Raw genomic sequence first — 72,089 nt, 5'->3', positions numbered from 1 at the left:
CGGGGTCTAACTTATTCATGTTGTGTTTGTCTACATACTAATTGAAAGTAAAAGAGAACGTCTTAATATTAAACGGAATTTTGTTGGTTATGTGTTATATTTTATATAGAAAGCAAAAATTATTAATTAGAATTTAATAATATCTACATTTATATTAATAAAATAACTAATAAAATATAAAATTGACGTTAACTTTGGTTTGAGAAAATAGACAATTTCTAATATTCCTTAACATAATATATTGTTTACAAATGTATTAAGTGTTTTAACTTATAATGTCCATTAAACAAAAATGGATAGTATGATGTTGTAGGTGTAATTAAACTAGAGTATTTAACTTTTATTTTTTTCCGAGAAATGGTATTGAGTGTTAACATTGGTCTACTGCCATCATAAGTGTGGACAGCTGCAACTGACATATCTGTAGGAGGCATCACTGTTATAAAGTGACACTTCAAATTGAGGCATGTGATGACTTCTTGATAACATAGTAATGTTGCTTTTGGATATGCACACAGCTTAAACTGAAATATATATTCAATAGTCCAAATATTATAATAAAATATTAGTTAACTATATTTCTATGTATCACGGCAAGACTGTTATGTAGTTACAAACATCTAATTAGACCATTTTTACTGCGTAAAAAACTGGTAATTAATTTTATATTTTGAAAAATATGTTTGTTTTTGAAACCATTATTACAATTTTAGATTGTATTCCATGAGTAGATTAGCATCAGAGCACCGTTCTCTTATTGCAGCATCTGGAACATAACGCTGTCACAGAGTTGACTCCTGGAATTTAACTGGGGGTCATGTTGGTCTGAAGAGATCCAAAATCAGTCGGTAACCGAAGAAAATGACCTTAAAATGACCTCTTCATCAGAGACACCTATAAAACAATATAATTTAATCTACGAGAATCGGTATTGTCATTTTATCATCATTAACTGGTCAGGAAAATAATATCTCTAACCTGATTATTGTATGTTATAAAAATAGAGCACACTTTAAATGCTTCATATTATTCTTATGGTGCCAAGAATCTTAAAGATACCGAAACAAGTTTAAAATTAATCAATGCATCGCGTTGAAACCACCATCGTCTAAAACTAATAATAAATCAAGCAAGATTAAATTAAAAACCAATCATACATCTGAAAGTCCCAAACTGTTATAATACTTCTACATATAATTTATATGTAGAAGTATTAGCCTATTGAATTTCTATGTATATTTTTTATTACCACATAAAAGTAGGGTAATTATTTAAACATCCTTATCCGTCCTACTGGATGCATTGAATATTTGTAGTTGTTTTCCTCTGTATGTGCTGGAGGACAATGAGATGATACAAAAACCAGTGAAAGCATGTTATTCAACTTCATAAATGAATATTCCTATAACAATTTGTCAAATCATACAAAAACAGTTCGTGAAAGGGTCCGTAAATTACAGGTCAAATAAAGCTTTGATAAGCTGATTATTGACGTTGCAATACTCAAATAATCAGGCTTACAAGGTACATAGAAACATATTTCATCTGTGAAATTTAAATTTTGCATGGAACTTCATATCTACATAGACAAGAATGAGTTATATGTATATGATCAGTCTGGCTTTTCATGAACTACCACATTGTGGTAGTTCTTTTATGTTTTTTAATGAATACTTTCAAAATATTTACGTAATAAAGAAATGTTTGATACTACCAAAATGTTGTATCGTTTTTATAACCTCTCATGAGCAAATTTTAATATGAAAATAATAATAATAATAAACTAGCCATTTGTATGGACACATCATAATTCCTTTCTTATGATAATCCCAAAATTTTCTTCGTTTTAATAATAAAGAAACATATTCTAGTTATAAACCTTGAAAAAATATAAAAAATATTAGTTATAAATATTCTCACATTTATAAATATTATTTAAGCTGTTTTAATACTATGTTCCCTTAAAATATGAGTATATATGAATATTAAGTATTTCATTTTAGTGATAGATAAAACTAATTTAATTGCGAAGAAATGTTTGTGTGAAAAATACCTCGAAATTGTCTGTATTTAAATAAAATTTGGTTTATATTTTTAGATTATAGGGTTCTTAATACGTTACCGTTTGGGAGAAATTAAGTTATATAGATTCCTAATAATAACATTGATAGAATAGGTACACATGAACTTACTTAATTTTAATTCCAAGTAAATCTGATCTAATATTATATCTGCAAGATGATGCAAAGTCTTAACTGAATCATTTTATTGTTTAAAGAAACTTACCTCCTTCGGGCTGTACATAGGCCATGACATAACTTGGTAAGTAAACATGTAATAAATAAGTATTATAATAAGTGTAAACCATACCTTATATTAGTTTATTAGGTAATAAATATTGAGAGATTTACCTAAAACACTTTTATGACAATGCAGAGGATTCATACTGAAATTTAGCTTGATGCTCCTTAGGAGCATCACAAGAGAACATTAATCCTACAAAGGAGAGAGTAATAATATAATAGTGATTAATACCACCAACACCCTTGAGCACTCTAGCTTGTAATGTCTTTGTTGTAACGTTTGATGCTCTTGCTTACAACCAAGATAGTACTGGATTGTAAATATATTATTATCGTCAGAAATCGCAGTATAAGATCCTCACTTAGACACTTATTTTTGTATACTGGATATTCTTGTATTTTGTGGCTAGTAGTGTACAATTTAGCTGTTGCATTAAGTTATGTCCCTTAAACTATTTAATTATCATACAGTAATAAAGTTAGCTAATTCCAACTACTGTGAATACTGCGTAAAAGATGCAGAAAAAGTCAAGAATGGTTACCTGTGTACAAACACAATTATCTAGAAACAAGCTTTGATTATTCGACAAAACTGTATAGGTTAATATATCATAAATAAAACAAGACACCAAAGTAAAATGTCAAATATTTATAACTGTAAAACAAAAGATAAAAGATTTTGCTGTGTCCTCTCGTAGAATATCATCTAAGGAAGATAAGGATACCCTAATATCCTACCCCACAGGTTACAGTTGCACTTCTGACAGTGATGGTTACATCCTTAACGTTTTTGAGATACAACACACATTTGAAGATTTTGCTAATATAATATTATGAAAAATAACAGTAAAATTTTTTTAATGACCCTAGCAGGGGTAACTTCTGACCGCTTTTTAGTTCCCAGTAAAATCTGTCCAAAGCAGCAAAAACCGATGTGTTAGTTATACTTGGAGTACCCCATAAATTTCCAGTAGCAATACTAACCGAAAATATATTTTGTTATTTTTTATTAGTTTTAATGTTACATTTTATATATTATACATAATATATATATACATATTATATATCATCTCAAACTTAATATTTATTATTCTTGTATACTTATACTCTTATGGCGAATATTAATAAAACAGTTTAATTTTTTATGTTAACATATTTATAACTAATTTTTTACATTGTATTCAGTCAACCCGGTTTATAACTAAATATGCTTTTGTAATTAAAACTAAGAAGAGGTTGAGCCTATCGTAAGAAAGGAATTAGGATTTACAAATGCTTAGTTTTATTGATATTATTTGCAGGTGAACATTCACTTTTCACACTGAGAATTAAAAGTTATTTATTTTAGTTCCAGTCATGTAAGCACACTGGTCACACCTACGGACATAGTAAATCGGCACACACGATACCCAACTCGTTTGTTCGTACCGCCGTGTCGGCAACGTTGACGACTCGCACACAAGACATAAAGTGTATCCTTTTATTACTGATCAATACTAGGAATGTTTGTCTGATACTGAAGGGCCACTGCTGGGTGAATAATTGATGATATATTATTTCTTAAAAATATTTTATTAATACTGATAATTTACGAACGCCGAAATCAAAGCGTGCTCAACCACTATGCCTCAGTAGTACAATTATCAATAGACACAGAAAGAACCTTTTCTAAAGTATTGAATTTCATGGTTTTAATATGAAGTCACACGCACTTAAATAAAGAAACGGAATTTGATGCGTATTCTTTGATGTGTAGTAAAGTTATATAAATGCGTATTCCTTCAAGTCAGTTATAATAACCAGCCAGAATGCCAAGCCCGGACTACACAGATAACATTGTTCCTCAGGTTGTGTAAGCTTTGTCCAGTTGTGACTGTTTTATTACTCTGTAAAACCATTTAAATTTTTTATTTGTAGCTAACTTATAAAAATAGGAATCTAAAATGATATTTTAATCACTCTGTAATCATTACATGTTTAGCTAACAAGTCTAGCACTTGAAATTCAAATATAATTCCTTTTGTAACGCTTACATTTGTTTGAATACTGGTGATTGACTAGAATGAACTGATCGTAATCCTGATCTGTTATACAAAGAGAAGCATGGTTGTTACGGAAGTGAGTTTTAGATAGGTGATAAATTCAAATCCTCCGTTGAGCGTTGAAATTTTGACCTAAAAGGAACTATGCTATTACAAAAAGGAATAAGTAGAAAGTTTGCAATCTGCCCCGCATAAAACACTGAGATGTTAAAAGTTAGATGCAACATCTAGTCTTTTTTTGTTTACAGTAACGAGAAATGCTGCTTAGGACGTGTATTGTAACTTAATCGTTTTCAACAAAATATAAAATAACGCCAAATATTAGAATAAGATATGAGTAAAAGTGTAAATAGATTGATATATCTGAAAGGAGGATATTATCAATATTACAGACACTTATTCTTCTCGACTGCTTCGTTTTATGCTAATAATAATGGCAAGGCTTGATACTCAGGAAGAGAGTAAAACGTTTTATATTAATACTACAGAAATATGCACTGTTGTTTTCTGCTTTTAATCATTTTGAGGTTTATTTTCATCACGCACTTTATTCCAAATAAATTATTTTATTCTGATTAACTAACCACGAGTCACTGACCGACCTATAAAATGTCAATTTGTGTCTGTCCATTACTTAATTTATAAAACTATTAGAAACTAAACTCTTTCATTTTAAATTTGTTAAATAATGTATATTTAATTGAGCCATAAGATCTACGTGTGTACATTTTTGGTGCAAGATATTATTTCTTTATATCTTATAAGCCATACAGTTAACTCTTACGATTCTGAATTGGCAAGAAGACATTGATAAGTGGTTCATCCAAGTTTGACTTTCGAATAGCCACTCATATACTCCCAAATAAATGACAAATTTATTTATAAATAAGAAAAATATGATAAAACACCTCTCGAAGTAAGATATTTATATTACACGTACTAACTGATACGTAGCTCATCTGTCATGTTTTAATTCGCCTAAAATAAAAATGTTTCATCTCAATATATTAATACTGTACCAGACTGTGATTTTAACTTTTTCCTTGGCGAAATGTATTGTAAATAAAAAGATCAAATAACATGTATTGCGAAAGATAACAAAACCAGGCATTTTAAAAAATATATTTAGCATAAATATTCAACAAACATTATTAATCTCGTCTTAAACAGGTATTGTAACTATATCTAACAATAAGTAATAGTTTGTTCACTAATCTAATGACAACTATGTTTTATATCTTGAAATAAATATATACAAAAATTTCAAAATCGTATAAAAATAGGCATTACCTTAGAAACGAACAATTAAAGATGTTTGCAACTAAATGTTTGCAAGACATTGGACGCTCTTGATGTTTCATAGCTGGCCTTTTATCAACAAGTAGTACGGCAAGACAACTACGACGACCAGAAATATATGAGTTACCTTTATTATTTTATTAATCTCATATACATTCTATCTCAATATCTTTCGATGCTCAACAGTAAAGTTAGTTTCAACAATGATAATTCACAGCATTTAACAGTGATTTGAACAGCTTTCATGCCATAAATCAAATATTAGAAGAAAGAGTAACGTTAAAATGATAATTTTAAGTGATTTTTATTCACCATTCAGGCTTTTCTCGTCTGCTTATAAAACTAATGTTGTTTGGCTGGAAAATGCATGTCTAGAGCTGTTTTAATCTTCTATGTACCCAAAGTGTACAGGGAAAATTGGTTAGAGTGATTGTCGAATTTGTATTCCTTCTTTAATAAATATCGTATTTTTCTTAATAAACGGAACCTGAAAAAGTATTTACGAAATTCAATTTCCAAATTTAATCTCAAATCTGTTACTAGACTTTATGAGCAGCCTAATTACCTATGATGACTCAAAATAAAAAATTAAAATATTATAAAATCAATCAAACGATTCGATGAACCAACTTAAAAGTGTAAAACTATTTTTGTTATTAAATGATAAGATTATTCAATAGAATATTGCTCTTTCATTTAGATGTGTTTCCATATGTTAAAAAATTCATACAAGAGTGCTCTTAAATTAAATTTCCGTCATTCATAAAAATTATACTGCTAAATGTGAAGATACCTTATTTCATTCTCTTATCAGTCAATAATGTGCTCATTATTATAAATATATAAAATTTTAAAATTTTATACAAATATTACTATTAAACCATCTGTTTTATTTAACTTATACGTATTCTCGGGGTCAAGGCAGTTTACTTTCAAGTAAAACCAGATAAAGAATGTCTTTATTCACCAAGTGAAGTTAGGTCTAGAGAGCTTTCTCTGACTCAAACTGGGAGCGGTTTAAATGTGATTTCTAAAGTAGATAACAATAAATAATAACTCTAAACATTTATATTTCATGTTTACGGTCTGACTAGACAGAGTTTTGTAGTTAATGTTTTTAAGGTTATTGATTGTATTTAAATATATATAAATATTCGTTCATAAACAAATGTCAAATAATCTCCAAAAATACGCCTCAGCCGTTTAAAATGTTAATATATAAATAATTTTTTATATAAAAATAAACTTTTTAGTAAATTGGGAGTTTTTAATTAAACGACTGAGTAAAACAAATAAAACACTATCTAACATGCTCATTATTACGGGGCAAATATATAAAAATGTGCAGTAAGTCTTACAAAATGTTCATATAAAGATCCTCATTGATATAATTCGCCCCATTATAAAATAGTGAATAAAATACATAAGCTTAGTAACAACAATAATTAAGCTTTGTTACACCACCAAAAACAGACAGATATGTCAAACCCATGTATTTGTTTACGCTCATTTTATGTGGGATCATAAATGCAAATAAAAATTTATTCGAGATGGCTTGCGTTTAATCCAATAAAATCTTAGATAACCAAAAAATTAATTCACTCGCTCCCTATAGAGAGATGTTTAAAATTTGCAATGTTTAAAGTTCAAGTTTCACTCAAAATATTAGTCCTCTACTTCAACTCGCTGAGCATGTTTTTTACGTACGGACATTCATAAGTCAGATTACATTCATCGGCAACTGATTGAAAAATAATAACTGTATATAATTGTAAGTGAAATAACGTTAGCATTTTCGAAAAATTTTAGAGTATTTAAAAGATATTCTCGATACAAACGTCAGTCGAGGGAGATTTGATGGCGTAGTTCTAATGGTTATATAACTGATTAAGGTAATAAGATGGAGAAACTCCTTACAGATATAGAGACAATAATAAAACAAATTTAACCCCCGGCAGGTAAAAGAGAAATTGCTTTAACTTATTGAGTGATAGGCTTTAATGACACTCAGATATATTCCACTACTTTACATTAAAATAACATAAATGATTCTTTCTTATTTATAAATAAGATCTCATGCAAAAATATTTCGTTTATATGTTAATTCGTTACCGAGATATTGTAGTGACCAACGGCAGAGAGACAGAAATGAAATTTTTATCCGCTTAATAAACTTCGCTAACATAAAACCAATTCGAGAATGCCATCGATAAATCGCAGCTTTGTTATCCGTGTTATATAAATCTCGTAAATCCATACACTCGTATTCTAAATTAAAGAACCATTTCCTGACGTCACTATAGAATTTTCAATTTGAATATATCGTATGTTAGTACTGAGATATATTTTGATAAATTATTAATGTTTTGCATCTTTATAATAGAAAACCAAATAAATAACTAAAATAAGTTACGTTGTCTTTAAGCTTAGTATTATAATTCTATCACATTTGCCAATTAATATTAACAGAATTAAGAATAGCGAGAACGCCCTGGATAAATACTGATGTACAAGATCATTGAAATTTATGAGACGCCCTGGTTTTTATTTTTTAGAGATTGAAATGCTAGTGATGATATAAATTAGTATTTTTGAAACATCAGGAAATAACAGGTGAAAATATTAACTGTCTTTTTAACTAGTAAATGATTATTCGGGTATTAATTAGTACACTTAAATTGCAATATAAATTATTTATAGGTAGGACAACAAATTTAATTTATGAATTTGTAGTTTTCCAAAAAATAAAGAAATTAATTATATACAAGTATATAGCTAAAATTGTTAAAATACTTTGAACTTTGAAGGCATTTGGTTGTATATGAGTAATGGACTGTATAGCATTAAAGGATAAAGGATTTTAGGACATTTGCTATTGTTAATGGCAAAAAAATATAACATTAGGTTTTGAGAATTAGAATTTATACTCATTTTCAGGTAAATAAGCCGGTGATCCAATTTAATTCTTATTAAAAAATTGCTTCTGATGTAAATTTTTAAAGTTAAATATAAAAAAACCAGTATACTTGATACCTACTATTGGATCCATTATATTTCCAGGAGCAACAAACAATTATTGATACTTCACAACTGTGCCATGTGAGGAGGTCCTGGTTTGTGCAAGCGTTTAAGTAGTCGTTCTCTCTTATGTTGTAAAATTTCTATAACCCGTGTAAAACAGCTTATGCCTATCAAAAAGTATAAAGCTTGCGGTGTCCGGCTTTTCTAAGCCTGCCTTTAGAGTAGTTGTGCTTGCTTATATGGTTACGGATTTTATTGAATTAAGTAACGTTAGAATTTTAATTAAGCTTTTAAAATAGTTGGTGTGTAGTATATATGATAAGACTACTGGATTTTTTGTTTAACTTAAAAAATTTGCAAACAGACGCTATTTTGTTAGTTTTAAAAAAAATATCAGTTATTTTCTGTAATTTTATCATATATATTGAAATATGAGACGAATTTTTTGTTTAAATAGTTTTATAGATAGTAATTTTTAAATAAAAAATAAAGAAATGGAACGAGACATTTCACGACCTATCTTTATATGAAATCTTTTTGTTCCAATTGATGAGTACTATCATCCACAGTAGTCTTACCATTTTTCCATTGTATGAACACCCTCTATATATAAATACATTTTCGGTTTATGTATATATAAACCGAAAATTTATTTAAGCACTTACAAATATTAAACACTTACTATGTGGTAATGATCGCGCCCAAGTCACCGTTACAACAGAACGTTAACACGCCTACATATACCTTGGGTCAGATTGGACAGATTACCAACCATGTCACTGCACACTGAACATCATAATGCAACCATCAGACGCATGAAAGACCGATTCAGAAATGTATACAAAGTTAGGATATAATGTTTCTCACAATTGATTGAAAAATAGTCCACTCGGTAATCGGAAAGCTTACAAATGTCCTTTTTGTCAGTTTCAAGTACGTATCTTGTTAAATATGTTGTTAATCGGCTTAGTTTTAACGAATGCTATCATTCGATGAACTAGAGAATATTCATTTCTCTCTGAATTTCTCTCTGACTATCAAGCATTGACAATCAGCGATGACTATCTTCAAACTCTAGAAAACGAATTACAAAATGTACTTAATATTATCTATGGAGCTTAATTTAGATATATACAACATCGACTTGAATAACATTGCTTGTCGTTTTATGGTATTTGCTTATGAGATTGTTTTGGAATATGGAGCATTATTCCATGGTCTTACTGATAATTATAATAATAATGAGAAAGTTAGAGAATAAATAAATTCCTACGAAATTTGAGTACAGCCTTCTGAGATTATAGAATGAGACAAAAACACATATTCAAAATATCATCAGCTTAATCTCACTGATTAAAATCATATTATGATAATTAAAATTCACCCTAATGTAAAGCTCATAACCTCCCCATTCCGATCCATCCCAGGCTTCAGCTAAAAAGGGAAGATTAATATTGTTGTTTGATGTTAGTGATTAATTACAATAAATTAGCATTATGAAGCGTTGTGAGCTGCGCAGATTTAAAGAAAACATTCCTGTTCGAAGAATAATTCATAAAAAGATTGCCACAAGTTCTTTAAGTAGGGGTTCTGATGACTAGTAATTAGGTAATTTATTAATACTTTTCATGTGATCTACTAATGGCTCAATTTAAATCTACATGAATAATAATTTCCATAAAGTGTTTTGGAGGAAATGTATAAGTATCAAATGAATTTAGTTGTAGACATTAATAATATTATTTTGTATACATTAGGAGGATACGGGAAAACATTGTAAATAAACAACATTGTCCTGTAACAGACTCGTACTAGGGAGAAATGTTAGCATCAATAAGTAAAAAATGAATTAGGTGTTTAAAGATGTTCTTATTTGAAAATACGTTACATATGTAATAAATATTTATCGTTGGCTATAGATAAACTTTTATACTAATTACAAAGGTATCCCTACATTGTGAATTACTGTAAGACAGAGTACTTTTACGTATATTGGGAAATACTATTTAAATATGTATTCCATAAGTTAAGAATACAACCGAATAACAACAAAAAAACCAAACCAAATGACCGAACCAACCAAGTTACAAAACTTATAAGATAATTATAAAAATGTATAATTCTATCTGTAACCAAAAATAATAATTACAGTGACTGCGTGAGTCTTTTTATATTTTTTTACATAAAATTTGAAGGATTATGTTAAATTTAAAAGTTCCAAACCATAACAAAAACAATGACAATGATTGCGCCAAACTGTTTTTTTATGAATGTACTTAGTCAATGAATAAAGGAGTTCCGAACACCTGAACGTGATCAGTTATTGAGGTGGCCGGTCATTAAAGTTGGCTCTGCCACAGCATATCAGCTCCCTGCAGTCGATATCATTATCTCATTATACAATTACTTGACAAGATTTTGGTCATCTGGGACCGCATAGATTGACCGAAGCGGTTAATAAGGGTTTGCTACTTAACCACACCATTAGAAATAGTAAGTTCAGTGGACAGTTAACTAGTGATTTCTTAGATGGCAGAGCTGCCCAACGCAGTTATTTGAACCTGAGGTTTTAAAAGAAATGATTAGCAAAGAAAAAAAGGAGTGAATGCGGCCAGGAAATCTCACGTGTGATATTTTAACAAGAACTAGCGCCAAATCATATTCCTTTCCTATATAAATGTGTATTATTACTTCCTTTTATTTCAACTTCGATCGTATGGTTAAAAGGTTCCAAAATAAAAGAGCGGATAAAGTTTAACAGACTATGCATTTTTGTTTTTAATGGTAAATTCATAATATGCCTTTAACATCCGTCTCTAGTACATACATTCAACTATGTAGTATTTTTATGTTTCTTATATACAATTTATAATATTAATTTATCAAATTCATGTAAATATAAATAATTACCACTAAAATTTTTATTAAAAACACTTTATTGTATGAAAATGACGTATAAATGTGTCATAATTATCTAAGACGCAATTTAAAGTTTGGTTCAAGCAGGTCATAGTTGAGAATAAGTCGTTTGTTGCCCCTTGCTTGTACGAGAGTATCTTTAAAGTAGCCGAGCTCGTTTATGCACTGATAGATTTCGTTGAAACAAGTACCTTCGGAACTGCAACGACATTGTACAAATGGTGATACCAATCTGAAAAATCAAAAAAAAAAAAAACTGTTGCTGCTTCTGGCTTGTACAAGCGTACCTTTAAAGTGGTCTTGCTCGCTTATGCCTTGAAGGATTCCGTTGAAACTAGTACCGTTGTTATTATTAGGCCTACCATAAACTTTTCCAAATAGTTGGATTCAAGTAAATATTTTATAACAAGACTGGCTTTTTGTTATTTGATTTTAAAAATGGAGGCTAAATGACGTGAAAATTGGAAAAAATATTATCCTTTATTTTTAGCTTAGAATCACACATAAATCTGAAAATGCATATCCAACTTACATTTTTTTACACCCTGTATTTTGCTTAAATAGGTTTATTTTTCTAGCTAATCTGATCTTATAGTTTTATTAAACCTTAAATACACTTTGTTACTGTCTCTTTGTGCTGAACAAGGTAGGTGTATACCACACCACGTGGCGAGTACCAGGCCGGAGCTATATGTTACCTCCAATTTTTCAAATATATAGATCAATTTATTCGTAAGATCTTCTAGGGATAGATATACATGAAAAAATCATATATAAAATAATTTTTACATTTTCCCAAATGAGATTGCGACAGTTTCGTTTGTGATAAACCTTGGATGGACATGCACCATCATAGTTCTGCGATCATTTTCCATGTGGAAATAAAATTAAATGGCAATAACAAATAGAGATGATTCCTTTTTTGTGAATTGATTCACATACCAATTAAGTTTTGTATTTGTGTTCAAATGATCAACGTTTCGGTGAGCTAGGGAGAGTACTGTAACGTGAGTGTGACTTTGCACTACAGAGTCTTTTTCATCTATAGCTGAAAATGTTACATAATAAATCTTATAAATAAGTCCATTAATAAAATTATTTATTCTGCTAGTTACTAGTTTCCTTCATGGTTACACATGAACTCAGTGTAAAAATATTTGATAACGCTCAGCAACATCTTGTGGCATAATAGGAGTATACCATCATCGAACTAAGTGTGCTATTTAGAAATGAAGGTTCATGCAATCTTTCAAGTCTGTAGGTCGGTCCATTTTCCAGATATCGTGCGGACAGATATACATTAAATTTAAATTAAATAGGCTGATAGAAATTAAATGTTTCCAGCCTCTCGAGTGATAATTTGTGCTAACGCTCATCAGATAAAGAGAAAGGAATTTATCTCTTTAGTCGTATTTGTTATACTTTGCTTATTTATTACAAAGCTCTGAATAATTTCACGTAAGAATACAAATATTTTATGTGTTATTTAAACATAAAGTATTATCTTACCTTATATTCATTATTATTACAATCATGAAATTTTCTTAAGCAAGAACATTATTTTGATCAAATAATAAAATTGGTTAAAATTACAACCATCCATTATATTATTTCTTTTCTGAATTAAGAAGTAAATATTCTTAGTTCAATACTACATCGACAGACTAAAACGTTCTATCACCAATAGAAGCAAGTTCATATTAAATTTAAACTATCGCTACTCTAGATCGTAAAAATGGTGCGCAAGAGTTTTCGCCATGTAAGCATAGGTTAGCACTGATCATAAAGATAGGTCAGGTTGAGCGCCTAAACAAACTGTGTCAGTTTGGTTGGCAAGAACTAGGAGAGCAAGTAGTCTCTTCATCGATCTGAATTGCTTATTCAATATGCAAGAGCCACTTCTACTAGTTCACTCAACTAATCAACCTGACGACGCTACGGCCACAATGTTTGGAACTAAGAAGTTCCAATAGAAAAACTAATACTAAAATACTAAACTAAAGGGGGGGGGGTTTGAATCAACAACTTACGTGGATAAACTACTGTTCTGTTCGACTTCAGTCTGGGCTATAGTATGAATAAATCACAAAACGTACGAGTGGTGTCATTGACATTAGGGTGTTCTAAAACAAGAATTATATCTCCTCTTATAATAACAGGCTAAAAGCAGTTTCGTACTCTATTCCCGAGAGGGTATATTCGAATACATACTTGAGGCTTTGTATTAATTTTAACAAATTTGTTTTAAATCCTGCTATAAAATAGTTTATAAATATTTTAAAATAACGGTAAAACATTTACTTCACATAACATGTAATAAAATATAATATATATATGTGTGTGTGTGTGTGTGTGTGTGTGTGTGTTTGTGTGTGTGTGTGTGTGTGTGTGTGTGTGTGTGTGTGTGTGTGTGTGTGTGTGTGTGTGTGTGTGTGTGTGTGTGTGTGTGTGTGTGTGTGTGTGTGTGTGTGTGTGTGTGTGTGTGTAATATTAGATAAAAATATCACATGACATTAATTTTTATTTCACGAATATATTTATTTATATCACCTATATAAATATTTATTTAAATTTACATTTACAATTGGTACAGAACATCTTTTAATTTATGCAAAATTAAGTTCTTCAAATAATTAATACAGTGGTTTGAGTAAACTTAAATAGAAATCGATCATAAAAAAGTTAAGCTCCGTAAATAAGACGATTTGTGCAGATCTACAGATCCTCCAAAGACAGATACAATAGAACTGACCACTAATCCTTCAGTGGAGCTAGGCTCGTTACTCGCTTGAACGACTGTGGATCTCATCTCTGAGTCGTATCAATATCTCTTCAACCAACCCTTGTTAGTCAATTTATTTTAGTTTTTTATACCACCAGTGGAATAAATTTTACTCTTGAGATGTTGGAATACTCCAAATATGTACTTTAACTATGCTATAAGCTATAAGCTAAATTGTTTTCAGTGTTAAGGGTAAGAATATTAAACGTTATTACCAACACGATTTCCTGTCTGCTTTTAAAATTACAATTGCAACGTACAATTTGTAGTCATTTTCGAAATAGTCTGGCGATTCCGTTTATACTTTAGAACCTTGCTTAGAATTGGATTATGAAGAAATATTTCAATGATTATAGGTGCAAAATGCTCTTTAAAGTAAGGAAAATAATATATTTAAAACGTGTAAATTATAATTAAGGAGTATGAGGTAAAAATTATTCACGTCATTTTCTGAAAACAAAAAAAAACATGATGAAATTACTTTGGGCGAATGATTGGTTCCATAGACATTAATAAAATGTGTTATCTTTTATAGCAAGTCTCTGTACAAGACAATCTGCTTGGCCGTAACATTAGGCTCTTAATTACACATATTCAGCCATAATTCTAGTTGAAATTGTATATTAGTTGTATTTTTGTTTGTGTAACTGTGTTTTACAAGGTATATCCCATTAGTTATTCGACTTCAAGCCACAAGTACCAAATTTAAGATAAGTATTATTAATTAAATCAAGACCCAGACAGAGATTTAACTATTAAATATAGTTATCTTATCCATCGTTTATCGAGTATTTTATATTTATGTGATACCATGAAATAGTCTTCTAAAATTCATATAACAGGATCTACTAAGGTATTCAAGTGGAACGGATTCAAAAACTTCCTATAAGTCCAGTGCCTCCAAATTATATTAGGTCTTTCAAACTGCATATATTTACACAAGAGATAGACTAGGTATAACACAGCCAGGAGTGCATTACGTTGCTAGTTATGCATGGGCAAGTCCCGCATGGCTTAAGTGGCTCGCTGATAAAACCTAACCCACATACCAGACGAGGTGATTGTGAAGGCTTTTCGGCCCTTGGTTAAAGTTACCAGTTTAGAACACTATCGGTTTTATTTGTTTTCATACAATTTTCTGAATACAGGTCATTTGAATGTCAGTTGCAGTTATATTATTATTTAAATGTAACGGAAATTATTTTTTTTACATTGGCATATTATAACATAGTGTAAATCACAATGGTAAATAAAAGTCCCAATAAAAAGATATTCAATATATAAGGGAAATGTCAAACCTTAGCCGTTTGTGGAATCTTTGCAACGTTTGAAAGCTCCTTATACGTCAAAGCCATTACTTACTCCTAAGAGCTGTCTAGGAGCAATTGGCCAATCATATAGTGAGGTTGACAGAAGGCTACTCAAGCACCTCGTTAACGAGGTCACTTGACGGTAGTACTTGCCTTCTGTACCTCTCTAATTCATTTTATAAGTCGAGTAAGAAATAAAAGAAAATCAGTTGACGATCTGTCATGGGCTTTGTAATTTGTATAGTACTATGATATTAATATTCAAAACAAAAACAACTGACTTAGAATGAGTTATTTTTAAAATAATATGGTTAGATATAAATTGAAGTGTGTATTTTATAAATAATATTACAAAATGCAAAACATTTCCATATTTGGATTAGTTTTAATTACACAACCTGATTAGATACTATACTGTGTCTGAAGACGTTCTAAAAATCAATTTCTCTTAATAAAAATTATTCGGGAGTCCTATTTTTCAACTAGGTGGAGTTTGGCATATTGTAATACATTAGGTTGCTTTAACTGAAATTCAAACTTATAAATATTACTTGAAATTATTTAAGTATAGTATAATATTTAATTGTTCAATCCTTAAAAATACCCATGTCATATACTGTAAGAAATTTGATTGCTTATTAGAAAGTAAATCATGTTATTACAAAGAGATCGCCAAAAGAACGTAAAATATGTTTTTACAGGAAAGTTATTTCTAAAAATGTATATAAAAAATAAACTTGCAGAACTGTACTTCTAGTATTACTTATTGTACACAATTTTCAATATTTTTATCATAAATAACTCTAACAGCGGACACATACTTAATAAATATAACGCTAAGATAAATGATTTCACATAAATAATATTAGTATTTCCCAATAAAATGTTTTTATAATACATCTAAACTCATCCTTACTCCAGAGGTACGGAATATAACCAGGTGTGGTATGTTATATATTTAGTTATACGAAGTAGCAGAGCGATATCACAGTCATCCCGATCCATATCTTACATTATGCAAGGCCACGCGCCACACAGCTTACGTAGCGTACCTATAAAACCTGATATACATTATCGACCATATATTTGTTCTGGATGTAAGTGGTTTGAACACGCTAGTTTTATACATTATCACTAATATTAGTTTAATTGAAGCTCCTCTTTACAATATTTTTAATTTTTATGATATGGATATTATATACTAGCAGTTATCCGCAACTTCTCACATGATTTCGTAGGGTTTCACCTGTATGAGCACTTCTGGTTCAAGTCCTTTATATTTATGACAAAAATGATGACTTTGTTTTTTTTCCTACAATCAAGAAAATATGTTAAAAAGTGTAAATTTAAAGCAATTTTTATTTACTACGGACTTTGTATTTTTTTCAAAAGCTGATTTTACCTCTCTCTCGATCTAGAAAATATATATCTCTGAAAAGACTAATTTTGTCAAAAGACAACTTAGCTAGGTTTCGTATAAGTCTTATTTATAGTACAAGTTAGACTATATTATCTCTTGTATCTGCACTGTTAGCAGTTACCTGCTGCTATGCACGCAGTTTAGTTATCGTTGCACGTTTGTTACCATTGCAAAATCGGGTGAATTATATTTCTGGCGAAAGTTTGAGTTTGCCTTGTTACCATGATCAAGAAAATACGTCAAATATATGTTTATGGCCATTTGTAATTTAATTCGTTCTTAGCATTTTCTGCTCCATAGTTAATTATTTTTTTGTTTTCCGATCAAGAAAATATGTATCTCAGATCAGAGAAGCCTACTTCTGTCTAAAGAGAACTAATTTTGGTTTTATATAAGTCTTTAAATTTATAGTAAAATGTGCTTTTACATTTACGTTACTTAATGTATTACTTGATTCAATATTTAATGTTACTATATAAAACAAATATAAATTACAAGCCGTAACAACAAGCCTCATGGGCCTTAGGAAACAAGACCGAAGTCTATTGTTTAAGTCATTTTAATGAACAATTAAACTTAGCGATTAATAGATTAATTTTGGAAAATGGCTCTCACACGTTTTTTGTACGAATGATTTGCTAACTTGTATATGATAATAGTAGACAAATGTTTAGTAATCATAATATGAGCACATTCAAATCGACATACTGTAGAATAATCATAAGTGTATGACTTATACTATGTATCCGTGTGGTAAAAGAATATTTTATCTATGATTAATTGAATTCTATAAGTTATGAAACTTAAGTTATAGTATCAATTGCATATTATATAACCGATCAGAGTTAGGAAATGACGAGTATTTTATCAACTAATATGCAGGATTTATAGTCCACTATGTACTTTATACGTGACTGACTGAATTGTTTTAAATATATTCTAATTCATTACCCCTGGTCAATGCAATATTTAACATCTTGATAATATATGTGGTCCATTGTCTTTATTGGAATATCCTCTTTTGCGTTCCAGAATTCTTAAGTTACGGATTAAACCAAACTTTGCACATAATGTTTTACATTTGGAAGATAAGTCGATTGTAATCTATCAGCAGTAACATGGATTCTGCTAGAAGAGGATTCCAAGTCAGTGTTCACAAGTCGGTATCCAATAATATGTATGAGTGAGATCATTTAGATAAATCTTTTGTTGAAAAATCTCAATTTAAACACCAACAGTAGTTTATTGGATGTTCCTACGCCTTTCCCCATCTATATCAGGGTATTATACAAGTAATAAAGTTATGAGGGCAAGAAAAGAAATGTTTCAGCTTCCTAGAATTGTGGATTTGGATTTCAGTACATGGCAGTGAATTTGCGTTCTATTCCTGGTTTTTGGATTCTTTGGTTTAAGGATTTTCACAAACAATAATCATTATTTTGTATAGGAAACTTATTTGTGACTTGTGGAATTAAAACAAATTGATCTGTAAAAAAAGGTTTAAGTAATATTTCGAATAAAGAATAACTATATTTAATCTGTAATTATCATATTTTAACGTATATCTCGGTATAACTTGCAAATGTATTTCTCGAAAGTTTTTTCCATGCACTGGACAGTACATATAGGAGTCAATAAAGAATCTTAATATTCGAGTATGTTATAAACTTAGTAACTTTAAGGTATTTGGGTCGTTTAGAATTCAGTACTAGGATCATATGTAGGCTTAAGGTATAAATATAGTACTACTAAGGATTTTATGGTGAGATTTATTAGAAGAAATAAAATGACCATCTGAACTACAGGATCTGGGAATGAGGGATTGGTTATATATTTCGGGCATTCTTTTATTTTCCTATTTATATCCGTCTTCCAACTCCATTTTAGTGGGTTAAAATGTATAAAAGAATTAAATTTGATCTTGCAGGTTCCTAATTTACTATTTATTATTTTGAAATAATATTACTCGTAAAACATTAATCAGTTAGCATTGATGATAATTCATTAGTATATGAAACATTATAAACGAAGATTTTGTATAAAAGGATGCCTGTAACATGGTAGTAAAAATAAAATCATGTTCTTTATACAATAATATATTTAAGACAATTATGTATGAATCATTAGCTAAATGAGAAAAACAACTGAATGTTTACGTTCCACATACATCTGCATACAAAATATTGTGATATGGATAGAGGATTTTACATTATAAAAAGGGTTATGATTAAATATTTAATACTTTGCGCACATTTGTTGTGAATACGACAAAACACACATTTGATGTACTGATATGCAGAACTTATCTCCTGTCGTACATAACTCTACAGTTCTATAATGTTATAGTTTGACCAGCTACATTATTATATTAGTTATATATTATGAATAGACTACTTTTATATTATGTTAGTAGAGTGCATTTTTTCACAGCATTTCTTATGTCTAAGATTACATATAAACATCATAAAAATTTATAATATTCTCATGATTGGTAAAACAATATTGGTGTGGAAAACAGTAAAGGAGTTTAATATTGTATATAATGAGGTTACATAGATGTTGCCTTATTATTTGATAACCATTATGATGAAAGATATGGAAAGAGAACTCCAAAACCACACGAAAAGCTAAATAATACAAACAACGCACTCACATTTGCAATGCAAATTTGTCTCATTCTCAAGCAACTTTGTTTTACAAGTTTGAGAGAACAAATGGATGCAAAATATTTTGATTTTAGTGTTCTTAAAGATATCTTTTTAAAACAGGGCCAACGAACATTATCAAACATATACATGATATCCGTTGTGGATGAAGGATGGTACATCACACTTATATGTTGATATACACTGCAGTTAATATTGAAAATATTAATTGAATTATGAAAATTTGCAATTACAACACTTACAGTAAAGGATAATTTTCAAGAATCTATTGTATTGCAAGTTTTATTTTACTATAATTATAATATACGCATAATATTCCAGAAAATGTTTCAACAAATAAGAAAGACATTTTTTAATTTCGACGCATGCTTTTCATATTGAATGTATTCAGATAAATAAAGAAATAAGATAAACATTACTTACTGAAACTACAACATAATCGTAATTAATCTTTTTGGTTGAACAATTTTAAATTAAACTGTAAAAATATATTTAGCAGGTCTATACAGACTTATTGAACTTATTGTAATTTACGTTTTCATAATGAAATTTTTGACAGTAATTGCTTAAGTCTCCAACTCTCTTCTTATTTTAAATTATGCACTAGCTATGCAATAAATAGAAAAATCGTGTATTTTCAATTCAGAATCCTTAGAATATGTTAAGTATATATTATGATATTTATCATTATTCGTTTTAATTAATTTATCATAAAGTTTTATAATTGTATTTTCTGAAGTAAGGTTCTTTCTTAGTTTATCTCAGCGAAGATGGCCAGCATCCGATCCACAAATTTGATAATATTTATAGAGACGAACAAATGTAACCAACCTTACTAAATGCAGCTATAAAGATGATTTCTCGTTTGCTTTGTCATGACTAATCACAGACTTATCAAGTAAAAATACTAAATTGATATCCTATAATAATACGACTATACTCGTATATGAATGCAAAACGTATTTTGTAGTTCCCTAATATTACATTTAGTTCGGCCTTTGTTTTGGTTATTCGTTTTCTTCTATCTAAACTTTGAGGAAATTTAGGTTATATTCTATTTCTTTTCATTTTTCAGTGGCAGTCCATTTCCAATTCCTTGGTTTTAAGTCGAAGTATATGCATTAACTTTCTTCACGATTGGTGAAGAGAACAGATTGAAATCCTTAAAATGTTTGTAACGTTTGAAACATATAAAGATGAAAAATATATGAAATACTATCATTCTTTCATTAGTTTCTTGTTATTTCCTGAATTTTAGTATTAGGTTTCAATTCCCTGCATTAAAGCATCTCAAAACATAACAATTGTTCTTACGACATGGCTATTAAAATCATCTTTTTCATATATGGCGCATACCAGCTGTTAATGCTTTGCACCAGGGCGAGTTTTATTTCAGCCATATTTTAAATACAAACATCCTAAAACGAAAATTTAAAAAATCCTGTCTAAAATAGCGTAAGAATTATAAGTTAGTTAAATAATTTCATAATAGTACTAGTCATTATGTTATATAATATAACTACATAAAATAATTTATTAGTGTTTTAGGATAACAGTGAATAGAACAGGTATTACATAATTTAAACGGTTTTCTCATAAAACTGAAAAAAAATTTGTAATGAAAATTAAATAAATCATAACTGTTGTACGGTATTTATACCAAACCAGGTAAGATTATACTTTATACACATTTTCTTACTTATTTTTTACCTGAAAATGAATATGTAAACTTTGATAAGGTATTTTATGAAGATGCTATAAATTTTAATATTATGAAATGATTTAGCTTCAGTTTGTTAAGATGCTACAAATTACCTTATCTTCTGATATTTAAATATCTTTATTGCAGCTCGAAAATATGATTTATATCATTGCAAAAGTCAGGATAAAGTTTTCAGTAAAAGCTTGTAATGTTCTTTAAGCTAAAGGAATAGGCTGAAAGTCAATATAACCTACCATCAACCAACCATTCTTTGACGATAAATCCAATATATAAAATGCCCCTGAAATATATGTAGATATATAAATAATTTTTAGAAAAATTTGGATTATTTAAAATTAATATTATTTTGGCTTCGTACAAAAAAATTTAATTTCTGCTATATCAATATTTTTCAAACGTCGTGTATTTTTGGAAAAGTTGTATGGTGATAGTGTTCATGAGTTGTAGCAAACATAGTGGTTGGATTTTTTCCACATGAGCACAGGTGGTTGTATTTACAGCTCTGTTGGAAATGTGATGCCCAGAATAAACTCATATATCGAACGATTTAATCACATAAGCTCTGAAAGGATAAAATCCGCTCGTACCAATTCATTTCCAACAATGTAATACAGGTTTTAGATAGTACTTTCTCCCATAGATATAAGATAAATTTAATCTAATCAACTTAACTAAATATGTTTCGTTTCTCATTGATACACTTATTATTATTATATTTTTACAAATGTACACACATTAATTATTTTGAAACTAATACTACACAAATCATTTAAGAGTAAGGTAAGGTTAAGTAACCTTGCGTAATAACGGCTTTGGCGATGGATAAAGAGGGGAAATTCCTGGAATGTAGTGTTCTATTTTTGTAAATGTAACAATCGCATATTTCCAGATCTTCTCATCTTTTCAAAGTGAAACTTAATGAATATGGTTGTGTATTTTCAAGATGATTTTTAAAAGCAATCATGATAAGAATTACCTTCAAATTTGACGAAAGTCAAATTTTACTTCCATAAGTATTCTTTCATGATATTAGTGTTCTTGTTAAGTTCGTAAACTGTATCACACAGTATGGATTTCAGAACTTACTCTTTTCAAGATGACTTTGGACGTGCATGTTTACATCAGTGATTAAAGTGGTCATTTGTATTTAGATATTGCATAGTAATTGTGCAATTATATAAGTGCTAATAAGTTTATATAATCATTTACTGAGAGAATCACCTTATATTACATCCCAGTATAAGTAAGTATTGCAAAACTTAATATATGTGTTGTCAGAACTTGTTATAACACGCCAAACGTTCAAAAGTTTTAAGTATATAATATTTAATTTTTATTGAAAAATTTACAAAACGTTTAATTCATGAAATTTTTACAATAAAAAAAATTGAAATGAAAGCGAACTCTTCAGTTCAAATTGTTTAAATATTTTCTGACAAAATGTTATCATGATTTCTGTATGCTTTGTATTTGTAACCTCTATTCAAATGTACCGTTTTTATAGCACATATTTTAAATTTATATGGAGCTAATACTTTATAAATTAAACAACTTTTCGGAAATACTTGGTTTATTCCGAATTCAAGTTTACCAAAAAAATTAACAAAGTTTACAAACTTTTTTGATTCGATTTTCTTCAAAACTTCACACAATCGAACAAATCTAATTAAGAGTCTGATTAAAAATGAATTAAAATTAAAATGAAACTAAAAATTTATACTTCTCAAAAAATGGTTTAAATTAACAAAATAAAATAAAAGTTCTCTTCTCAAAATACTCAAAATCAATATAACACAAAACTTGATATTAACTTTATGACCAAAATTTAATTCACAATACTTCAAAAAAAAGTAATTAATTCTCAGACTCTGAAAGATGGGAAACTTTAGAAATTTTAATTACAACAGTATAAAAAATCAAAGATATTAACTAAAACGCTGGTACGGGACTTACTACTTTGAAGATTACGGAGGCTGATAGGGATTTAATACGCACTGAAGAAAAATTAAAAAACTTGAATTTAATTTACACGCGATAAAAAAAATGGAATTACTCTAAATCCCACACTATAGGGTTAGAGGAAGAGCTGCGATTCTCAACAGGACCTTGTCGTCGTGGCTCGAACTGAATCCTCCAGCCAGCCGGGAGGAACGCATCACCCGATACGTCACTGACCGATCAGCTGATTGCCGGTCCAACTGAACAAACAAAGTCCCCGCACCGCGTCTAGTTAATAAGAGCCTACTTCCTACCGCGATTCAGCATAAAAGAATTTGAACTATGGTACACAAATGTGATGTTTTAGTAATTATGGGTATTTTTTTCTTAGTCTAATAAATCTAATTGATATGTGAAGTGGGTCTCAACATGTTCCCAAGTATGTTTTGTACCAAAAGAGATTTCCACATCATTAAATTACATTCGTCCAAAGGGATTTTCGTCTCTCAATATTCTTTCCTTGATCTTATTTTTACCACTCTAAATAGTAATGTGGGCCACCAATAATGTTAAAGATTTGTGATCAGTTCGGAAATGTCACAGATATCCAACATGGCGCTGTGGTTACTCACACACTCTCAGAATCGCCTAACACTCTCCGAACGTGACACATCTTTCACAAGACCGATTTTTAATAAAAAAGTGCATGCTAAAATAGAACAGTGGAAAATAAACTGAAGAGCTTTAATGAACGTAGAGCTTTTGTGGCTGATAATGCGATGTAAGTGTTCAGTAATACCTGTATACTTGTATCGATAATTAAGGATGAGATAAATGGAATTGACCTAATGAGATATGCATTATGCATGTATTTCATTAAGAAATACACAAAGACTATGACTATGTCTTTATCCAATAGTCTACTACTACGATATTACTACGATACTACGATATACGATATACAGATACTTACGTTGAACATACACATTTTTCACAAAAGTCAAAACAAGGTTTATTTAAAAATGGTTTTATTTTCAACTGTCCACATTCTTTTTGCATTGTTTAGACGAACAATCTCATCAAAACAACACAAAATTAGTTATCTGGCAAAATCTTATTAAGTGTAGAGGGCTTTAAGATTTTTCTTAAAAACAAATCTGTTCTTGGGGATTTTTTATTTGAATATTTTTTTTATTGACTGAAAATTCAAACAATTTCACTTTTTTCAAGAGCGAGTTTGAAACATATATAATCTCTTAAGAACGTATTACAATGTAATACGTAATACATTTATAAGAAATTCTGCGCTTTACGCTATAAATAGTAGAAACTAGTAGATTCTTATCACAACATTATGAAGTTGACACTAGATTGAACTATTAGAAGATAAAAATTTCATTTGGAGATAAAGAGTTAGTAAATAAAGTCAAGATTAGTTTCTTACAAAATAAAGCCGAGAAGGTAAGACTGTCCAGAAGATTAAGTGGTAGTTTCAGTAAGCTGAAGAAATGTGCTCTACAGCCTAGGCTAAGCTTAGGTGTAAGGTTTGAATCGTAAAGAAAAATTTGAGTGCTAATTTAAATTTTAGCATCTTTTTCAAAAGTAAAATTTGTATAAAAAGAGAAGTAAATTATTATTTATTATTCTTTTAAACAGTTAAACAAATCTTTATTAGCCCCTCAAGTGGTTATGCTTCGCTATCACTTAGCCGTACATTTCTGTATAAGCTTTAAGCGTTAATAAATTGTTAACGCCAATGAAATATTAAATATTTGGAAGTGATAGTAATATAAAATTGGAAAATACAGCATAAACTGAATAAAATGTTAAAGTAAAATCTTTCAGTGCTCAATAAAAGCACTGAAATATTTTCATGTGATTTTCGTACGTGTTTCATGTATTTTTCCGTTTGTTTTTTACCGTTAAGTGGTTATCTAAATACGTAAATCAAGTACACTTTTACTTTAAAGATATTTCTGTTGAAGTCAAATCAGCTATTAGCAGTACACACGTTAGCATTAGCACATATAACATATTCTTTATAAATATATATAATATATATATATATATATATATATATATATATATATATACTAGATTATGTAATGGATTTACCTGACCTTATACCTGATGTTATTCAAAGACCTTTCCTGTCGCACAAGGAAAAGTTGCAAAGGTCAAGCTGAGTTGGTGTTATCCGGAGCAATTTATAGATATTAAAAGTGTGTTTTGTACGTGTATAACCTTTAATCTACCTCTATTTTAAGCATGATATAAACAGTACGAAGTTTCACATTTGTCTTTCTATTATTACCTTACGTTGTAATTACAAGGAAAATACAGTACTGATTATATGCGTAATATATGTTCCAATAAATCATTTTTTTGTCGGAAAATGATATTTTTATAAATAAACCATCCATTACTCCAATAATCATCCATCTATTCAATAATCCCTGAAAGATCCAATTTTGCCTGTTTTATACCTGTCATTAGGGATTTGCAAACGCCGATGTTGCCAGTTACATATGACTACTATATCTACATCTATATATATATACATATATATGTGTGTGTGTGTGTGTGTGTGTGTGGTGTGTGTGTGTGTGTGTGTGTGTGTGTGTGTGTGTGTGTGTGTGTGTGTGTGTGTGTGTGTGTGATCGGAAGACCCAGTAGTGGTGGCACACTCACGCGGTAAGTGAGAGGTCCGGGTTCGAGTCCCGGCGGAGCAAGTACTTTTTGTGATTCAATTTTTATATGTTTATTCGGCCATTGCCATTTATACAAATTTAATTAATGTAAATAAAAGTCATTTGACAAGTATTTGGTCTTCCGATCATATGTTATTTTGGTTATTTAAACGCGTATGTGACAGATACGGCCAAATACAAAATAATTGAATCATAAAAAGTAAGGGTTCTGTGGTGTAATGGTAGCACATTCACCCGGCAAGTAAGAGATCGGGGTTCGAGTCCCGGCGGAGCAAGTACTTTTTGTGATTCAATGCTTATTGAAAACATTTAATTCAGCTATTGCCATTTATACAAATTTACTTTATATATATATACATACATATATATATATATATATATATATATATATATATATATATATATATATATATACCTACAGGCGATACAACATGACAACAAATGTCGAGGTATTGATATGATTAACAATCATTGTTGCTATGTATGGGGCTCCCACTTGATAAAGGTATTGTATTGGCGTAATGATAAAAGACTAGAACACCCTGTCCGTTTTCCGTGCTAGTAGCTACATTCCTAGTCATCCTAGGTAACATGACATAAGACAGTAGCTATTATTCTAACTTATGTTAGGTGTATGTTTTTCTATATTTAAAAGCTTTAAACTCATGGATAAAAACTGGTAAAACCACAAAGTACTTGCTTGCCTGAAAGGATCGTTACAAATTTACTATATATTTAACAGTTAAATATATCAATTCTTTATGGACTTTATGAAAAAATGTTGGTTCGAAATCTCAGAAGTCAGAATTAATAATTTTTTGAACGAGGAAGAGACAAGAGAAACCTGAATTACGTAACTGGATATTGAACAAATAACTCCTACTCCAATGATTTGTCTGTTTGTTTGCTAACCAATAAATCTGTATTAATCACTTTCACAAAATAACGATTACTCATTATTAAAAATTCTGTTGTTTATACTGTATAATTACGTTTTAAAACATTTAATATTGTTTAGGTAATTTAGTACAAAAATTCTTTAAGAATCTATGTGATTTTAAAAATAAAATTTAAATTTGTTTGTGTAGAGTTAAAGCAAAACGATACCAAGATGTTATGTATTAAGCATAGCAAATTGCCGTTAGTTCAATATATACTGATATAATATGTAATTTCAGTGAGAACCTATGAGTGCACACTAAAAGTATTCACTCTGACTCTGGCTGGTAAATTATTTACATTTTAGCCTTTGCTTTATTTATTGGTTTTCAGTATGACACTTGCAATATAATGGCTGTATTGAAATAACTATGTGTTGACGTGAGTTTGCTTATTGGAAATGTTATAGATTAAAAATATATATTTATATACACGTATACATTTTATCCCATACAAAAATAAAATTGCTTTAATACGTTATGCACTAGACATAAGACAAATATCAGGAATAATGTCAAAAAAGTACATAATCGTCCCTGAACAAACTGCACATTGTGGTACTAACGTCTCTTTCGAATATGTTTGTAGGATTTAACCGCGGCTAGTAAGATTGCATTATTTCAACAACAAAAAAACTAAAAATTACGTTTAAACAACTTAATAAAAAAATATAAGAAGTTTAGTTTTTATTGTTCTGTGAAATAAAGATGATGAGAAATAAAATGCATTTATCTGTTAATAAAATTAGTAAAGTAAAGAAACAAAAAAAATGTAATACTGTAAGATTATGTAATTTATCATTTCATCTCACTAAAGTTGTTTTACCACCAACAATTCAAATAACCAATTGCATTCGATAAAGTCTTACCCCATTTTACTTCCAATACTAAACGCAAATGTCATTGAATAACTACAATATTCACATCAAATAACGGTTATTAAGGTTTTACAGGTTTTGTGTATTCAAAACTTTAAATTTACTAAAAAGCTATACTTATACAAAGTGCACAATAATTCATGCTTACACAATAATTGTATATGATATGCAAAACATGTCTATATTAGTACAAAATTGTATTCTCAACGCAATTTCTATAAAAATAATTTTTAATGATCACATTTACATAAAAAAAATTTGCAATCAAATCATAAACTCGTATTTAAATATATAAAATATGGCTCGTATACACTTGCAGGAAGTGAGAACATTAAAGTAATTGATTTTAGAAATAATAGTTTTGCTCTATGATATAAAGAGGAAAAGTTATGACAGTCATCAAATATTGTATTGTTTTACACAATTTATGTAAACCTATATTTTAGCTGTTCAGAGGACTCTATAATAGTTAGAAACAATCTTGTCCGCCCATGCTATTGTTACGTATATGCACACTCATTTGCCAAAGTAGAATGAGTGGTTTTATAGGAAAGTTTTATAGGCTGAGCCTTAGCTTAGCATTTACTAGTGGGGTGAAAATAATTCATTTCTGTCCGTCTGTAGGTCTGTCTGTCTTCTGAGTATCCGTCTGAATATCCACACTATATGTCGAAAAGGCACTGACTATAAGCAACACTGAGTTTTATCATGGTGCATATCATTTCATTTTACGAGTATTTCTCACAGTATAACTAAAAAGTTTTACATTGCCTTGATGGGTAACAATTATGGCAACGAGAAAATATTAGAACAAATAACATGATAAACAAACGGAATCTTAGCAGATTTCAATATGCTATTTATATTTATAGAATAAAAAGAAAAGAGTAGAAAGTCAACGTTTAAACTCATGTATAAGATTTGATTTTAGCGCAAGCCTGCGTTATAGTACCTACCCTAGCATATGGAAATCTTTAATGTTTGAAAATTGCTATGAAATCTAGTTTATTAAATAAAAATGGAAACGCATTATGTAGTAACATATCTCAAAAGTTTTGCGTAAAATATGTGCACATAGACATAAACGAGTTATGATGATCCGTGACCAAATATTGATCTTGGCAGAAAGTCATTAAAGCTTATCACACAGTAGGATGACACAGTTTCCCTTTTGCATGCCAAATGGTATGTGAGAATTGTATTTATTGTTTAATTAAAATGAACTATAGATCTGATTGCATACAATACTGCATACTTGAAATGTAATGTGGCGCAAACCTATCTTGTAAAGAACTATACGTATCGTTACTTATATGACTTTTTAGAACTTATGTATTGTCTTTTTAAATATAACAAACCACGTACGTTTATGGCATTTATTGATTTTGCTATTATTTTTAAAAATATCTTTAACGTACAATCCCCTTAGGAAACTTATTATTATAATTATTATTAAAAAAATTATTATAATATAAGCATTAGGCCCATATTTTAATCTTAAGTTTCATGATGATACGTGCAGCATCAATCAACTCCCACGCATCTAGTTAGAATTTGCGGCCAATAGAATTGAGTCGAATTTGTTTTAAAATTTTGTACACCGTACCGAAATTTGTTATAGTAAATACCTGATTATCCAACATACGGTTCGTTTAGACTATCGGAAATTTAACTGCAAATACTTAAATTCATTTTAATTTAATACCTTCACTTCTCACTATTTACGACGCGTGCTGGCATCTGTTACAATAAAACCTTAAGGAATAAAACATCTTCCGTATCTCTTATATTCGTTTTATCGAAACTACACATAATAAACTAATTAAATACAAATATACGTTACTCGTTTTACTATGTTGGACTCTATTTTTCAGTGTATCATAAATAATTCAAATATTTTACAATTGTCTTAATTTACATGTTAAACATTAATTTATATTTTGGGCATTTTTGTACGCAGACAAAAGTCAATTACAAATTTCATTTCGTTCTGAAAAAGGAAAACGTATGTTATTCCGCTCTAGGCCATAATATATATCTAAAATTAACCATATTTTATTTAATCAACTACATTTGCTTTCCTTTTAAAGAATTTTAAATGTTACAAGGTTGCTTATAACATTCATACAAATATTTTATTTTATTTCAGTATAGAATTACGAAGCCTGTTTACTCTATCAATACAGCTATAACAGTTGCCTGTTAAACAAAAGCTTTAGAACGTTACTCTCGGGAGTGTAAAGTACAAAGCACAGTAAATGGGGCGAAGTTAAGCACCAATTAACTGAAGCCTGTCGATTCGATGATTTTAACAATCATGTTAAAACACTATTTGTTCCGTGTAAGCGAATGTACTGATATATGAGTGCTGGAGATACTTCAATAAAATCGAACAATGCACATGGAAACCTTTTGGTCTCTTAAACCTTCTTAATACTTTAAGAATTGTTGCAAATATAATTTATTTAACATGTGTGGAAAATACTATACATTTATTCTATCAATTAACTTTTTTAATAGAAACAAGATAGAAGATGGCTTACTAAGCGTTGCGTAAACCAACAGAACTCAGAATCTAATGAGGTTGTTTGCAAATGTATATACCCACAGGTTTTATTTTGCCACTTCATAAAACAAAATTAGATTATACTAAGTATGTTGAAAATATATTTGTTGAATTTAAAACTTTCAGGTTCAAAATTCTCCACAAAATACCACCGTCATAAACTACAAATAAATGTATAATAAATTATTAATTTGCATTTTGTTGTATTAACACAGTATTGAATAATTTAGTTTGAAACTAAAAGAAACTTATAGCAGTTTGTAAAATAAAACTGCAAAGTATATATGTTTAGTACCTCGGTAAAATATATCTTATAAAATTTAATTAATAATATATCTACTAAATATCAGTATATATGTTCAGTTTACAGACAGTGTTATTTATTTAAACGAAGCCATAAAAACTTTTTTGGAATAACGAGGAAAAGACGAAGATTTATCACAGAGGTAGTATTTATAAGCATACTAACAGCAAAATTCCCCAGAACTCCAACATTTTAAACACTGCCGAAAATTCATAAGAATATCAGACCACCACCAGGACGTCCAATTGTTGCCAGTTATGGGAGCCTGACTGAAAGAATATCAGGTTACATTGATGACCAACTGCAGCCTTTTGTAAAACTACTTCCATCTTATGTTAAAAATACTAATGATTTTATTGTTAAACTCTCCCAAATTACCCAACCTTTACCAAAGAATTTAATCCTAGCCACAATTGATATCACATCACTATACACCAACATCCCACATGATGAAGGCATAAACGCAACTAAACATTTCCTTGATACCAGATCCGCACATTCAAAGCCCTCTACTTCTTTCCTTTTAACACTAATAGAGTTTATCCTAACAATGAACTGTTTGAAATTCAAAGATGATTTCTATTTACAAATAAAAGGTACAGCCATGGGAACACGAATGGCACCCTCTTATGCAAATCTTTTTATGGGCTTCTTTGAAGAAAATTTCTTAAATACCAAAAATAAACTTCCTCTGATCTGGTATCGTTATATAGATGATATTTTATTGATATGGCAACATGGTGAAGATCTCCTTAAAGATTTTCTATATTCCCTGAACAAATTTTCAACATTAAATTTCACTTGGAAATATTCCCACACAATCATTACCTTCTTAGATGTTGATGTGTTTTTAGAAGAAAGCTTTTTTAAAAAAATAATTCACGTTAAAGATACTAACACTATGAATTACTTAAATTATACTAGTTGCCATCCTACACATGTAAAAAAAAATTCCAAAAAGTTGAGCCATTCAAGCAAAGAATTTATGTAGCAAAGAGTCTGATTTCACAAACTATATCAACAAATTAACAAACACATTCAAAAATTTAAATTATACCGACAAAATTGTAAAGAATCAAATTAATAGGACAAAAAAATTTTAATTACAACAAATCTTTTCCTCTAGATGAACCTAAATTTACTACCAAATTCTACCCCGGACTTAACAAGATAAACCCTATAATTAACTGCTTTCCATATTCTACAGTCATCATCGGAAACTAAAGATATATTCTCAAAACCACCTAGGGTCATCTTTAGAAGACCGTCTAATCTTAAAAATATGCTAGTCCAAACTAATCTTAAACACAAAAATCGAGAAAAAAATTTTAACGGTTATAAACCCTGTCAAAACCACGTTGTGGTACGTACAAAATTATGTCCTCTACTCAAAATTTTTGTAGTAACATAACCAATAAAACGTATCCAATTAAAGGAACAATTGATTGTAATTCAAGTAATATAATTTATCAGCTAAATTGTAATTTTTGTAATAAACAATATATTGGCCAAACCTCTAACCCTCTTCGTATCAGAATGACAGGTCACCGTTACAGTATTGTTCATGGAGATGACAAGCCCCTCGCTGTACATCCCAGGGAACATAATCAGGACAATTTGAAAACTGTTACAAATTAAAAGGCATCAATAATGTTCCATTGCATGCCAAAGATAATATAAATAGGTTTAATTTGAGAAGGAGCGAAACTGCTCATCAACTTGTTTTAAGGCCAAATTTCCTTTAGGTTTGAACATTCGTTAATTTCTAAATTTTTTTACTCTTTGGTATTTATGATGAAACATCAGATGTGAGGTATTTTCCCCTGTTTATTATTCTATTTCAGTTCTGTTTCTTGTTTCTATTTAGTTAGTATAATTATTTAATTTTTTTAATATTTATACAATATTTGTTATCTGAAGAAATATGCTGACGTACGAAAATTCATTGGTTTTTTTATTTTTGCATGAAGAGAATATATATATATATAATTTAATTTCAATAGACATTGAATCACAAAAAGTACTTGCTGCACCGGGACTAGAACCCGGAACTCTCACTTGCCGAGTGAATGTGCTACCATTACACCACAGAGCCCTTACTTTTTAGGATTAAATTATTTTTTATTTGGCATTTTCTTTTACATATGTGTTTAAATAACCAAACTAACATACGATCGGAAGACCAAATACCTGTCAAATGACTTTTTATTTTTATTCATTAAATTTAATATTTTTTTAAAAGTGGTAATAGCATAATTTAATTTAATTTCAATAAACATTGAATAAGAAAAAGTACTTCCTCCGTGATATATATATATATATATATATATATATATATATATATATATATATATATATATATATACGTATGCATAGTATTTAAAACCAACTTATATATATATATATATACTTGTTAAAAAGACTAGTCAAATAGGGCATAATGTATAGATAATATATCTTTAGTTAGACTGAGTGCCCTATACATGTAAGAATTGTAATTCACTTTACGAAGCAATCATTATGACTTTATAGCTGCGGTTAACTTTATAACTGAACGAGTTAAACAGTTGTTACAGTTATGTCTGTATGGTACAGTTTTATCTTCAGACGTGTAATAATATTATTTACATCTTTATCAAAGCAAAGTTTAGTGTCTAAGTGAGTTTTCATAGTTCTTGCGAAACAGTTAAGTAGTATTGTTTTTACTGCTAATGGAAAACGCTAAGATATATTTATTTTGAACCTATCTTAATTTCACTGGCATGATGATAGACAACGAAGCACATTACAACCCTTAAACTACTGTCCATAGATAGTTTTGATTAACGAAGTAGAATCACACTTTATTTTATTTCGGAATTGTTTAAAGGATTTAATTATAGTTCTGAACAAAAAAGAAAAAAGTAATTTAAAAGGTTTTTTAAGATTTAATGTTCAGCGTGTTGATATCGATAATGTATTATTAGTTACCAGTTGGTTCTCAATGAAACAAATTTAACTGCTATCATATTTTATATTTACATCTGTTCAATTAGTTATGAAAAACTGAAAGCTCCGTGATATATATGTATAAATACCATTTCCATACAAATAGTATATTAAAACAAAAGATGAACTAAGACCTAACCTACGTAAGAAACTAAACGGGTTGTTTTGAAATATATGAGGTTCCGGTTACATTTAGTGAGACATATATTGTCAGGAACAAAGGTCCAGGACTAGTAAAAATAGAATATAACAGCAGACAATTAGTAATGACTGAGGTTATGCAATGCCACGGGACTTAACAACCTATCATCTATAACCAATGACAGTCGAGTCTATCTGATAACTAGAGGGATAGGTCTCGAATGCCTTTTTATTTTTAGCTTTTTAGATATTTATAATATGCTAACTATTATATAATCGACCTAGAGACACACATACGAATAAAAAGTAACGCATTGATGTAGCTTTAAAGTAGTTTTATAAAAAGGTAATTGAATATTTCTTAAAATTAGAACAAATGTAAAAGTACAAATTAAGTAATAATTAAGTATTCTAGAAATTGCCAAGCCATAAATATCGCTCATAGAGATACGGTTCTACAATTTTTTTTTATACAGATTAATTGAACCTTATTTTCCTAAAACTACTGACAGCTTACTGAATATTTCAAACCATTTTAAGTAAAGGGAAAAAATTCTCAGCTTCTGAAAATAATTTCCGGTATACAGAGTTGATATTTGCAATCAAAACGCATTTAGGGAAGGCCGTGTGAGTCCTCGCCAACCGAACATATAATGTTAAGCTAAACCGTACGACTCTTATTCAAAATAATATTTTATAAATTATTTTAAAATGAAATAGATTCGATTTTTATACATATGCATATCACTTAAGTAGAGTTTATTTGAAAATCTTAGGAAACGATAACCTATTTTATAAAGATCATCTGGCTGGTAACACTGAATAGAAAACACAAACATTGAACGTAATTTTTTAAGGAGAAGATCATTCTTCCGGAGGAGTGAATGCTAATTTCATCTAAAATTCACTGAGCATACTCACAAAATTCAAACGATTACGGGTTACGAATATGCTATTTCTATACAGTTAACTATATAGTGATACGGTGAGTTAATGAGGTAACACAAAAAAAAACATAATGGATTCTGTGAGGACTATTTTCATAGTCCAGGTTTATCATTACGGCTCCTTAATAATAATAATATGTTTAACTTACTTTGTTATACGTAGACTATTAAATATAGCGTTATAAGAGAAACCATATACACTTTGATACCATGTTTTCAGAATATCGGCTTGAAATGATTTCCACTGTAATGTAATATACATTTCCACCTATTATTTTGCTAACCGTTAAAATAAATAAAGATACTTTACAATATTACTGCAGAAAGTTAAGTATTGGAACCGTTAAATACAGAATGCCTACTATTTATCATAATTTAAAAAGGGTTTTATTATCAAATATATAAAAACTTATGATATATATATATATGATATGGATTATATATGGCTATAATCCTCCAGAAAAAAGAGATTTTCCTCGCTATAAGTGAAAGCCTAATAATTACGAGCCCTTAGGTAACTAAGATAAATTTATTTGTACAAAGATTTCCTATGTAAAATACTTATGAAAAATGTGTTTTGAACATTTTGGAGAAAACGAATTGGGAGTGAATGATAGAGATAAAATGACGAAATTTTTATTAGTCGTTCCGATAATATTATCGAGCATTAGTTAAATTATGTAGTTAAAGTTAGTTATTGACGAAGGATAGTTTGTAAAGATTATAGGAATTTAGATAATTTCATTCGTTAGTTGAACTCTACCAACACTTTGTAATAAGCTACTGTAACAACTAGTTTTCCTAGAAACTGCCTCGAATAGAGCAAAACCTTATGTCAGACCGTCCTCAATCTTCTTAGCATATATATATATATATATATATATATATATATATATATATATATATATATATATATATATATATATATATATAATTAGGATTGAAAAATATTACATACTATTAGTTTTAAGAACAAACTCACAACTCAGGTGTACCTAACTTAATTAGATCTTAAATTTTATAATTTTAATCATTGTTTATGCATAAATAACGGTAGTTTATTTACCTAATGGCAATAATTGTAAAATGTAGTAAATTTCAATACCATATTTTATTCAATAATAGTTATGAGGAGGGTGTTAAATAATTAGTACATAATGAAAGGTTAGATTTAAATGAAGAGTTTATTCAAAATAGAAATATTGGGTTTAAAAGATTCATAATATACTGTATATTAACATCCTAGAAAACCTTAAATATTATTGTTTACATTCGTAAGTATTTTGCAACAATACCATTGTAAATGTATAGCAATGTTGTTCACGTTCTTACAATGAAATGCATATCATATAATAATAGTAATCATATCGTTTGCTGACATCAGCGAAGCTTATCTCTCGAGGGGCTGGAAATCTTACATTTCTGTTTGTCTGTCGGCATGATATTTCGAAAATACTGAACTATAGACTTGAAATTGTAAATGAAGCTTCATTTCTATAATGATGCATGGCACTCCATACGTATACTGAGCGTTGAAAAACATTTTTATATTGATATCATGGGTAAGTGTGATTAACGAGAATATAGCAAATACATTTATTTTTAAGGAAACAGAAAACTCATAATACATCTTAATATTATATACATTAACATTCCAAAAAATACCCATAACTTCTATTAAAGGTAAGTTGGTGTATATAGGTTTATTATATAAACACTGATTTTGAAACCATTTCAATGAATAACAATGTGAATACTTAATTTAAAAACAAGCACTTTAATAATTATTGAATTTTATTTCTATGACCTTTTATGTTCAAGGAACACATAATCTGACCCACAGTTTTCCCTCAACTCGGAAGTCCTCACAGAAATAAAATTTAACAATTATTAGAGTGTTTTAAATTAAGTAATATATTCCAATACGAAGAAGCTGATAGATTGTAATTATGTGAATGTATAGTTTGGCATGATATTTTAAGAAATATTTCACCAATAAATTTGGAATTGTTCATAAAAAATATTTTCCATAAGAAAAGGATGAATCACGATGGTGCATGGCCAACTACGGGATTTGGTTGAGTATCGTTGAAGCCTATAACTCCGTAGAAAGACACAATGTATCTTCTGTTGGTGTGCAGAGTTATTTTTTGTAGTATGACTGATTGTATCTATTTCTATCTATCAATAATTAAATTAATTGTAGACTAAATTTGTTTTTAACTTAATCGAAGCCTGTTACATGACAAGTGTGTTGCGTACTTGCATATTGCTATGCATTAACAGTTTCCAGTCCGGAAAGCTAACGGAAATTATTAAGAAATATAAATAATTATTAAATTTAATGTTTATAATAATTTTTGATATCAGTTATAAATAAATTAAATACTTATGTTTCTAGTAATTTTCCGAAAACAGCAATAAATATTTAATTATTAAGTAATACAATACATAATTACCAAATGTTGGATAAACATTTACCTTAATATTTGAATTTAATGTTATCTTAAAATCTCATCCATATTAATCGATGCTTAACATTTGAATATTAAGTTAATGAATAAGTAATTTATTAAATGAAGGTTAACGAATATTTATTTATATCTATTTAGGTATATATCCGATACGTATTAATTTTGCTCTTCAAAATTAAAAAAAAAAATAAAAATAATGTAATATTTCAATTTCTTTAGTTAACAAAGGATTTGTTATAAATTCCAACAATTTAACTACAACATTTTATTTCGTAAATATTGAGCTCATATATAGCAAACAAACACTGCACAACAATATACAGGTATTGACGGCAGAGGTCCCTGGTAGTAACATGAATAAAACATGTTTTGTAATAAATTTGGTTTCTTTCCGTGCATGGCAGGGTGACCTACTTACTAGAGGTTATAATACACTCCTTCATATCTTACCATTTATATCGTGGAATATAATACAGATATTTCCTCCAGTAGAAAATACAAAAATCTCACCATGCTTATATATCAACTTCTGAGTATAAATAGATGTTTGAAATTGTAATAGTATAAATATATGTATCCTAATTTCTTACTTTTAAAACACACACACACACACACACACACACACACACACACACACACAGACACATATATATATATATATATATATATATATATATATATATATATATATATATATATATATATATATATGATCGACATTTCCTATAGGCCTCTGGTCAATTGTAGGTTGATGGTCAAGGAATGCAAACCTATTATTAACTATATTCTGTAATTTATTCAGTTTTAACAAATAGTGTTGTATTTAGTTTTTTAAGTTAACACAAAACATTGTGGTTGTGATTCCTAATCTAGGCATGTCACAACGCTCTGGTATGACTTGTTTATTTTAACCTAAATTGTAGATATGTGTTAAATTTGTTGTTTACCTGAAGAAGAGATCGGATTGCAGATCTCGAAACGTAGTGCTAATGATTTTGTATTGCTGAACGATGGTAAATGTCCGGAAACATCCTGTTTCCTTTACAATCAGATATAGTTATTTATTTACAAAACTCTACCAACACTCGCAATCTTGTTATGTCGTCTCGGAAGTCTGTTCAAGCACTTAAGTTGCTTCGCTATCTTCACGTGTCTGTCTGATGTTAGTAAATAGTTGTCGTAGTTACCATAACTGGAGACTGTCTCTAGTTGGCCGGGTAACTATCATAAAACTGACGGGAAGTAGTAAGATCTTCATAGACGAATTACACTGGATATAAAATTTCAAATAGTGCTCATTAAAAATTGTATGATTTAAATATGTTACTGAATAAATTTCACTCTCTAGTTGCATGAAATAATTATTGCAATAATATTTCCACTATTTCCAACTCGTCATATGTTTCAGATATGTTATACTTTATTTTGCTAGATAATTTTTGTCTTACTTATTGCAAGTTTGACAACTTTATTCATGAACATACTTATGAATTTTATGTGGACTAAAGTCTAAAATTTTTATAGATACTTTGTGGATAATACAAGCGGTAAAGTAAGTTGAAATTTAGATCTGAATTTGAGGTAAACAAAAGTATTAATCCTGAATGTGACAGTAGGATTTTTATAAATACCATCAACCTTTTACTGTAACGACTGTCTTATATTCTGTCCCTGCGGAGCTAGTGATGCAATACAATAAAGAATAAGGCTTAAAAGTAGATCGGCCTCTCACATTAAAAAAGAAGACATATATTGTTATATACGTTTGAGGCATTACAGAGGTTATTTGTCATTTATGCTTTAATATTCATATATTCATATATACTGTAAGGTAATATATTGCGAACGTCAAGCCCGCTTAGGTTTACTCTACGTGTTTTATTCTATTCATCAGTTATCTTTGTCATTATTTTACTCTTTGTTGTTACATAGTGGTGGGATACGGTATGAGACGCTAAGTGTTCGACTAACCTGTTCTGCATGATTTATTTACTAATTATTAATCAATTAAATTTGTTAACTTCGTTTACCTTAACCCTCCAGTACCTGATGATGAATTCATTGAATTAGAAATGTACATTGTACAATAAAAAATATAAAAAGTGTTTAAAGGTCCATTGTTGTACAGTTAAAGACTAGTTGACTCCATTTGACTCTCCACGGCGAGGCAAAAATATTTAAGGAGTGTAATTGTTTAAGCCATGATTCTGACACGGTTAGATTCTGCTGATGTAAAATACCCGTATGACAAATCACAATTAACACTGCGTCCCCTAATTATTGAAAAGAACGTCATAACGTGCATGAATAACATTATTCTGGAATACTCCAAAGGGATTTTGAATAAACTCTCAAGGTAGGTATAGGAATATACGAGATACTCTACATCTCTCTCTCTCTCTCTCTCTCTCTCCTCTCTCTCTCTCTCTCTCTCTCTCTCTCTCTCTCTCCCCTTTTACAATCATAGCACGCCGCGACCGTTGCACGTCGCCGCTATGATTGTGATCTCAGTGACCTAAATTTCAGAGACGTAACTTTTCATCTTTCTTGTTTTTTTATTATATTACCTTCAGAATATAGTATAATTTTATTTTTGTGAATTGAACACGCAGTAGGCTAAACACAAAGATTATTGAAAAAAAAAACTGGTTGTTATTAGCCGTCAGTAATAAGCATATTTTTACACATAACAAATAAAAATGCCTTATACTTGTTACGATGTTTAAATTGCGTTTATAATAGTTATACAAATATGTATATATATATATATATATAAGTTGCAAACAAAACAGTTTGTTAGGAGAACAATCTTATTATAACAATTACATTAATAAATTCTAATACTACCACACATACATACTATATTATACACGTATATAGTATTTTATGTTACTGATAACTAAAGTATGCGCACCATGATATAAAATTTACTATGATATATTACTTACATGTTCAGTGTAAATTTTAAACGCATTTTTTGCGCTAAGTCTTAGCCATATGCTTTTTAAATAATTTTTGAATTACGAGTAGAATATATTAAAAGAGAATGTTAATTTCCACAAGATATATAAAGTAATTTGTAAATGTCATTGTAACAGTATATTTCCATAAATACAGATGCGAAGGTTATTGTATAATCATAGACCAGAGTATTATATAATTCTACGCGAAATAGTGGAAGTACATCTGTAATATGGAAGCTGTAATTGAAACTAAGCTGGTGTAATACGAGAAATGTTCTCTTTAGATTGACGTAATGACGGCTTTATCCAATGGCTTTTTGACTTCAAAGCCAAAACCACGATCTTACACTCTCCTGCGTTCAGTTGAAATTTAACACTGTCTGGTAAATTTAACTCATCTAGCTGTTTATTGGAGACTCAGATGTCCAATTTAACACACATAATTAATGTGTGAGTGTGTGTGTGTGTGTGTGTGTGTGTGTGTGTGTGTGTGTGTTTTAACAGGTATTTGCATGTCAATGGATATTATTTAAAATGTTTACTCACTAGTAAACAGGCGTGATAGAAATACAAAATATCTTTAATTAAAAAGACTGTTAATACTGTTCTAATCTGTATAGATTGATATTAGTGAATTATTATAACTTTTTAATAGTATAGTTAGTCACTATTCCAGAAATACGATTTTTAGTATATGATAATATATGTAGCTCTTCAATCCAAATGTAAATATTATTTCACTTATTGATATAAAAATAAACAAAGGTAAAACATTATTTATTTGGTGAGATTCTACACCCAAATTCTCAGGAAGCAAAATAAGAATATAAAAAGGACAAGAGACCCAAAAATAATGAGAAAATAACCAAAAAGGCATATAATATAAATATATATGTTATGAGGTTACTTTGTCAGATTGCTTGGAAAGATTTGTATACATTATCTACTAATAGTCTATGTAATGTCTATGAGCTTCCCGTTTTCCTAACACATTATTTTTAAGGATACTTGAGGATGTAATTATTTTTTGAGGTGTTTTACTTGACATAAAAAACGTAAAAATATATTTATATATTCAGTAATTTGAATTTTTCTTGTAATTTTGAACGTTTAGTTACATAATAAATAGCTTTCTTTGGACCAAGAAGAACCTATGTATCAAGCTGCAAGTTAGTAAATTGTTTATATCAAGAGTTATTGGAAGAGTTTCATTCAATACAAACAAAATTTTCAAACCCCTACATTTAATCCCCCAGATGGACAGACAGATAGACGGACGGATCTTGATAATTTTTTAAGAAACCTGTCTCAGATCTTTAAATATCAATGCGATTTTTCGATAATAATTACGTAAAAATTAATAATTAATATTGTATAATAAGTCAAATAAAACAGCTGTAGTTTTAAATGTCAGCTACAATTTATTAACACATAATATCACTCGTCGTTTTCTTATTTACACAATCAATCATCTAATTATAAACAGTTCTAGACAATTACTAAACCATCTTGTTTAATTTGTCAGTACAATTGATACGTTAATGCGGGTACTCTAATTGTATTACAGCTAATAGTCGCGTTGGCTTTAGTGCTAAGTTCATTCCATTACGAACTGTTAGGCTGTTGTTTAATTCATTAGGTTTCTGTTCATTACTGAAAATAAATTTCTATAGGTACTAAAGCCTGAAATTGTACATGTAAAAAACCAAATGTGTTTCTGTGTACCCACTATTTTTTATTTAATTTTCACTAATTCTGTACAAATATTTTCTAAAAATCTAATTTTAAGTTCGTCTTTTAAGTCAATCATAATAAAAAAAAACACACTACCACGAAAAAATTACACATACAAAATAAGGACCATGTTGAATGGATCTTATAGTTAAATCCCGAATCAAGGCCTGATGCCAAAACAAATTTACCATAAGAGTATAATTACTAGACATGTGTAGTGTTTTTATTATTTTTTGGAAACACAGAATCATAACTACACAGTATGAAGCCAAGAGCTCAAAATCCGTGAGTGAAGGAAAATTAATTATAAAACTTGAAACTTACTGTCAGCAGAACGTTTTGAAACATTAAACGAGTGGGTAAGGAAGTAGCTATACCAGCTACACTTGTGGCTTTATACACGTTCGTTGCCCAGAATGACCCATGAGGAGGTATGGTATTACTCTTAACTAAAACGGTCTTACTCTTAAAGAGGCAGAACTATCCTTAACTTATCCTTAACTATCCTTACTCGAAAGGTACTATGTCTTAACGGAAAATCAATTCTTGAATAAAATAATGAAAATGGTATTCTGTGGAACCCCCTGTTAGATGGTTCACAAATCTTACTTTGATGCATCTATCTTAAAGTATTCTAAACGACAATTGCACCATAAAGTTTTCTTTTATATAATTAAACTATATATGATTAAAATTATTTGTATTTTATTGACCATTTATCCTATAAACCTTAATTGCGGTTTAGAGTTATAAGTTAGATTTATGGTTAACCTGTATTGATAATTAATTTCAGTAAATAGTATGTATTTTAATAAAAATATAGTTTATTTTTATTTTTGTTGAATTTATGAAATGTAAATTTACCCCAAAAATGGTACATATGTTGTTAATCACACTAAAAATAAATAAAACAAAAGCTAAAACTAATTGTGTCATTACAAGTAGCGTTCTACAATACAAAGTCTTACAATAAATTAATATAATATTAAAATAAACGACAATACAAGGCAGGGCTTTGCTACCTCAATCGTGACGTGTCAGACTTCCTTGAGTTTGCATGCACAGTTTTCAAAATTATGGCTCATTTCATTCAGAAGATATCCTGCAGAAAGACATACAGATAGCAGTACATAAAAGGAATATTTATTTCCCCCGCCGACAGAAAATATTAAAAATTGTCACCCTTCAATAGCACTCAGAAAAATTTCCTTGTGATCATGCATTATCATAGAACTCATTCTTGTATATTTACAAATAAATCCATAGATGAAATCTTTTTCTAAATATCTTGCCACACGATGCATTACATTTTTGTTCCTGTGTTGGGCTCCATAGCAGTGCTAAATAATACAATTTCCCTGAGCTATGAAGGGTACTAAAACGAACAGCTGCTAACACTCAACCAAATCCCATGTTGTGAAATGCGCCATAATAGAACCGAGTGTTGCTAATATACAAAGGAAGCCTCATGCACAATTTCAAGATCCTAGGTAAGTTCGTTTTCAAGATATCTTGCAGATGAAGAAACAGATAGAAAGGAATTTTTTCCAGTCGATAAAATAATAGGCCTTAGCAAAGCCTATCCATTAATGAGAACGTATTTTTAATTGTATTTCTTTATAAACAAGCACACGTCATCGTAAATATACTCTATGTATACAAACCTTAAACCTCGTCTAAGATAATTCTAGTTTAATAATAACGTCCCTCTATAAAATAAAACTGTTCAGCTAAACGTAAACAGAAGAAACAACAATTAAATAAATTCCGAACATAAATGCTTTTGTTACGCTTTACTGAAAAAACGGCAATATTCTCTGAAGAGCAGCAGTTGCAAAACACTTTCATTTCTAATTTAATTTAAAACTGGATTGTTGCTCTCTTCTGGTTTATATGCATTAAGTTTTAGTATTACAGACATTATTCCCTCATTTTAACTGAATAAAATGCCAGATAAGTTAGTAGACAAAAAAAAAAAATAGTGATATTGTACTCAGTTCTTCTTTATACTGGTAATTAGTAAACTCTTTTAAAATACGTTTCTTCAACATTTTTATTAAGGTATAAAAATAGAAGAAACATAATTTTACAACGTTTATCAACATCTGACAGTGTTTATGAAAATATTTTTATCGATTAACTGAAAAAGAACAAATATTTGCTTTACAAACTGTATTGGATTAACGGTAGTGAAGCTCGGGTGGCTAAAAAAATAATTTTTTTCCGTCTGTCTTTTTCTTGAACGGATTGTTAAGAACAAAGTAAGCTTTAGATTTTAAATTTTGCCTACAGTTTTTTTTTCTATGCAAAAAAACGTGGGTTTCTATGATGGTGGCTATCACTTAATGAGAGTTTGCAGAGCGTTATTGAGCAGGAGAAAAATGGTGTAGCAGAGGTGCATCTAGTTTTATGTGCGCTCTTTATCAATAAAATCCAACTTACGCAAAGTGGAAAATTTGTAATGTCAAGGGATACTTAAACCTGAAAACGACATTATAGTAGTCTGAGATTGGGGCAAGTTAGGAAGCAGTGCAATTGTAGCAATCAAAGCTCATTTGGTAGTGCTGAAGAGCATGAATAAAGAAAGATAAAGCAGACTGTAGCCACAAAGCAGGATGGAGGTAATGTCCCGTCTATGAGGCATATGTCAAAGATTAGATCGAAAATATTGATTATGCAGTGTAAGTTAAAAATATAGAAACTGCCAAAATACAATTGGGTTATGACAAATAGATTCAAAGAAAACGAGCAGGGAGGTAATTACCTTCAGTAAAAAATGCGTTAGGGGAGACAAATGACATCGAATATACTAATATATAGCTTAGAAGGAAATAATTTATGAAGGCAAAGCAATATTGGAAAAATACCCCGTTATATGTCTTCGACTTGTGCTGAAGTAGTCTGAATCAAGGTCCAATTATAAATGTCTTGTACATGTGACATGTTACCGACATACCTCCTGATCTGTCACCAAAAACATCCTACTTCCAGTCAGAGCCTTTTCCCGCAAAATTCAACCTGAAATTGACAACAACGCTTAAATATTAAGTAGTGCATTGTTTTATACACAACCGCAACCTCATCATTATCATATCTCTCTTTTATGTTTCAGTTTAACCATCCATTTCATATTTTACTTCCATTTCTTGTTAAGTAATGATGATTTTAATACACCTGTAAAACATACTGTCAAAGATTCCGACACACCTTAACGAAAGAAACAAACGAAATACCCTGTAGTATTGTTATTTTAAAATCAATAGAGCTCGTTCTCAAACAAAGAGAAAACTAATTATTGAGATTCAGGACTCTAGTACCTTTCCATTACGTTATCTCACAGGTGGACAGACAGACAGGCGGAGTGACTACCCTATGACCTTCAAATCAATAAGGAATACTCCTTGAACCACAAATAATCTATAAACCAAGCTTCAAGTCTCTAAGACTTTGATCAAGAGCAATTGAAAAAGGCGGAATACGAACAGACAGAAAGACTGACTTTTAATAATTGGACCCAAAATCAATAGCACTGATGTCTAAACAAAAACGTACATATTTACCAAGATTCAATAATCTACGACTTTTACATAAGAGTCATCACGCAGACGGATGGACATACAGACGATTTCAAAAAGGTCTTATCAGATCTCTAATATATAAATCCGATTTGGTCTTATCGGATATTTATTATAAAACGCGATTAAATCGTGAAAATTAAAGAACACAGTTAAACTACAGACTTACAGACTTCTAGATTTGTGATACTGTATAGACAATTAAATTAATATACATGTAATTGTAATATAATTGTAAGTATATTTTTTCGCTAGTTATTGAAATATTTCTACTTTTAAAATAAAACACTTTACATGACCTAACTTCTTCTCTATAATAACAAGACTTTTCATGACGTAATAAATGAATTAGCAGTACAGCCTAACAGATAGAATTGAAAGTTTACTGCACAATAAAGTAAAGTGAAAAGCTTATCGTATAATTGGGTTTGTTTACAATTTTATGTTATTTTGTTTAGTTGAAGTGGTTTACCTGGAAGTTGAGACTGAAGCTAATTCTAATTATTTACGTATTACAAGGTAAGTGGGAACAGGGTTTCTAATCCAGAGAAAATAAGAGGATTATCTTAAACCTCTATTTGGCGTTTCCGGACAATTCTCATCTGACTGAAGCCGCCGCATTCAGAATTGATGTTCGGCTTTCAGTTATAACTTTACTACGTCTCATTTAATAAATTGAGCAACATGATAAGACAAGTAAATTATATAATATTTTATTCAGTTTGATCAAGAGAAAAGTTTGGAATTTCAAAACAGGTTTGAAGTATTTTAAACTATTAAAACATAGCAAGGTTCTTGAAGAAATACGAACACCAGTAAATAAAATAATAATAGATCATTAATCCTCATATGTTTTGGCTGTTATTTTAATAGTATAAATTTAAACGGGGCTTTGCATGCAATTTCCTCTGGAATAAACGTTTCTGGAAATTTACTTAATGGCAACAAAACGTATTAACATGTATTGAACTATACCTCGTTATAACAGTTAGATTGTAAGTATGGAGTGTAGTTTATAAATACGAACTAAGTACTACATGGAATTTATTAATATTCTAAGTGTTTAATTAAATAGTTCCAATTTGTTTCAGTAACAATTGAATTTTTTGAACCATTGGGGACTAATCCAAAAGTGGAAGTCTTTAGCTTTCTTCGTAAAATTATTTATGGTGTAATAGGATGGGTTCCTATGCAAATTTAAACGGAACTAGTACAAATTTATAGCTGAATTAAGTTAAATTTAAAACATTCTTTATATATATATATTTTATTTATATATATATATATATTATTTATATATATATTTATTATTATTATATACTAATATATATATATATATTATTATAGTATATATATATATATATTAGTATATATATATATATATACTAATAAAATATATATATTCTTTAATTAGAGGTTAATGTTCACACTGAAGATGGTTTATACCGAAACACGTGTCTCAAATAAAAGAATTTAAAAAGGTTTTAGTTTACGATTTATTATTCTAACATAAAGATAACCCTATAATGTGGAGTTCATAATATAACATATATATATATATATATATATATATATATATATATATATATATATCTAACAATTATATTCTATTAAGTGTAGCCTTTTGTAAATACACACTTGCAAAATAAACACTAAACTGACTACTTTTTGTGAGTTATATGAAATAGAGGAACGAAATTTTCCCATTTTGAAAATACATATTTTAAAACTACCGGAGGGACTACTATAAACTGAAAACAACAAATAGAATAATATGCTGTTGAATAACGTAACATACATAAAGAATATTGATACGAGGTTAAAATTTCAACTAAAATATAAAATAACAGAAAGCAGCAAAATAAACGTACAATTCCAATATACCTACTATATAGTTTTATCACTTAGAGATAAAGCTAAGACCCTTACCATACCGTAGTAGTAATGCTGCGGACCTCTGACCGAGAGATCAAGGGTTCGATTCTCGGGGAGATTGTACATATTTGTAAGTGGTTTGAACCTTTTCATAGTAAAAGCGTTTATTATTCTTTGTTTGAAGGTTATTTTTGACGATGGAAGGATTGTGAAGGACACAGGATTTTTTCGGACATTTGCCATCGTGCAGTGAAACAAGAAATCAGTAACACTACGTTTCGAGATCTGCAATCTGATCTCTTCTTCAGGTAAAGAACTAACCTAATACATAATTACAAACTAGGTTGAAATAAACAAATCTTACCAAAGCGTTGTGGCACGCCTAGGTCAGGAATCACAACCACCATTGTTTGTCAACTTCACTAACTCTATAAAAATGCACTTAATAAAAAACTATACACAACACTAATCAATTAAAACTGAACTACGGAATACAGGTCACAATACGTCTTCAATCGTCTATTAACCACCTACGGCTGACCAGAGGGCACTAGCCAATGGTAATCGTCACGGCCGACAAAAACAAGATGGCCGTGATTTTGTGAAAAAACAAGAAAATGTATTAATTTTTTTAAACCAAAACTAATTTTCCATCCGCTGTTATGTGGAATTATTGTAAGTTTATAAAAAAAGGTAAATTTAAAAAGAATGGTTAATGATTAATTTTAATCGTTTATTATTATTAATCGAAATGCCATTGGCGTAGAAAGAACCCTCTTGACAAAAAGATCATAGGTTGAGCGAAATTTCTTGTGCATTAGATTTAAGTTTAGGCCTATAATATCTTAAATTTGGCCCAAATTCTGCATTGACTCTAAGTTTGTGAAAAACTAGAAAATATATTAATTTTTTTAATCCAAAACTAATTTTCCATCCGCTGTTATGTGGAATTATTGTAAGTTTAGAAAAAAGAGATAACATTAAAAAAGAATGGTTAATGATTAATTTTACATTTATACTGCAATTGCAAATATAGTAATTTAACGCCATAATTCATTGATTATATTTCTATTAGGTTCAGAATTTCTTTTAACAATTCGTTTTAGGTTAAAATTCAAACCAATATTTACTTGTTTTTAATTCAATGTAAAGATTAACACCAGTCAAAAAGTCCTTAAAAAATGGAGTTTTTTTACTACATCGTTCCGATATCAAATACACCTAGACTAAGAAATATAGTGTAATCTAATTTGAAGAATAATTCATACTGCCACATCAATTTCAAAAGTAAGTGCATTACGATGTTTTAGATACGTTTTCTACTCGCGCGAGGAGTAAACGAATTTTCAGCACATAACGTAGCTATTGTGAGAGAGGTTGATTTAATGTCAATTTGGAGTTTCACTCCAGTTCACTTTTCTCCTTACAATATGGCATGTGTTTATTCAGTTGCTTGCAATTTTAAATATTACGCATCATATGGTAAATCAATTCAAATATACAGGTCTCTTTTATTACAAAATGTTTGGAGTATTTATTTCGGAGAAATAACTTCTACACAGACTCTCTTTATTGTAATTTCTTGTGCTTCTTTACTCCACTCTCTTTATCGCAGAGTCGATATAATACACAGTCCATATAATGAAGGTTACTAATATGATTTGATAGACAACTTTAAACAGCAACAAAACAGTATATAACATAATTAATCATTGACTGAGCTCCAGTCGAGCCTTTCGCCTGTGTTGCTGGAAAAGTTTATTTTTTACTCCTGATCTTTCTGCATATTTGTCTATCTATACCCTATATCTCGAAAAACTTACCTATTCACATGAAATTTAGCATAAAGCTTCATTTATATATTTGCAACAAGAAAGTCCATGATGGTGCATGTCAGTTCTTGTTATTTGGCTGGGCGTTAGTGAATACTTTTACATTGGTCTTTGGGGTACACATAAATGTACACATAATGGAAACTAGAAAATGTGTCTAATAAATAAAGTTCCAAACAAATTGACACCAGCCATTTTATATTACGACATGTAATTATTATTTATTACCTAATAAAAAGAATAAGAGAGGGCAACCTCTTTAGATCACCAAACATTTTAAACTACGAACACTGCTTTGACACTTAATTTAGTAAATAGAAATGGGAAAGTATAATGTGCCATTATAACTCAAAAAAAGATATTATCTTTTTACTCTAAAATTTTTTGCAAACTTCATTTCATCATACAAAAAAATGTTTTCTGTAATGGTAAAAATCCCAATATGGAATTCGCAACAGCGTCGTTTAAGGCTATGACACAGTAAGCTGACACAATTTTGATATTTCTTGTCGAGGGGATGAAAATATTTCCTTATGATTGTCCTTATGTAATTCCTATAGATTCTATAGATTACCTTTAGATTTGAGAGTTTGCGTGCAACACCTACTACGTAAAACGTGGTGTGGCGTTTTCCTATGTTGTATTAAATAAAACTAAAGATCACAATAAGTATCTCTGTAATAACCAACCTTAGACAACTGATTGGTAGTTAGTAGAAAATGGCGATCTTCATGGCAAAAACAGAATGGTGATATATTGTATCATTCTAGACTATGTTATATAATCCTTATTCTGAATTCGCATTGACTAATTAACTCGTTATTTTTTTATTTATATTTCTATTTAGTTTTTTATCACGCTTGTATCGTTCTAGCAACAAAAGGCCTAATCTTCACTGGCGTTTGACGGAGTGGTTGGTCCATTGCAAGAGTGGTATAATTTCCCCCGAATCGTTGAGTTGGATCATTTTAACTTATTTCATTATCTTGTGGCCTATAACTTCGAAAATTCTAAATTTTTATTTAGTTCCACGGATGATTACTTTTATACGTTAGATTTTAACGTCTTTTTATCTCTTCTACATATTTCCTGTAAAACATTCAATACATTTTATACTGTAATCTGGAAACCATAGTAATTCTGTGTACAAACATAGGCCCATTTTGGACTTCCTATTACAAGATTTTGCGTCACATCGTAGTCATACTATATTTATTGTACAGTAATCTTTAGTTAGTATTGCGTTAGAAATCTTAAAAATGGTGTACTTTTTATGAATGGATATTTATTACCAAGAGACATTAAATACACTATTTTGTTGGTTTTTTCCTATTATTATTATAAATTGCTATGGATATGCTAAATATAATAAATACTAAAATTAAATGTCTACTATGCATAATTTTGTAAAAATAACAGTATGCTTAATTTTAACTTATAAATAAAGCAAAACTGATTTTAAAAGCATAAAAAATTGTTGTATTTAATACTTTATGGTGTCTATTGTCCATAATACATATTCGGTAGTAACACTGTCAGATATAAATGTGGGATATTAGAGATAATATTGTCTTGTAAAACTCATACTATAGGAAATATTATCTCCATTGATGTCAACCTTCCAATAAAAAGCTTCCATCATTGTTTTATCTTCCCTCATCTATTACAACAGGATTTTCGTTCTTTCTACGACAGTTTCCAGATTATTATTGTTTTTGATAAATTAAATTAAATCTCTGCAGCATTCTTAAATTATAAAGCACTCTAATGTTATTGAAACTTTAGGGTAAATTTATTAAACTCATATGTTTTTGTCTACTTTCCTAGATGTATCCAAGGATTAATTATACGTAAATATTAAAATTATGTATTATTAATGATATTTTTAAATGCCTAGCTACACGATCCAGATTGGAAAATTGGTGAATCTCCCACAATCACATGACTAGGTTTTGTAAAAATAAATAAATTTATGTATATCTACACATAATTATAGGATATAGGACAGTCATTCTGTATAATTGGTGTTTCCCTTCCTCCTCTATAGCCTGTAACTTATCTTTTTCTGCTTAAAACTTTAAATTATATTATTAAACTTGAGTCACTGGTGTTATAGAATGTTTTATTTACGTAGAATACGTTTGTGAAAAAACTATAATTTTAAAATAAAACTTAAAGGTTTAAAGGTTCAAGTTGTTTCACTTTTAGAGTACCCTTTAGTTATAGTAAATACTCTCCTAGTGTTAATTGTTAATGCATGATGAGTTTAATTGATTATTGTCTAATATATCTCAATGCAACCAAAATTCCGTACCCTACTGTAATACATATTTCTGTAACAAAATGTACTGATACAGTCATTATATACTCTTTTTACAGTTACAGCCATTTAGAACATTTTCGCTTACAACTAAGAGGAAACATGGCGTACATGTTACTTTCCCAAACTACAAGAAAGAGAAATACAAAATAACGTTTAATAAATTTTTAAAGTTTTCATTTAGATGCAGTTTGAACTTTAATTGTTTGGTAAGAAAATGTTTATCATATTCAATTTAGTTTCTTTTCAAGATACTGATTAGTTATTTAATTGTAAAATAAAAAAAATATATTTATCCTTTATCTGTATAGTATATTATGCAGGATGCCCTACGAGTAATCCGACGAAGTCTCAGGGGGTTCCCCTCCACGAAACAATGAAAAAGGTTCATATAAATAAATGTCCGGAAACGCTTTTTTAGCGAGTGATTTCATTTAATAAATATATATTGTATTTTCTGTCCAATTTTTAGTATGTATAGATGTAATTTTAAATATAATTCTTTTTATTTTAGTTAGTTTATTATTGGCCTATTTTTCATTATTCTCTTCAGAATTATATTCTCTACAAGTTGTGGTCAAATAGTTTGCTTTTCTATTAGCTATTTCATGAAGTTAATATACTTCACATCTAAAAAAATAATTTTTTTCGAGACCGAATTTTGAATATGTTGCCTCATATTTCAGATATGAGAGTCTCGTATTTTATTCAAGTTTTCAGTTCATTTTACATAAAATCCAATGAATTTAACACCTAACTTTACTCCATAAAAACACCAGTTCCGTTTTATTTTCGTCCTTTCCCAGAAAATCTGTTAAAATATTTCGCTAGTCGTAGTTTGCTATCAAAGCGTTTCCGGCCATATTTTATATGAATTTTTTTATTATTTTGATGAGAGAAAACTACCTGATATATTTTATCAGATTACTCCTGGGACAACCTGTATAAGTTATATTATTGTTGTTTAATAATATAAACAATAATGGGAAATTTCAAATCAAGTTATCACATGCTATAATGTTGATGTATATAAATACCTGTTTAGTTTTTTCTTGCTTATTAGCCCTAAAATATTGTCGTAAAAGTAATTGGGTTTCTGGATTAAATATTCGCGTTCAACATGAAAAATCAAGTACGGAAAATTAGTCTTTGCAGTATAAGACAAATAATACTATACATATTGACATTCACCGACAACACATATTACAAGCAATAAAATATTTAAAACAGTTCATAGAATGTTTTCTCTTTCTTTGGAATATTTCATTGTTTTGTACGATACCTTACACAATAGGATTTAACATTAACAGTGAGGAGATAATGAGATGATGATAGTGAGGTAGACATAAGAAGTGAGACTTTTAAATTACAGGAATTTTAAAATAATTTGAGCGAGAAAATTTATTTATATAAAAAATGTATACGTTCATGCTAGTGTATTACCCATAAATCACATTATATATATTTATATATATATATATATATATATATATATATATATATATATATATATATAATCTTAATAACTTTATCCTAAAGTTTCAATAACACTAGAGTGCTTTATCATTTTAGAATGCTATAGAGATTTTATGTAACTTATCAAAAACCATTATAATCTGGAAACTATATATATTGACACTAGTTTACGATCTTTGTGTTAGGATCGACAGTTATGAATATCCAAATAACGAACAATTTATCATTGTTTCATTTATATATTTAGTATTTGTTTTAGGAAATATTAAACATTTTGTAGTTTATACCTTTGCACAGAAGCGGTGTCTAAATATAATATAGGAGTATATTTTATCGTACTTGGACATATTAAAATTTTCATAATTGCAACAGAAGTGGAACATTTATTTTCTACAGGAATCTTATTTTTAATCATATTTTTCCAACACCATTTTTGCCTAAAGTTAAAATTATATAAACATGATATTTATATTTTCAAATTATTTAAATTTTTACAGGTAACCATACAGTACATTCGAAATGTTTCTAACGACTATTCCTAAATATGATCAATACACATTAACGATTTAATTATTACAGGAAAATCTGACAATATTGTCACTAACCTACAAGCACTCAAACATTGATATCAGTGTTTTAAACTGCAAAAAGGAAAAATAATGACGTAAATTAAGTTTAATACTATTAACGACAGGTGTTTTTGGTTGTTTTAGGAGCTGTAATAAGTAACGCGTATGTCTAAACCTTTAATGACTCCAACAATACCTCTCAGACTAAACTAAATTACTAAACTAATAAACTTTGCTAAGAACTTACCACTATGACAACAATCTGATAAGGCAACTTTGCTTTGACTGAGAAATCCAATTAGTTAAGCACTTTTAGCTGCCTTCTTCGACCGAAAAGTTCTAGTTTAACATTTATTACACAATGGGTTGTCAATAAAACTTACAGAGTAACTTTTAGTGCCATAAGGAATTGTATAGACAAGGATATATCTTTGTGATCAGGTAGGAATAAAATGTAATACGTATCGTTCAGACACCTTCGACGCGCTTTCTTATTTATTTCCAGTTTTCAGCAACATACCGTAATAGGTCTAACAATAATAAATCTTCACAAATTCTCATAATCATATAGTTATGTCAATACTCTACAGCCTTCTGCGTAATATCTGTTGCTCATCTTTGAGGTATCTGTAATGATTAGAAATATTTTTTTTTAATAGTTCCAATTCATTTACATTACCGAACTCTACCTTTGTAGATACCCCATTATGCTAAAAAGAATGTATATTAACATCTTTTTTATTACGTTTAAAATCTTTCCTTGAAATTCTCATTACATCAATTTATTTATTTCATTTAATTGTAATAAAGAAACTGGATTCATGGGTTAACATACAAAATTTGTTCGAATAAGATAAATCGTGTTTCAAAATCCTTTTTATTTACATGCTGCTTGCGTAACATAAACTATTTCCTTATACATACTACCGGCTGTTCAAATATGACGGGTCCAGGGGAAAAACGATCATAGTCACCAAAAGTAGTTTTTGAGAAACATGAATTTAAAACTTTGCGTATGTTTGAATTTTACTTTAGTGGTAAAATGTGTATTATAAAATTTGTAACTATATATACATATCTTTTTATTACCAAAAAAATAGAAAAAAGTTTGATAAACCACTTTAAGAGCCGAATGAAACTGCATTTTCTTCTAAAACTACAATCTAGACTGGCAAAAGACGATCACAGTCTATGAAAAAATGCCAAAAAACGATCATAGTCTATCGTATTCTTTATTAAGTTGGGTAATAGGTTAGATTAATTCAATAACATACACCTGTTTGTATTGAAAAACTCAGTCTGTATTATAACATTAGAGAAAGATTAATTAATATTAAGTCATATAGTGTAAAAAACAGGTCAAAAATCAAATCTCAAATCAAATGTTCAGTAAAATAAACGCATAGACAAAATCTCTTTTAGTTGTCTTCGTCAACCACTTCGGATTCAATCTCAATTTGAATAGCAGGGGTAAGATATTCTAAAAATTCTTTTCCCACTAGATTGCAGAAACGTTTCAAATGCATCAAGTCCTGAAACTTAGCCTGGCTTACCGGTAACGGGCCAGCATACATAGGTTTCAAGAGATCTGTGTTGTATGGTGTTGGCTCAAAATTAGGGTTAGAGGAAGTTTTAACTTGTTTAGGTCTTCTCACGGTGTTTTTAGCACACTACTTGCAGTAAATGCTCCTGAAAATGAGTCTCTGTGCAAAAAATGTCCAACTTCTTCTTTGGTGATTTTTAACTCCCTAAGTGGTCATGTTGGAAAAGGAGAAGATTTGGGGAAAAATTGTGATAAGTTTTCATTCCACGAATAAAAAATGTCTTGCTTACAGTCAATAACAACAAAGGATTCAGGTTTTGAACTGAATTTTCTTGGTTTAATGTTATCGATTTAACTGAAAGGAAATGATTTTCTTATAAGAATATTCTGTTTAGTGTGCTTTACCCTTAGCACATTCAGTTGTGTGAAAATAATAGCATTCAGAATACTGTAGTTCATACTTGAGGAGTAGGATGGATTTTAATTCCTAACCTAACATTCTATTTTGATACAAAAATATTTCTGGAAAATTTCTGATATCCTATCATTATTTTAAATAATTTATAGTAAATATTACAAAAAATAAAATTGCAGTCAAACGGAGACATAATAATTGACATAATCAAAAAACTAATATTTGCATCTGAAACTTCAAATGACCAACTAGATCATAATGCAACGTAATTAAATAAGATTGTTTTGTCAATATTTATATGTATAGAATAGTTTTTCCAAAAGGTAGACCTTATTACAAGAATAAATTATAATTAAGGACTTTAAAATAAGATAAAGGAAGTAAAACTTGTTGATATTTAAATCTTAATATAACGTATGTTCCAAATTTCAAGTACTGAGTACAAAACGAGTTAAATAACATGGAATAAAATGCAGTTTAAACAAAATATAGCTCAGTAAAAAGTAGTTTTTTTTTTATTTGAAATAGGTAACTTAGTTTAATTCAAAAGGCTGAAATAAATCATATACTTTTTAAGTGTCGAAAATGTAGATAAGTTATCATCCTGATGCGGCCGTTGATTCCTCGGAGACCTCTAGTTAAGTTTTCCCTAACGGCCAGTACGAAAGATCCAATTGAAATAACAGCTCTTCTCTATGAGAAAATATTTCTAAAATAACGTTTTTCAAATTGTAAAACGGTGCAGTATAGTCAAAATTGCATATTATTTATTGCACAATTTCTATTCTGGATTTTAACTATTAAATTTACTGTTACACGATAACCATTTTATATTCATTTATTCCACTCAAATCGTTATATAGACAACGCCAATAATAACCGGCTCTTTACGTTCAACTTCATGATACTACTGTATTCGTGACCTGAAAACCTACCAACAAAGAGGCATCTACTGTTGGCAGAATGAAATAATAATAATATAATCATTATATAGTCCCTTTATCTTGACGTGGAGGTGTGCTGACATTATTATGATATGATAAGGTTGAAGTATATAGCGTCCTCTTATAAATATTAAAACGTGAAACTGTTTATTTATTTTATAAATTAAGAAACCAACTGTCAAGTCTGATTTTTGTAATTTAGGCTATAAAATAAGACATTAGAGGAAGATAAAGAAAACTAGAGATGTTAGTGATGGAGGGGGCATCTGTAAGAAATGATGGTTGGAAATCATTGAAGGTAGTTTTCCTGTAATATAGAAATACTGGACGATTTGTCTTGGTCGATGGATCTACCGATATTGGAGTGGTCATGTGATTTAGTGAATTCTTCATCTTACATGATGTAATTAGGTGTGTGATTTTGTTATATTTAGTTCAGCATTCCAGAGTAGAACAATCATATTTTAGCTTCAAAGTTACTAGTACTTTATCTAAACCAAATAACTTTTTTCACCAGTTTTAATAATAGTTCTTTAATCATTCTTAAAATTATAAAGTAAAATCCTGTTGAATAGACTGCCGCATTGTTTGTAAAACAATTAAATTTACCTACGAAACTGTAGGTATGTATTTGGTCCGATGGATGGAAATTTTGAAGACTAACATAACGAAAATGTGTAGAAAATATCACCCCATTCTTAGAGTGTTATTAAGAATACCATCAAATCATTATATATACTTCATCACAAAGGCCTAAAATGGTATTTACTTATGAGTATTATTACCTGTAGGGATTAGGCATATGTAAAACTGCTATTGGTAACTTATGAAAGCGTCAATAATAGATCAACAGATCTCACTTAAACATTTAGGATCTTATCTCAGTATTACAATATTAAAATAAAAAAATATGTTAACATTTAAAAAAGACCGTTTCTTAAACACAGTATGTAACATCTATAAAAACATGTAAAATTTCGATAGGTTCTGTTTAACATTTCTACGTAATGAAGTCGTTACGGATCGTAGACACAGTAATGAAGTAGGAATTTCTATCCATGTTTACATGAAACAAATTGTTTAAACATAAACAATTGTCATGAAGTAAACAATTACGTTTTATAATAGACATTATATGTAGTAGAGAATGTATCTTAAACCTGTCTCCATTAATTACTAATAGTCCATTAATTATAATCTCTATACCTATCAGTGGTTTATAATTAACTGGGTTACTACATTATGTAATCTCCGTTATAACAATTCACAGTTATAACAGTTTAGAACGTATTCAGTTTCTACCGAGATAAACATCGAGTACATATTAGTTTCGCAACCGACTACGGCTTACATTCAAAGTTCTCGAGTTTATAATTACATCTGCCACTGAATGGATTACTCCTCGCGATGATTCTGCTTAAGTCTATAACGTAGTTTTTACTGTGCACTTGCTTTAAACTCTAGCTGTAACGAGATGAAATATAATTTATTGAACAGTGGATTTATTGCATAAACTTTATCGCACCCTAAGTTAAATTTATCTTATTCACAAAACCAAGAAGTTATAGCACGACACACACACAAACATAAAAGTTATAGAGTACGTTACACTCGTGTCGCGAAACAAGCTTTGCCGAGCTTACAGGCCAATTTTCACGTCTTTAGCTACTTGAGTTACTTAGAAATATTAATGGAACGATTTGTCAGAGTATGTATTTAATTTTTGATATCGTTCTTCCATAATGTTTACCCAGAATTCTATCATAAAAATTTTCGCTATCGCTCATCCTTACTCAATTTACCAGACATTTAATATTTTAGAATTAAATGTTTTCTATCTACAAATAAAGCTGTATGCAAAATTTTTGTCTTACGATATGTAACTCGTTCCAACGGTATCTTGTAGATATACAGAAAAGGAGACATTTAGTCATAGATACACAAAAACCAGTAATTTTTTCAATATTTCGACTAAGAGGTTTTGCTAATGGTCACTCAATAACTAAAATGTATAGTGCTTCCTATTTTTCATTAGGAATATTAGTAGTCTAAAACGTTTAATGCATATAGATTAGTAATAAATTATTTATCACTCAACTAGACATAGTTAGATTTGTTTAAAGCAGAAAATTTATACCCTTATTTAAATAGACTGGAATCATAGTTAATGAATATAAAATTGTGATTTTTTATATCATATACATTAGACATTGCTATTGTGTCTCAGAATCGACAAGTCTTTTTAACTGATTTATGACATAAAAGGATTGCCGTCCTAGCGAAATATAACTTCATTAAACCCAAACTAAAAATAATTATTTTTTTAGTAAAATATTACTATACCAAATACAGTCTTTTCAGGATTAACAATATGTTATTCCCTTCAGTAACATTCATAATAATTATATTGTCATTGGACAACGAAAACTTTCATATACGAGTAAATTCTATAAAAAATATTGTACTAATTATCCATGGATGGGTACATTTTAAAATTTATTTTAATAGAGTCAAAAATAAACCCTATTACACCTCAATAAGTCAGTTCGCACAATATGGAATGGCTGCAAATGTTTAGTAAAATGGAATTTACTCCTTAAACATATATTTTTCTGTGCAATTATGTTGAAGATGTCACATAGTAAAGGGCTAAAGGAGTAGTGCGACAAATGATTACGTGCCACTTTTTTATAAATCATATTGAACTGAAAGTTTATCAAATGTAAATACCTCACTAATTATAACACTTGATATTGACTGCTACATTCCCGCGGGCTCACACGTGTTTGAACATCACTTGAGTTGGAGTTATTACATTGGCAAGGGACCTAGAGGTTGGGTGTTTATTACTTCATATCATTGTTTAAACCCCTTACTCCTATTCACAATAATCACTATATACGTGTATTTTGTTCCTTGCACAATCAGTTACTTTGGAATCTGTTGAACGAATTGATTATCCGAAAAGACAATTAAAGAATTATTTACGCTATACATATAATCTGATTAAACTGCAAAGCTAATTATTAAAATACATTTACACTTAAGGTACGTGTTAAAATTTTGTAAGTCAATTTACTACACATAACGCAGTTATGATGGTAAGGGTTGAATCTATGTAAATGTTTAGTTTAACTCCAATTTATCTTTTTGCTGGTGTAGGTTTTGAAAAAGACGCTTTCACAGACTTGAGTCATGGAATTGAGTCAACTTCGATATTTTAGACATGATCTCTAAGGTGGATTAACTGTGTTTTCTACACATAAAGTAGCTATGGTGGGAGGGATTTAATCTATGTGGATGGTGATTTTAGCTCCAGTTTACCTTCCTACTACGCATCCTTTTAGTTTCCTGTCATGGTGACTTCAATTTGACGCTGTCACAGACTTGACTCCTGGAATCTGGAGTTATGCTCGTCTGAAGATATGAAAAGAACTTTGGTGACGAAGGAGCTCAAATTGAAACTTTTTACACACTTCATCCCACAATGTCAAAGAAATCTATTTTTAACTGTTAAAATAATCTCTACAGGTTTAATTTGTCAATGCTGGGATTTATGGTTAAATTTAGATGCCATTAATCCTATAACTAATTGTAGCCATCTTAGACATATGTTATTTGGTTCACGCACAAAATATTTCTAAAATACAGGTAGGTACTTTATAAGTTAAATTTAAAGGGGAAACTATTTATATGTATCAATGTTATAAACAAGGAAAAACAAATTTTAATCCTCTAAGAACCGTTATTAAACAAACACAAATACCAATGCTTACCTGGTATATTCCAGGAAAAGTTACATGTTGAAAATAAATAGGATGTGGACACAAAGAATGGAAAGTAAATAGCAATGTGTCGTCCACAAAGACAAAGGTAATTTTAATGTCACTCAACATATTCTCACACAGAGACACCCAGAGGGATCGTGGCCTGAGGATTTGTAATATACAGCACTGACCTACATACAGCGAGATATGGCGGTTTTATGAAACAAACGTATTTCAGGATAACCATACGTATGATATGCGCCACTGTTGTTTCTTATATGTTATTCAAAATTCTTGATTTCATTGTTATTAATTGTGACTTTTTGCCATCTGTGTGCGTACTATGGAATGAGCAACTATGCAGAAGCTAAAAAATAAATGTTGTTTTTTATTACATGTTATGATTTTTGTAATTGTAAGATTTTTTTAATGAAATTATTGTGTTCTTATACTTGGAATATAGTCGTATTTAAAATTTCCATAAGTTAATTAACATTGTGTATTTGGACTCGTTAAATGTTTCAGTAATAATATGCAACAGCCAGTTCTTAAATCAGCCAAACATACTGTATATTTATTATTTTTAAGTAATTTTATAGTAGTCAGATTTTTGTATATTTTATATCACTTTAAAAAATTTGAAAAATATAAGTTTTAAAATGTTATGTTGAATTCGTTTGGTTATTAATTATATCCAAGATTATTAAGAATTCAAGTATACAGATTGAAATTATTTTGTAAGTTAAGACCTGAAATTCAATAACCATTTTAACTACTGTATGTATATAATACTGTTTTCGTATTTGTATGCTTTCATGTATATTTTTTAATTACTATATTTTTAAGTCCATTAAAAATATTATTATTATTACATTTTACTTACAAATTTAAATAAAACGCATTACAACATTCAATGTGTTTTTAAAAAGTAAAGTGTTTACTTTCCTCTTCACTATTCTATTCACTTTACATGTTATGAATAAAACATAAGTTATCTCATTAGATGAATTTAAACACGTTCTTAGATACACATCAATTCTCCTCCCCTAATCTGTTTCTTACATTTTGCGGTCTAGATTTGCTTTAGATATCTATGTCGGATAACTCCATCATCTATTCTGACTTTTAATATAAAGTTTCCTTCTCTCCCTCTAACTTAGCCAAATTTCCATTTTGATTTAGCATTGTGTAACCTCTAGCTTGTATTCTGTCAACTATTTTAAAAAATATGCCAGCAAATTTTACGTTATTTTCTTCATGTTTACCTTTTGGGCATAAAAATGAAAAATGTGTCCTGACAGGTCTGCCAAACATTATTTGGTATAACGTTGAACTAGTCGAGTTAACTGCCTGACTTAACTGCATAAGAAAATAATAAAGAATTGTTTTAGTATTCCTTCCTTCATTTTGCTTAGCAGTGAATGAATTCTTAAATGTTTGAGCCATATTATGATGCATGATGAGGGTTAATAGTTTTGTGTATTACACCATTGTCCTTCAGGATTTGTAAAAAATATGTGACGTCAATTAGGCACCATTATCTGAGATAGTTATAACTGGGAGTCCAAATGTGGTAAATAGTTTCGGAAATTCCATAACACACCAAGGAATTTCATCTGTCAATGAAACCCTCATTGGTATGACTTCGACCCTCTTGGAAAGAGCGTCCGCTTCAATAAATTGATATTGATTATTACTTGGACCCGCAAAATTGATGTGAATATTGATACATGGTCGTTTTGAAGTCTGGAAAGGGTGACTGGTTTCCTTGGCTGATACGTTTTGTTTAAGTCAACACTATTTACAAGATCGTTCACTTCTTAGACGTATTTATCAAAACTTCTCCATGTACAGTAACTTATAGCTAGAGCTTTCATTTGTAAAATGCCAAGATATCCTACATGCAATTGATTTAGAACATTAATACATTTTTCCCAACATTCTTGTATTATTTCAACTTTTGCAATTACCTGATTTGTGCTTAAAGTACCAATAAGCATTCGTTTTGCTTTTTTAAATTGCCTTCTTAAATTAGCTTTCGTTTGGATTAGCCTTGGTAATTATTTTTCATGAGTTCGTCATTGTTACTACTAGTTTCCCTAGGCACTATGTACTACTTACAAGTTTAAATAAAACACATTAAAACTTAAAGTGTCAGTTATCAAATAAACAACAAATATCAATGCTACAAATACAAAATATCACCATATTAGATGCAAATTATAACACACATTTCAAATCACACATGGGTGTTATATTTTTGTGATTTGAACATGATGAAAGACAGATCAATTTTCATAATATCGAGTCCTTGTAATGTGAAGATCGTAAACCCTCTAAATCTATTAAAAATGTTTTTATAAATGCATATATTTCATGCCTACTTTGAATTGTAGGCTATGTAATCATTTCAAGAAACAAGAAATGTATTTACAATTAACATTCACAATCTTGTGTCCCATCAAATAACAGATAATTTACCGTTGGGTTCCCAATATTAACTGAAAAGTACATTAATATTAATACTTTAAAAAAGTTATTGACTTGATAACTATTGCTATAATCAAAATTAATACTTTTGAACACAGCTCGTGGCAATTTGGTTTTGTAGCTGAGACAGTCCAATTTGTATGAAGATTATCATCACATTTATTCTGGAAGTGACTATTTAACTGAGCCATGTAAAAATAAAAACGTAAATCATACAACTTTTTATCGTACTGTAAATTTCAAGTAAACTATGATTACTTTTGAAACATTTTGTATAATTTAAAGCATATAATTGAGTATAATTTTGAGCCAAAAACGAAAATGTTTACACGAAATCCAAAATTTGGGTTCATTCAAAATCATTTTCAAAATACATTGGTTTTTAACAATCAAGACGGGTGATGAGATACGAGTAGTTTTATGGCACACCTATTAGCCCCCCAAACAATCTAAACTAGCTCCAGTGACAGATCGATTTTCAGTACTTTATATTTATAATTAGTGTGATATCCCAAATATGTATTAGAGAAAAGGTTTTAATATTTTATATTGGGTTTTAATATTCATTGCTTGTTATATGAATTAAAAAGTATCTTCTCAACATAGATAATTTTTCTAGTTTATCAAATATATATATATATATATATATATATATATATATATATATATATATATATATATATATATATATAAAACATTGATATGGCATAATTTTAAATTTGAAATCTATACACATGTACAAATTCATTTGGTATATAGTCACATCTTATAGATACATATTAACTAAATATATTTTTCAACAGTGTTTTAAGAAATTATGACATAAAAATAGATGTAAACTCGTTAAAACAAGAATAAACACACACAAAATGAACATTAGTCACTAAAAGTTATTACGAACTAATAGTTACTTGTAGCTTCACACGCAATTATCAAAGACAAAGTCCGTAGGATTCTTTTTGAAAGTACTATGATGTAATACTATGAGAGTACGTGATATGTTTCAAAAGAGTAATGCATCATAACGTATGTATTATATTAGTGTTCTTTGTTTAGGGGATGAAAGATTAAGCGACAATTCTGCTGTCTCTTTGCTTTGAGATTGTTGGTTGGAGTTAAATTTTCAATCCCAATTTTGAATTTTTTGTTGTCCCGATAAAGAAAATATGTATACATGAATAGGCCTGAGACCTACTACAATAAAATAATCTATTACGTATTTTTAAATTAACTTACAACTTCATATATTTAATGTGCCTTTTTTCGTAATGAAAAAAATATAGAAATATGTATACCTAGGAAACCAACTTCCATCAAAGAACGTTATTTTTTATTTTTTGATAAATAAATATATATAACGATAAACTAAAATATAACTTTTTATAATCAAGATGGGGTAACACCATTGCCGTGGTTGGGCAATGGGATCTCCTTTTACATAAGAAACTTTATTACATAAGAAACTTTTCACCATTGTCTTATGTAATAAAGTGAGAAAAACGTCCTGGGTTCAACTCAGTTCTTAACGAGGATATAATAGAGAGACGGGGATGACAGTTTAGTCGTCTTCCCTCATGGAGACACTGGACTTAACGAATGTTTATCCCACAAAAAAAGAATTTCTATCAATTGGGCTTCCATGGAGGTATGAATCCAAAGCAAACTCTCCTTTCTCTATGTGATGCAGTAAGAGATAGGTATGTTCGTATGAAAACAATGTATCGTAAGAAAACACATTCAGGCCAATACCAAAATTCTCAATAAATCTAATAAAATTCTGTTAAATAAGGAGCTACATTAGCTTGTGTTTATATGAAGGAGGGTTAAAATAAAAAATGTTAAACTGGTTTCGAAATCGCCATAAATTACCATCAATCTTTCACAAAATAATTGCAAAAGAAACAATAGAAACATCAGTGTGTGAGAAATTTAAAAACAAACTGAGCCGGTTCTATACCTATATCTCCCCGGCTCATGTGTGTTTTATATAGTGTGTGTGTGGTTTATTGGCTGCAGAGGCGACTGACCATTTGAAGGCGTTTGGCCTTTCCGGCAGAGTGGAAGAGACTCCGAGCCGTGCTGTACTAGTTGGAAGTAGCTCCATTTAATATTTATTTAATTAAGTGTTTTGGAAGTTTTGCTGAGCATTTCTCCTTCTAACATGTGCGGCTAAGTCTACGGCCCCTCACTGATGAGTAAGTTTTGCTTTCTTTTAAATTTTAGTGATTATTTTCTTTTTTCATACTGTGAAGGTTAAGAGCACATGGTTTTCAAAATTGTAGTTTTGCTTTTTTAGTTTTCAGTACTTCTGGCTGTTAACAAATATTTTAAATTTGGCTTTCAAATTAATTCTCTTACACTTCATTTAGTTTTCACCCTTTCTTTTCGGCTTAAATTAATTTTCTGTCTCTCAGTGAGGACCAGTCCTAGGCTTATGTTACAGTTCCTTTTTATTCTGCAGCCAATATTGTTTGTAATGTGTCACTTGTTATGTAGTTTTTGTAAACAAACCCAGAGAGACTGCTGAAGGTTCATTTTGCTAAATTTTTAAGCCTTTCTGAGAGATGTAACGTTCTTCGGGTCTTTTAGCCCCTTACTCCCCCTTATAGCCTACTTGGTTAATTTAAGGCCTTCTGCCATCAAATTTTAAATTTAGATTCCTGTTAATAGGCTGCTACTTTTGGCCATCAGTTTTTTTCCCTAATCTTTAAATTTTTTTTTTTCACCAAGAGTAATACGCTTAATTTTTGTTCTGTGACAGAGGGGATTTTCTTACTAACTTTCTTTGGGGTTGTTGTTTTGAGTTGGGAATTTTATTTTAAGTGCAGGATGCCCTTCCCCTGCTTTTCACCAATTTTGAGCCTATTCTGTCAATAATTGCCTGTTTTAAAAATGTTTGAACCAAATTGTTACGTATGGTAGGCTACTGCGTATACCTCAAATAAATTCCTTTATAACTTATTGTTTTAGTCTTTTAAAAGGAATATCTTGTTTATTTATTGTTTTCTAATGTTACCAGCTTCTATATTAAGGTTTATTTTAATTTTTATCAGTAATTGATTGGTCTGTGATATTTGAAATTTTGGTAATTTAACTTTATTAAAATTCTTGATATATAACTTTTGGCAACTTTACTTTTATTAAATTCTATATTGTTTGGCAACTATTTATTAATTATTATTAACTTTAAAAGGGTACTAGGCTGAAACCTGGTTTCAGGGTCCAAGAGATGAGTTGATTTCCGCCTGTCATCTCTCCATCATGCGTGGTCGCAGAGAACCTTCGCTCTTGCGCTCTGCGGAAGGACGGCCACCATGATGGACATTTCATCTAGTCAACTTCTGTGATACCCTGCTCATATTTATTTATTTGTTATTGTTATTGTTGCCATTTATATAGTTTATATTTTGTTATTTAATTTTAAGTTAGTTTTAGATATTATTTAGTTATTTCTTGGATTTCATTAGGAGCCCGCCCTTAGCCGAAGGATACCGGGTGGAATTGGCATTTCTTGTTTCAAATTATGGCGTTTCTAATTTTTGTATGCAGGTGCACCTGACGAGGATTGTTTGAGATATACTACTGCAGGCACTTTTATTTTTTTTATTATTTATAGTATATATATACATATATTTTTATATTGACAGGATAGGTGTTTTCGTAGTAAATGAACCTGAGTATGCTGACCACGGTGTTCTTTTTTTTACCTAGTTTTTTTGATCCGGCATCCCGTTCGCCACCATGGGCGCGCGCTTCCCTGATGTTTGCTGTGGGTGTGCGAGCGGCGATGTACCGGTTTCAATGGTAGCAGAGCGTGGTTAGCTGCTCTCTCAGCTGTCTCTCAGTTCTGGTTTTGTTTGTTGGTGTAGGTTAGTGTTAGGTAGGGGGAGGTTAGAGTACACAACTTTTTTTTCATTAGGAGCTCGCCCTAGCACAGGATACCGGGTGGAATTGGTTTAGTGTCTTGCTTCCTGCAGACTTACCCTTTGCAGGGAGCAAGGGACTCTAAATTGCTTAACCGCTAAATTTATCTAACTGTACTCTACTTCTCCCCTATCAATGTGTTGTTTTGTTATATTTATTGCTTCTGTGTTTGTAGGTTGTGGTTAGTGTACATTTGCAGGGTATCCTTCTATTAGGTGGCAGGTATTAAGTTCTTCACTTGGACCTCGTCAGTGTAAGCCTTTTGTGAGTTGAGTCCACTTAGGTTACTAAGTAATTTTTGCGTACGCTCTGTTGTTTATTGTTTATTTATTTGTCTTAATTGTTTGGTATGGCTTTTTCTCTGGTGCCTGAACATCTACGCAAGCCCGAGTTGGTTTTCGAGGTCCTGGCGAGAGGACAGAAGCCCGAGGGAGATGTGAGGGCATTAAGAGCTCAATTACGGGCTTGTATAGCGTTGGACCGCAGCTGGAATGCAGAGTTCCAAATTAACACAGAATTTGAGTTTTGTAAAACCCGAATGGAGGAATTGGAAGACGATATTAATTTTGAGTCACTTCCCATGTCCGGGTCAGCAAAGGCTAGATTGGCATCTCAGCTTTTACATTGGCGTGACAGAATAGTTTTACTTATGTCGGCTCCTAGTTTAGACTCTGAAATTAAAAGTTGGGCTTTTTCGGCCAGTAATAAATTAAAACAAGCCCTAGATGGTTTGAGTGAGGTGCGCTCGGTGAAGGAGAAGGGGGTACTATTTACCGCTGTCACTCCAACGGAGGTTCCCACTACCATTACTTTTGCTAACCATCCTCCAGCTCCTTCTTTCGAGCCTCCCAGAGTTACTATGTCTCCGATGGGTAGTGGCCCTCCTGAACCGGCTGCTGAGGCTTCATCTATAGTTGTGCCTTCCTTTTCTAGCTTTGGCAAACTGCCTCATCCTTTGGGGAGTGTGTTACAACACTTCCCCAGAGTTGATGGACTTGACACTAATTTACTTATCCATTTTCTTCTGGAAGTTTTTAAACTGAGAGAATTTCCTGGTATGACAGATGCCATGCTTATGCAGATTTTAGCGCAGTTTTCCTTAAGGCCCCTTTTTGATCGCCTTCTAGACTGCCTTAAGAGAGGTGCCACCTTTGACCAGTTCCACGCCGAGATATTGGAGTTCTTTGTACCTGCTCGGGTTAGGGAGCGCTTGCGGGTGGAACGCGTTTATCGTCCTCAGGCACCAGATGAGACGTTTGAGCCATTTTGTCGGGGAGATACGGGATGTAGCCCGGGTGTTGCGCTTGAGCTTGAGCGAAACGGAGTTGGTGAGCCTTATTTTGGAGGGCATTAAACCTGAAGAACGCTCCCGTTTGATTTTTTGTAGCCGTCCCGCATCTTTTGCGGATTTGGACCGGCTCTCCATCATCTCTAGAGGGGTTCAGGATGCGGATGATCAAAGGGAGGCCATGTCGAGGCATCTTCCTCACTTGCCTCCGGGGCCGGTCCATGCTCCGGTGCAGTCTGAGCCAGCAGCTGCTCCTTCCCGTAGGCAGCCTCCTACCTGTTATGGCTGCAAGCAAGTGGGACATATTAGACCGTTTTGTCCACTTAATAAAAAAAAACTAGTAAGCTTGCGGACGAGTAAGCCCGACTCGTGCCGTAAAGGTAATTCTGAGGGCAAATATGTACCTAATTTTGATGGTAAAAGGGTAGCTGGTTTAATACAGAACAGAAAGAAAACAGAAAGAAATAGACTTGGGGACAGTTATCATCGTTGGCCGAGAGGGGAGGTTGCTGCTCTGGCTGCGCAGGGAGTAAGGGCTGCCCGCTCAACCTGCCCACAACTGGATGTGCTTGTGGGGAATGTGGTGCAGAAGGCCCTGGTTGATTCTGGGTCAGCACGCAGCCTGATTTCTTTGTCGTTTTTTGAAGATCTAAAATCCTCTGGGCTAATACGGCAGGTTGAGCCTAGTTCACTTATCTGCTGGACTGCTTCACGCACACACCTTTACCTATTATCTGTAGTGCCCAGATTCACATCAAAATTAATTATTTCTCTTGGGATTGGAGCTTTTTGGTGGCTAAGGACCTGACTTTTCCTTTCATCTTGGGAGCAGATTTTATCGGAAAAACTGGCATGATTTTGGATTTGGCCTCCAGTCATGTTTTCTTTGCTTTCGCCAGGCGGGTGCTCGTTCCCTTTTCAGATGTCGAGTCTCGTGGGACTGCTGCCTTAGAGATGGAAGATAAGAGCTTGACTCCTCCTGACCAACTAGGACATCTTACGCCGAAAGAGGCTGAGGACATAAGGCAGATTTGTTCCCGTTTTCCTGAAGTCCTCACTGACAAACTGGGCACGACCAATCTCTTGGAATACGAGATTCGTCTTACAGACACCCGTCCTGTACGTTCCCATCCATATAAGCTTGCTCCGCCCAAGATGGAAATTCTGAGAAATATGATCGATGATTTACTTAAGAGTGGGGTAATCGAGCCGTCTTGCTCAAATTTTTCCAGTCCAGCGTTTCTAGTGCCGAAACCTAATGGGAAGTCCAGATTGGTCCTGGATTATCGAAAGCTCAATGCTCAGATAGAAATTGACTCCGTGCCTCTCCCCGATTTGCATTCTGCTTTCGACTGGTTTGGTAAGGCCAAGTATTTCTCCATTTTTGATCTTAACCAGGCATACCATCAGATTCCTCTAAAACACGAGTCTCGACCTCTCACTGCCTTTTGTGTGCCTTGGAATTTGTACCAGTTCACCCGAGTGCCAATGGGCTTGGCTGTGGGGGCCCAAACACTCACCAGACTCCTGGATTCTATCTTTCATGATGTCAAATTTAAGTTCGTGTTCAACTATCTGGATGACCTGCTTGTGTACAGTGAGAGTTATGAGGAGCACTTGACTCATCTGGAGGAAGTTCTAACTAGGCTGCGAGAGTCTGGCCTTACCGTCAACCCTGAAAAGGTGAGTTTTGCTCAGCCTGAAATATCGTTTCTGGGTCATCTTGTCTCTTCTCGAGGTGTTTGTATTGATCCAGAGAGAACCCAGGCAATCAGGGAGTTTCCTCCTCCTAAGGATGCCAAGGGGATTGCCCGTTTTGTGGGAATGATAAATTTTTATCGTCGTTTCATCCCCAATGTTGCTGAAGTGGCGGCCCCTCTGAACTCTCTTAGGAAAAAGGGTGCCAAGTTTGAGTGGGGTGAAGCGCAACAGACTGCTTTTGAGCAGCTGAAAGAGGCAGTGATGCAGCCTCCAGTCTTGGCTATGCCTGATTTCAGTCGTAAGTTCGTCTTGCAAACTGATGCTTCCTCCTTAGCCGTTGCTGCTGTTTTATCGCAAGAAGTAGATGGTATCCGGCAGCCCATAGCTTATGCTTCACGCACGTTAACCCCTTGTGAGAAGAAGAGTTGTTCTGTTTATGAGCTGGAATGTTTGGCTGTCGTGTTTGGAATTAACAAGTTCAGGCGTTACCTAGAACATAAAGAATTTTTGTTGGAAACCGACAACCAGGCACTTTCTTGGCTCCTTGCCCACCCCCGTCAGCTCGGGAAGATTGGTCGCTGGGTAGTCCAAATTTCTGCCCTTAAGTTCACAGTGCAGCACGTGCGAGGCACCCAAAATATCATAGCGGACACTCTGTCACGCATGTATCACTTACCCAACGACCACCAGGATTTATCAGAGCCGCCATGTTGTGGCGTGCTCCTAGACTTTCCTCTGGCATTTTCGGACATTGTTCCACACCAACTTAAGGATCCCGAGCTGACTGCTATCATCAATGAGCTTAAAAACGGAGGTGCCCACCCTCCTTATTTTCTGTACCGAGGTGCTCTATGCTGCCGTGACAAGCAGCGGAGAAAACCTAAGTTAGTGCTGCCAAGCTTTCTTGTACCGATGGTCTTTCAGTATTTTCATTCTTCTCCTGTGGGCGGACATCTAGGAATTCATAAGACCATCGCGAAGATTAGGGATCAGTTCATCTGGAAAGGTATGGACCGGGATATTGCAGCTCGAGTACGTTCTTGTGAACTGTGCTCGCTAAGCAAACCCGCTCAAAATACCAAGTTGGGTCTTTTGTCATCTGAGGTGGCGGAAAAACCTTTGGAGAAGGTTTTTCATTGACTATGTTGGGCCTCTCCCGCGTAGCAAGTCCGGAAATAAGTTCCTACTTGTTTGTGTGGATGCCTTCTCCAAGTTTGTTTGGTTGTTCCCATTGCGGAGTGCTACCGCGCAGCTCACGGTGCAAGCACTTCGTAACCATTTCTTTCAACACTTTGGAATCCCCGCCACCTTAGTTTTCCGATAATGGTTCACAGTTTGTCTCCAATATCTTTAAAAGAATGTGCTTTGGGCACGGAATCCGCCATGTGACTACTTCCCCTTTCTATCCTCAGCCTTCTCACGCCGAACGGTTTAATCGCAATCTTCGATCTGCTCTCATTGCCTTTCATGCGGAAAATCAGACCACCTGGGATCAACAACTACCTTGGATCCAATTTGCCTTTAATACGGCCCAGCATGAAAGTCACAAGGCGGTACCTTTCAAGTTATTATTTGGCTTTCCGCCAAACAACCCTTTGGCGAACCTTTGGAAAATTAGCGATCTTCTGCCACCTCCTGGTACTCCCAATGTGAAAGCCACTTGGGAGGCAGCCAGGCGGAATCTCATTCGGGCTAGGGAATTAGTAAGGAGGAAGTACAACCGAGGTCGTATTGCCAATCCCTTCCAGGTGGGGGATCTAGTTTACTGCAAGGCTCACCCAGTCAGTTCGGCTGTGGATAAAAGAGCTGCTAAACTTTGCTACAGGTGGACTGGTCCCCACCGCATCTTGAAGTTTCTGACTCCGGTGACTGCCCGACTGGGAGATCCTCAGTCCGGGAAGATTTTCAGGAAGGCGCACATATCCCATCTGAAGCCTTGCCGGAGTCATCCGTGATTTCTCTTTAGTCTGTGCGGGAGGGTTTTAGGTCCAGAGGCCTGATCACCTCTGCTCCTTCTTCCTGATCAAGGTTCCTGTGTTCTTCTTTGTACCCACGCTACTCTTGGAGGGTTTTCTTGCCTCCAACTGGATTTTCTTGGTTTTCCCTTCTGCAGACTTAAGGGTTTCCGGTTTATTTTTCTTCAACCATTGGGGGGAGAGGCATTTCGTTTGGTTCTTCATTTTGAAGAAATTAACAGAGGGGAGTTCCTCCTTTTGGGGGGGGAGTCTGAGCCGGTTCTATACCTATATCTCCCCGGCTCATGTGTGTTTTTATATAGTGTGTGTGTGGTTTATTGGCTGCAG

This window comes from Homalodisca vitripennis, chromosome 5 (assembly GCF_021130785.1).
Source record: "Homalodisca vitripennis isolate AUS2020 chromosome 5, UT_GWSS_2.1, whole genome shotgun sequence".
NCBI classification, from domain to species: Eukaryota; Metazoa; Arthropoda; class Insecta; order Hemiptera; family Cicadellidae; genus Homalodisca; species Homalodisca vitripennis.
The sequence above is the reverse complement of the archived record's forward strand: the minus strand, read 5'-3'. Positions refer to the sequence as shown.